At 39.1% G+C, this 71,357-nt stretch overlaps 2 protein-coding genes across 8 annotated transcripts in view; both read left to right on the forward strand.

The window, feature by feature from the left end:
• Positions 1-4,465: 4,465 nt before the first annotated feature.
• On the forward strand, positions 4,466-47,475 carry MTM1 (myotubularin 1). Of its 5 annotated transcripts, none has more exons than XM_075107052.1 (16): positions 4,466-4,556; positions 6,643-6,798; positions 18,189-18,298; positions 19,274-19,346; positions 20,868-20,962; positions 21,987-22,097; positions 22,974-23,075; positions 31,036-31,119; positions 32,378-32,527; positions 34,333-34,521; positions 38,181-38,366; positions 39,376-39,582; positions 42,907-42,999; positions 43,838-43,951; positions 44,267-44,443; positions 46,820-47,475. In XM_075107052.1, the coding sequence occupies exons 3-16, from the start codon at positions 18,236-18,238 to the stop codon at positions 46,985-46,987; spliced, it is 1,812 nt and encodes a 603-aa protein (XP_074963153.1). In that variant the 5' UTR covers positions 4,466-4,556; positions 6,643-6,798; positions 18,189-18,235; the 3' UTR covers positions 46,988-47,475. The 5 variants fall into 5 exon arrangements, with proteins under 5 accessions (XP_074963153.1, XP_074963152.1, XP_074963155.1 ...); XM_075107051.1 differs by having other exon boundaries at positions 18,227-18,298; XM_075107054.1 differs by having other exon boundaries at positions 18,227-18,298; positions 46,823-47,475.
• Positions 47,476-50,366: 2,891 nt separating this feature from the next.
• Positions 50,367-71,357, forward strand: part of MTMR1 (myotubularin related protein 1) — a 37,321-nt gene continuing 16,330 nt past the window's right edge. The window contains exons 1-13 of one of the 3 annotated variants that reach the window (XM_075107048.1): positions 50,367-50,636; positions 53,503-53,608; positions 56,222-56,245; positions 59,856-59,931; positions 60,793-60,887; positions 61,085-61,192; positions 61,603-61,704; positions 62,417-62,500; positions 63,160-63,309; positions 64,081-64,269; positions 64,765-64,950; positions 66,073-66,279; positions 67,103-67,195. In XM_075107048.1, coding sequence (XP_074963149.1) covers positions 50,512-50,636; positions 53,503-53,608; positions 56,222-56,245; positions 59,856-59,931; positions 60,793-60,887; positions 61,085-61,192; positions 61,603-61,704; positions 62,417-62,500; positions 63,160-63,309; positions 64,081-64,269; positions 64,765-64,950; positions 66,073-66,279; positions 67,103-67,195 — 1,545 coding nt within the window. In that variant the 5' untranslated portion in view covers positions 50,367-50,511. Of the gene's footprint in view, positions 50,637-53,502; positions 53,609-56,221; positions 56,246-58,474; positions 58,497-59,855; positions 59,932-60,792; positions 60,888-61,084; positions 61,193-61,602; positions 61,705-62,416; positions 62,501-63,159; positions 63,310-64,080; positions 64,270-64,764; positions 64,951-66,072; positions 66,280-67,102; positions 67,196-71,357 lie in introns of those variants that run through there. The other 2 variants (XM_075107049.1, XM_075107050.1) reach the window with 2 other exon arrangements.

The following is a 71,357-nucleotide window of genomic DNA, read 5'->3' on the forward strand; positions in this document are numbered from 1 at the left end:
GGTATCTGTCTACTAGTCGCAGCAGATGTGTGTATATATACACACACACATATATGTGTATATGTGTGCTTCACTTGCCAGGTTTTGGTGACAGCAGTACCGTGCATGCAAAACCTAGGTATCCGAAAGCTAGCATCTGCCTGATTTCACAACAACAAGTATGTACATTCAGTCAGTGTTTCTGAAAACGGTTCCCAAAATACAATTGCTATTTCCAGCCCCTGGGAGCTGCAGGATCCAGAAATACAACTAGCATCTTATATAACTCACCTTATTGCTATCGTGAGTCAAGCAGCAAGGGGCAGATTCTTTTTTTTTTGGGTGCTATAGGTGTTTTATTTGGTAACACGTTACTTGATAAAGAAATGATTAGGCTAATTGAGGGAAAAGCTAGATAGAAATAGGTTAAAGAGGTCTTAAAGTAGAGCTTAAAAGAATTAAATCTGGCAGTCTTTATTTAGCAGAGACAAAAACAAACATTGAATTAGCAAACAAAGGACAATAACAGGAAACAAAGGGTGTGAGTGGCACAGTGTTAGAAAAGCAAAAGAATGACTGATATACCGTATCTTCTCTAATATCTAAATCATAAAAGGAAAAAAATGTACACATGTGAACATACAGACATACCTAGGCACGTATGATATGTTTAACACTACATTGTCTTTTCCATTTTATCTGTCACAACATCAGCTATAACCAAGCGAAAATTGTTGCGAGGTAGATGGAAATAAATCATCTTTAACTTGACCTATGGGCTTGATTTAAAGACGCAGACTCCCCATCTCCACTTACTTTTGTCCCCCTACTCTCCAGAATAGTAGGAAAACAAGTTAATACTATTACCAGGTATGATTACACTCCCAAACTGCACTTTGTTGTCATCCAGTTCATAATACCTAGGTTATCCCTGGCACCTCAGTTCCACATGTGTTTTTATCAAGTGCATGACCATAGTGCTACAAGACCCTGTTATAGATCAAAATCAACACAAAGGATGGTCCTGCCTGAGAGCTTTACAAAGTATGAAATGGGAGAACTGAGGAATACAGGCAGGAGAGGCAGCGTAAAGAAATGTGAAACTGTATTGCAGACATTACATGAAAGAAAAGTTTTAAGGAGCGTTTTGAAGAAAAATTATCAGTACTTTTGGGCTGTTTATAGGATCCTTGGAAATAAAAGCAGCCAAAAGAACGCACTGAAGTACCTGTTTAAACATATTATGAGTGGGCTGCGAAAACTGGCGTAATGAGCTGACTGGAGCTGCAGTTAGATCTCAGCAGTGATTGGTAATGGCAAGTAAGGTGGAGACAGGCTACTGAGGCCTTCCAAAGTAAAGACACTTAGGCATGATAGACATGATAGAGTAGGCTGAGCCAGCACAGGGATGAAAAGAGGAATAATACGGTGAAAATGACAGACTAAGAAAAATTGTCTTTGTAGCAGCGTTCTCAATAAGTATGAACAAGACAAGGTTATATTTTCCAAGGCCAAAGGAAAGGATGTTGCAGTAATTGAGATTCAAGAAAATGGGAGTTTTAGCTATATGGACAGATTTAGACATAGTCTGAACATAAAGGGCTAGGGAAAGGTCTGAGTCAAAGATGATTACATACAGGCAGATAATAGTGTAATAGATAAAGTAGAGAGTACTTGTGGGAGAAGACTTGACACTATTTTAACCGTACTGAGCTTAAAATGACATTAGGATTGTCAATTAACCAGTTTTTATCCAGATGGTCCAGGGATTGGAGGCTGGAGTATTTGTGTGCCGTCTGGGCTGATTACAACCCAGGCACCATATGCTGCAGTACAAAAGAATGAGGACCAGGCTCAGAAACACAGAGGCAGCCTAAACATCCCAGAACCCCACCCATACATAAAACTTCAATAACACGTGCTCTCCCAGATCCAAATAGCCATCAGGCGAGTCATCAGTCAGGTGACTCAACGCACATTTCTTCCAGTTCACATCGCCTTCGGGCATCTGGCCATGCAGGTGTGGGCCTCGCGGGGCATTTGCAAATGTGTGCAGCAGAAGGTGAAGTCCCACTGCACAGTCATAAGAAGGTAATAGAGACCCAGGTGAAGAGCTTAGTTAGCAAAGCATGCCAATCTGCAGTGAAGCGGCATAGCTGCGAAAAATCTGAGTTGAGATTGTTGTTTGAACTGTGGTTGTCGTACACCTTATCTGGGCATAAAACACAGAGTGACTAGAGGAGCGACCAAGGGGAAAGGCCTGGTTAGTATCTACTGGAAGCTGGAAGGCACCTAAGAAAAAGCCCCTCAGAAATGTGCTAGTAGGTGGGTTAGAAATGTAGGAGGAAAAAAGGGAGAGGACAGTCATTGAACAAGGGTGGAGAGTATTTCACTTGACAATTTGGGGCGGGATAATTGTTGTGATCATTAAAGGTCATATGAACAAGAGGCTGCTTGAGACTTTGTCTTTTTAAAGAAATGCAAGGGGTATAAGCCTGGTTGGAAAAGACCCAGGACAAAATTGATGGAAAGAAATTTGTGGAGAGCACTTCTAGTGATCTGAGCTGTGAAGGGTCAGAAATGAGTAAGGCAAAAAAAAATCTTTCTAGATTTTCTGACATCAGAGAAAAGCTTTAAAATGTGATCTGAATGAAACCTTGAATGAATGATCAAATAAGAAGGCTCCTCTGTGTGTGTACATGTACATATATGTAGACCAATAAATGTATACCTGTACATATAAATGTATACATATGTATATCTTTAAAAAATACATTGATTTATGATTTACAGATGGAAATACCACACTGGAATCAATCAAAGCAAGACTTCAAAATTGCATCAGTGAATTTTCTAGCTAGTCTTTACTGCAAGGATGATGCCAGAAGCAAAGGCATATCATACTAGAAGACAACAGGCAAGATGGCCTATGTGAGGGAGATGAACTAACTCTTCCTCACTTCTTGCTTCTGCGGTAAGACATGCAGTTCCATGCTTACTGTAGAAAAATATTTTTTATGCCAGAAACATTTTTTCCATTGTAAGAGGCACCAGCCCAATTCGCCTGTGTTTTTTTTTGGTTTTGATTTTCTAAAGTTTTTGGAATTCCAGATGTAAATTGTTGATAGTGAAGGAGACACCTAGAAGTAAAGAATAAAATTAATTTTAAAACAATTGTCCTGTGGCTCCTTCTGAAGTACATCTTGCCTGGTACAAATGCACGGCACACAGGTGGTGTAACTATTTGTTCATAGACAACAATTGGCTGGCAAAATTAAATTGGAGAAAGGCTTTTTCAGGAAGATACAGAAAACCAGAGGCAATGGTTGTTGGTATGAGGCTTGCAAACTGGCAAGTGACAGTGTTCCTCCCAAAGGAGATGGTGCCTGCACCGTGCTGGTGTGAGGAGGGGACTGCGGGATCTTGGTTAACTATGAAGTACTAGGACAAGTATGAAGCTCCTAATTGCTTGGGATCATGAAGAAACCCAAGGCTACTTTTGTTTTATATTATTTTCTTTATTTTTTTTTTTGTTTGATCAGGTATTCTGTGGTATCCAGCCCTGAAAGCAGGGAGGGTCATTGTCCCTCTCTGGCAGGGGAGCAAGTTAGGGTTGGCCATGCCACTGGAGAAGCTGGACACAACCGTTTTGTAACTCAAAGACATGTTTTATAAGATCAAAAACGTTTTATAATATCACAAATCCCCTTTCTCTGAGAGCACGTAGCATCAGACGGCAAAGGGTCCCTGAATCACTGCCATGCCCTCCAGATCATAGAATTATAGAATCACAGAATGGTTTGGGTTGGAAGGGACCTTCCGTGGCCATCTAGTCCAACCCCCCTGCAGTGAGCAGGGACATCTTCAACTAGATCAGGTTGCTCAGAGCCCCGTCCAAACGGACCTTCAATATTGATGTAGACAGCTGCTCTTTGTACAGCAGAACAGGCCATTTTATAAACTTTTTTCTTTTTAATCTTACATGAATAATCCTCTGGCATCTGCATCGCCAGTTCTTTTACTTTTGATCAGTGGTCATGTGAGGTCCGGGAGCATCCAGAAGGCTTGGGGGCCACTGGGGTGCCTCTGCCCATTAACACCCATTGATCGACCGACTTGACCAGCTCCATGATGGGGCACACCCCATCCTTCCCCTTCCCCTTCCCCTTCCCCTTCCCCTTCCTCTTCCTCTTCCTCTTCCTCTTCCTCTTCCCTTTCCCTTTCCCTTTCCCTTCCTCTTCCCTTCGTCTTCCCCTTTCCTTCCCTTTCCCCTTCCCCTCCTTTTCCCCCGGCCGTTTCCTTCGGGAGCGCCCTGCCCGCCAAGGGGCTGTGCTGGGGGCGCCCCCCCACCCCGGGACTACGGCTCCCGGCAGACCCCGCGGCACCGCGGCCTACGGCTCCCGGCAGACCCCGCGGCACCGCGGCCTACAGCTCCCAGCAGCCCCCGCGGCCTACACCTCCCGGCAGGCAGCGGGGCCCGCCCGGCGGGGCGGGGCGGAGCGGGCCCGGGCGGGGCGGGGAGCGCTCGGCGCCGCACTCGGGCCCGCCACGGCCACGGTGAGGGCGGCCGCGTCGCGGTGAGTCTTCGTGGGGCCCCGCGTTGGGCGGCGGGGCCGCCCCGGCGCCTGTCCCCGCTCCTCCGGCCCCTCCTTCCCTTCCCTCCCCGCCCCGTCCCCCCGGCAGCGCGGCCGGGCGGGGGCTGCCGCCGGCCCGGGCCTTCCCTCCGGCCCGGCCCCTCGCCTCGCCCTCCCGCAGGGTGCGGCTCGCCTCGCCCCCCCGCCGCCTCCCCGCCGCCTCCCGGGTGCTGGTCTGGGGGCTGCCGCAGGCTTCTGGGAGGGCGCCCCTCGCCCCCCGGGAGCGCCGCCCGCCGCCGTGCCGCCCCACCTGCCGGCAGCCGGCGGCGGGGCCCGGCGGCCCCGGGTGTTTGTTGCTGTTTGTTGGTGCGTCCGGCGCCGCCTGACTCACGGCCCGACGTGCTGAATCCCTGTGGAAGCGAGACGCTGCTGAAGTGCACAGCCCGGCGCCGCGGCTTAGCGAGGACGGCTCCGAACTGTAATTTTTACCTTTCCTGTAAAAAGAAATGCTCTCCCGCGATGTGACAGTGTTCCGAGCGCTCGTGATGCGCTTGCGGGCTTTTAAGCCACTCCAGTATTCATTTCTGACTGGCTTAAATTCTGCTCTGAAGCATGTGACTTACCTCAGTGTTCACGGCTGGAAAGCTGAAACCTGCCATCTCGGAGCAAACTTCTTAGTTAATACAAAGCAAAAAATTACTCTTGGAGACGACAGGCTGTCTCTGCTTGATGGTCTTTGTGCTATGGCAGTGAAAAAGCATAATTCCTACTTTGTGTGATTGATGTTTTTTGGTTGGTTTGTTTTTGTGGGGTTTCTTTCAGACGTACGTGTAAAGAGCATAAGAACAGTATTAGCTTTTTTCTTTTCACAGAAAGCCCTGTTTTTCCTGGTGCTACAGAAAGCAACAAAGGCAAATTCAGTTTTAAAATTGTGTAGATGTTAAGTGTTTTGTAGCTGGCCTGTAGATTGACTTGTCGTGATAGGTACTAGTCAAAACTATATAGGTTTGAAAAGTACGTTGGTGCTACTGCATAATATCTGTTTTGGGGCAGTACTGCACTCGTTGCTTGCTAGTAGTCGTGTGTTTGTTTATCATTAACCAGATTTGAAAGGCAGATATCTCATGCTGCAGGATTAGCACTCTGCAAAACCAGCACGTCTTTGCTGCTATAGTTGTTTTTTTTAATGTTGAGATTTAGGTGGTTAAAAAAGTTCAGCTGTACAGTTATTAAAGCTGGTAAGCGTGACAAGCCTTAACGCACAGAACCTTTGGGGCTGTCGGCAGCTTCGTTGTGTGGCAAGCGTCACACGAGATGAGATGGGTGTTTTCGATAAAATGCAGAATTCTCACTTTTTGCACAGTTTATCATTCTATGCTCGGTCAGAAGGAAACTGCCAAAACAGGCGCTTGCCAAAGAGATGGGCTTGTAGCATCACGGAGGTTGAGAAAACTCTGGTATTTATGTGTTCCTCGTACGTAGAGTTACAGTGTTAACTAACAATAGTTAATTTATAATGCAAGTCTAATTTAATGAGGAGAAACTGTAAATCTTTAATATTGTGTGTGTTCTTTTAAAGGAGACAACATACTAATTTTTCTAATAACTTGAATCGGGTAAAAATAAGTTTTGTTTCATGTTCTGTTCCTTCTGATTTCGCCAAGTTACATAGCAGCTTTCATATGAAAGTCATTCCTGAATGTTTGGGAAAAGAAACAAATAAATGGCAGTATTCTTTGGGAGGGGATGAGAGAGGAAATGCCTGACTGTGTGCAGAAGGATGCCCAAATATATATGGGGAACTAAGCATGGTTAAAAGTCTGCGTAAGATTTATACATTGGAAACATTTAAAAACCATATCTTAAAGCTTTAGAAGATAAAATTATTCTCATTTCCAGCTACTTGATGACAAACCTCCCGGCACAAGATAAAACATAAAAAAACCCTAGTACTGTTTGTTTCCTTTCTCCAGTATGGTTTTAGTAGCAAATATTCTGGGGTCCTTTATGAAGTTTTTTAAAAAGTAATGTTAATTGAAATATTCTGGCAGTGCTAACAATGTCTTTCTACCTGTTCCGTTCCTGTCAGGGGCCAGCTACAGCACGAAAGGCAAATGTTGCTTGAAAGTTGAAGGAATGAACACTCCCTTGTCCTCTCATCTCACACTGAAGTGGGCGCCTCTGTATTTTCTACAACTGAAATGACTTATTAAACCTGGAGGCTCCTGAGCAAGAGAAAACAAAAGTAAGTGTTTTCAAGTAGACTGGGTTTACTGTTTTTGTGAGATGAGGTGTGTGTTTCTCCACAAAATGTAAGTAACTGGTGTGCAGCCTCTTCGCTGTGTTATTGCATGCAATGAATGGAAAGGCTGTGTGCCAGAGACTCTGTGATGTGACTGGACCCATTAATGCATAACGTACATAGGCAGGCGTGGAATACCGAAGTATCAAACGTTCTGTGCCCAGCAAAGCGCCTGCCTGTTGCCTGAAAGAGAGCACACCCAGAAGTATGGTGCTGCTCCATGAATGGTTTAGGCAGGATAGTCCCAATCTCCCCTTTCTTTGGCATTGAAGCAAAGAACGTTTTGTGGGTGACTTCATCATAGTCCTTAGTGCCATCTTTTAAGCACAGGCAAACTCAGAATGGACCTTTCTCTATGGTAGTATGTGTATTCAGAGTAGTAGTTCGTGTAGTGGAAGAAGGAACTAAAAAGCAGATGAAGGAGGATGAGTCTGATGCATTGATTTTACATGTCCTCAGAGGAAAGTTGGAGGGAAGTCTGAGTAGGGGATGTCATTTTAACTGTTACAGTGTCATTTTTAAAATAAAGTAGATTATAACAGATACAATTTCCATTTCTCTTGTGGAATCATCAGTTAGATCTTCAGCAATAGAACTACAGTGGCTTAAGGGGATATCTTTCAAGAAGAATGAGCAGGGAGGAACTGAAGGCTTTCTTAACAGAAAACTTTGAAGCTGTATTTGCTATCCCATAGGCTTTCCTGTCAACCACATCAGCTTTTGACAATGCGGGAGGTATATGTTCCCTGCTGGGGATGCAGAGTACAGAAAATAGACTGGGTAGGTTTAGAAAGCCACAGATCAGCCTTCAGGCGTAGGTTTCCTACAGATGTAATGCTGATTCTAGAGGTAATGTGACAAATGGTTCCTAAAAAAACCCCACTCACTTCTGTCATGCCACTTAATCTAGCTAGATTTAACAGCTACTTGCTGCACAGGGCTACGTGCATAGAGGGAAAACTCCTACTTTCTTTGATCCACTCACATGACTGAAGTTCCGCTTCAGAACTCAGCAGAGTAAATGTTAAGAAAAAGTCAGGAAAAAAGATAATCATGGCAAGAGAAAGATATTACGCATAGAACAAATACAGGAGAAACAATAAGCGAGTACAAGTGAACAGAAATAATTTAGCATGAATGACAAGGAATAGACCTCTGACAACTGCTAGAAAGCAGGCCAGATAATTATATCTATTACCACTGAAGTAGGTGCTGCTTTTCCTTGTTACTGTGATATAAAGCATGACAAATATCTAACTACCAGATCAGAGTCCCTCAGCAGGTGTCCATGCTAGCAAGTGTCCAACTGTATCATCTCTCTTTGTGAGAGAGCTTGTAATTCTCTTACCAGAAAGCTTGCCAGGATAAAAGCCAGGGATATCACCCTAAGCTACATTTTCAATATAATTTGAATGGAGGAAGCAATTGGGTTGATAATTAGAAAAAGTAGTGTTACAAACTTTTGCGTTAGGTCTTGTTGGAAGTTGTGGTTTACTTTGAAAATAGGGTGGGAGTCAAATTCCATCAGAAGTTAAAACAGTAAAAGAAAACCTTCAAATGGAGACAGGAGAAATATCCACCAAGACAGAAATGAAGACTTTTTTTTACTCCCTCCAGCTATTATTTATTCAATACCTGCCTTCCATGTACAAGCTACAAGTGGTTTTCTTTTTTTTTTTTATAGAAACACATACACAGAAGTGCATAGGATCTGGTGACACTGAGAAAATATTTGCCAAACTTTCTGCCAAGCTGTTGCTACTTGCTGCCATTTCTAGAACTTCGTTGTCGGAATGCTATTTTTTGTTAATAAAAGGTCTTCCTTCTAGTATCTTCAAAACTACCTGGTACAGTGAGCCCAAAAACAGGAGCAGGCAGGCAACTGGAGCACTTCCAATTTGTTTGCTGAATTAGCAGTCACTTGACTGCTGCAAACTTCTGTTTGTTTGCACTTGTTCGTATTGAGTCCTCTGGGGACAATGACTTGCCCTTTTCAAATACAGGGCACATTAAGGAACAAGAGAATGCTTTTTCTGGGAGAGGGAGCATTTCTGATTCTTTGCAAACAAATTCAGCAGCGTGTGTGGAGCGGTATGGCTTGCCCTTCACAGTGTAGCAGGGAACTGGCAACATGGGGGATTCTAAGTGCATTTTTCTTAAAGACAGGAAGCCTTGTGGAGAATTGTGTTTAGCAAACAGGTAGCTCCAGATTGCAAGTTTTTTTGTAAGTGATACTTTTTTTTGTAGAATTCAGAAATTTTTTATAATTCATAACTGATGAATTTGATTAACTGATGTAGAAACTTCAGTGCAGAAGTGCAAATACTAGCATACATTCTGCGTGTACAGCATCCCACAGAGATTTGTACTGCTGGTATGCTTTTTGTGTTCTAGTTCTGGCTTGAATTAAGAAGGCTTTCAAGGAGACTTGAAAGCTCATATGGTATCCCTGGAAAATGTAGATTTAGTAAATAGATGGATGGGGAATGTCATTTAGACATTAAGGGAGAAGACCTACTAGAGGCGTAGTCCAGTCTCAGGTCGGTAGAATCGTGAGGATCCACTTAAGGAAAGGTAAGGGCTGCAGACTGTTACTAAGAGGCTACATGTGGAAGGATTTTACACCCTCTAACTGTGGTGGTGAAGAAGAAATAGGAGATTCTGTGATCTAGCAATCCATGTTGACTCTAAAGATCCACTCTGGAATAAGTACAGGTAGAAGCTTGTGACTTGATAAGCAAAGGTGGTTTGTTGGTGTACATCATATGTGTGACTTGCCCTTGAATTCTGATGGTAAGAAATAAGTGTGCTCATAAGTGGTTTACTAGAACATCTTCCTTTTCCTGTTTAAATGATACTTATATCTCACAGGTAAGTCACTTTTCCTTTCTTTCTGTTTGCTGTCAGTTGCATAACAAGTGACAGGTGATTGCTACTGGCTGCAGGTAAATACATATAACTATGATGTCTGAATTGGCATTGCTCTGGGCATGTTTTTGATGTCAGTACTGTATGACTTTTAAATGTTAAAATCTGTTTTTTAGTTAAGTAGTCTAAATGTATCAGGTCAGAGAGTGTGAGTGACATTGTTATGATTGATGATCGGAGGGGTGGAACTCCTCTGTTGTGAAGACAGGCTGAGAGAGCTGGGATTGTTCAGCCTGGAGAAGAGAAGGCTGCGGAGAGACCTTATTGCAGCCTTTCAGTATTTAAAGGGAGCCTACAAGAAAGCTGGAGAGGAACTTTTTACAAGGGCATGTAGTGATAGGATAAGGGGTAATGGCTTTAAACTGAAAGAGGGTAGAGATAGACTAGATACAAGGAAGAAGGCTTATACAATGAGGGTGGTGAAACACTGGCCCAGGGTGCCCAGAGAGGTGGGGGATGCCCCATCCCTGGAAACATTCAAGGCCAGGCTAGACGGGGCTCTGAGCAACCTCATCTAGTTGAAGATGTCCCTGCTCACTAGATGGCCTGTAAAGGTTGCTTCCAACCCAAACCATTCTGTGATTCTGTGGTTATTTTTTAAAAATAGAGTTTTGCTTCTAAAAACACCCTGCATTAGTATCTTTCACTGTTGCAGGAAGTTTTAATTTTTTTTTAATGTCCTTTGGAAATAAATATAAGAAAGTATTTGAGGTGTGGATTTTCTGTGGGTTTTTTGGTGGTTTGTTTTTAACTTTGAAACTGGAATGCTCTGCCATATCCTACTTATTTTTTGTAGCTTCGTTAAACTGTGGAGACTTCTGCTACCTTATTTTTGTTTCCATTATTGAGTATAGTTCCTTTGTGCTAAAATATAAGTGGTTAAGTGGATGTGGAAGAGATGTGTTTATTTCTATGGACTTGATTGGTTGGTTATGGCGCTTTGGTTCTCTCTGTGTTTCTTTTTGGTTGATTGGTGCTATTTGGCTGGGGACAGCTGGTGCCTGGAAAACAGCCTTCATTGCTGTGGATCTTTCTTGTGACTTGTTTTGTATCCCTGTATATCTTTATATCTGATTCTAAAATTTTATTAACCTTTAATGAGATGAATCACTGCTCTTTACTTCATTCGATTAAATGCTCATTTACTAGTGTTAAAGATGCTGATGCTTATTTTGGTGAGGCTCTGATATGGTGACTTAGATGCTGTGGTTAGCTTCACCCTTCAGGGCTGTTGGTTTTCCATATGTTCGGTTTTTTTAAAAGGATTTTTGTTCCTTTCTCCTTCGTTGGTTGTCTTTGCTTCATTTTGGTACTGTCTTAGAAATTCCTGGAGTTCTGCTCTATTCTATATGTTATTTCTAAAAGCCTATGTATTATGTGTTATCTCTTCTGTACAGCTGTGGTGCTGACAGATGTGGTTTTGTTTTTAGGACTTTGTATTTTATGCTTTTAATTTTATTATGGGAAACACAAGGCAGTATATTCATACTGGCTCTGTAGTTTGTTACTGTACCAAATAAAACTCTACAATCTTGGTGTAACACCAGCATACCTTGTCATTATAAACCTGCTTTTTCCATTTTTTGCACCTTCTGTTTAAATGAGAGTGCAAGCAGCTTTTTCTGTATACCGGCACTAATGTACACTTAACTCTCAAACACAGTGAAAAATTATTTACTAATACAATACTATTTTTCTTCTCTTTGAAGAAGTTTCTTATTTGGAATTGAGTCTAACTCAGAAAATAACTTCGTTTTTATCTAGACTAGCAGATGCCTTGCAGATCTTAAATGATTAACCCAGTGCACTGATCGCTTTCAAGTGTTGTATGATTGTCCCGTTGTAACTCTAACTCTTTAGAAGTGCTCTGTTTTCTGAATTACTATGACAGCAAATGAAGGGGTTTAGTAAATTTTGTAACTATATTTTTAGGAGAGGCCTTGGAGATACACAGACTTTTTTCACTCTTGCACAAATCGTTATCTGGAGCAGGATTATGGGAACTTTGGCGTTATCCTGTGTTATGGTTATTGATGTGTGATAGAAACTGGAATGCCTCTAGAACATGTTCAGTCAACCTTTGTTTTGTTAATTTTTACTGTATTGATAAATATGATTCTGGTAAAAGCAAATACTTTTCATGCTTATCCAGTTGCCCTTATTTTTTTTAATATATATACATACACACACAAAAAAACCCTATTTCAAGTCTTATAATGTGTCAATAATGGTTTTTTATCTTACTCAGCACATTCTGTAAATGTCTTCTCTGTATGGTAATTTAGCAGTTTAATTTCCTTAATCTTTCCAGATTAACATATTGAACTTTATAGACTAAACAAAGTTAAACTTCATTTTGCATTAAGTGTTGTCAAAATTGTTGTTGCTCCAAATGATTGATATAGGTACAAATTTTAACATTTTTTCCAGAGTTTTAATCCAGTGATGGAGGGTCAAAAATATTTAATCTCTGGAAAGTGTTGCTCACAATTACTTGACCCAGTTTACCTGATCTCAGATGTTTGTGGTAATAATCCTTTGGCAGATGCAGATTATGTTGTGTTGGGGCACTAACTAGTTCTTTATACTGTAAAGATTTTAGGTTGACACAAGCATGGCTCAGCTATACGATAGTTACGAATTATTTGGTGTGAAGATGAAGCCTTAAAAGGACAAGCAAAATGTCAAGTGAGCTTTAATTTGTTCCTGGATTGTAAACAATGAGAACTAGTTTCACCAGGCTGTTGTCAATCTAAACATGATTAATAAAGTCTCAGTGGTCTTTCCAAGCTGCACTGCACACATCCTCTAACCTGTTGGCAGTGAAGAACCTTAAGGAAAGTAACTGGTCATTTCAGGTTCCTTAACCCTCAAAAGCTTATTTACATGCTTTAAAGTTTCTTTAGATTTTCTGTGGGCATATGCTTCTGTCTGTCAGCATTTAGAATCATAGAATCGTTAAGGTTGGGAAAGACCTCTAGTATCATCAAGTCCAACGACCAACCCAACACTACCATGTCTCTTAAACCATGCCCTGAAGTGCCACATCTACACACCTTTTAAATACCTCCAGGGATGGTGACTCTACTACCTCTGTGGGCAGCCTGTTCCAATGCCTGACCACTCTTTCAGTAAAGACATTTTTCCTAATATCCAATCTAAACCTCCCCTGGTGGAGCTTGAAGCGGCTTCCTCTTATTCTATAGCTAGTGACCTGGAAGAAGAGACCAACCCCCACCTTGCTACAACCTCCTTTTAGGTAGCTGCAGAGAGCAATAAGGCTCCCCTCAGCCTCCTCCAGATTAAACAACCCCAGTTCCCTCAGCTGCTCCTCATCAGACTTGTTCTCCAGACCCTTGACCCTTCACCAACTTCATTGCCCTTCTCTGGACACACTCCAGCACCTCAATGTCCTTCTTGTACTGAGGGGCCCAAAACTCAACACAGGATTCGAGGTGCAGCCTCACCAGTGCTGAGCACAGGGGCACCATCCCTGCCCTACTCCTGCTGGCCACACCATTGCTGACACAAGCCAGGATGCTGTTGGCCTCCTTGGCCACCTGGGCACACTGCTGCCTCATGTTCAGATGGCTGTCAACCAACACCCCCAGGGCCTTCTCCACCAGGCAGCTTTCCAGCCATTCTTCCCCAAACCTGTAGCATTTCATTGGTGGTGTTGTGACCTGACACTTGGCCTTGTTAAACCTCATACATTTGACCTTGGTCCATTGATCCAGCCTGTCCAGATCCCTCTGCAGAGCCTTCTTACCCTTGAGCAGATCGACACTCCCACCCACCTTGGTGTCATCTGCAAACTTACTGAGGGTGCACTTGATCCCCTTATACAGGTCATTGATAAAGACATTAAACAGAGCTGGTCCCAACACTGAGCCCTGGGGAACGCCGCTTGTGACCGGCCACCAACTGGATTTAGCTCTGTTGACCACAACTCTCTGGGCTCAGCCGTCCAGCCAGTTTTTTACCCAGCGAAGAGTACACCTGTCCAAGCCATGAGCTGCCAGCTTCTCTAGGAGGTTTCTGTGGGAGACAGTATCAAAGGCTTTGCTAAAGTCCAGGTAGACAACATCCACAGCCATCTTTATTCATAAAGTGCAGATAGGGTCCTTGAACTGAATTATTAAAATCTGGCCTTCAGTGCCTACCCTTTCAGATGTTGTTGTGCCTCCATTGCCATGAATCCTAGGAAGCACAAATATAAATATCACCTTTAATGAAAATACAGATCCCAAGTAGTTTGTTATTGTAAGATTATTGGAGCCTTCGTTTCTTGGTAGTGTTACTATATTAAGTTCTTGTAACTTTAACAAAGCTTTGTTTATTAGTTCAAGTTAAATCCAGTAAAATTCCTTTGTTTCCTTGCTATTCTAATTCAGGGAAGAATGTTCAACTGTTTGTAACTGCAGAATTTCATAAACAAAGTTGTCTGATTTGTTTTAAATCTGCAGAGTAATTGTACTTCTGTTCAGCTGCAGACGAATGTGAGTTTTGTATGGGTTTCAATTTTTCTGCAAGTATGGAAGTACATATGGGTGATGCTGGGGAATAGAATGTGTTTGCAGTGGAAAACTACTTGCAAGGCTTTTCCCTGTGTGGAAGGACTACTGCTGCTCCGTGATAATGAGAACACTGTAGCTATTTTAAGACTATGATGGAGTATGGTTTTGAATTGTTCATGGCAATATTACTTTGGGAGGTTGCCAGAAGTTGCTTCTACAGTGTGACAGAAAAAGAAATATTATAAAAGGAAATATTTTGTGTTCAAGTGTTTTCAAAATGTGTTTGCTCTTTTGATATAGAGGAGTCCACTTCTTTAAGGGGTGTGTCCTTGTTTGATGGGTACTTTTGAATGAGAACATAATCTTGACTGTTGCCTGAAGATCACAGAAACGTAGAGTAATTCAGGGTCAAAGGGACTTTAGGAGGTCTCTAGTTCAACCCCTTGCTCAAAGGAGGATCAGATCCAATCGCTCAAAGCTATATTCAGTCTTAAAAACCTCTGAAGAGGGAAACTGCAACCTCCCTGGGCCCTGTTTTCACTGCCTGACTGTCCTTGAGGTGGAGAAGTATGGGGTTTCTTACTTAAATCAAGCTGGAATCGAGTTTGTTTCTGTTGTGCCTTGTCCTGCCATCACTCACCTCTGTGAGGACCCTGGCTCTGTCTTCTCAGTAACCACTTCAAAGGTACCAGTGGGCAGCTGTGAGGTCCCACTGAAGCTGTCTCTTCTGCAGGCTGAACGATTCCCAGCTCCCTCAGCCTCTCGTTATGGGGCAGGAGCTCCAGGTCCTGGTTCTCTTGGTGATGCTCTGCTGAACTCGCTGCAGGTTATCAATGCATGTCTTGTCCAAAAGTCGATGCTGTTCCAAATGCTGTCTGATGGGTGCTCTATAATGTAAAGTTTAATTACTTGACCATAGTTTACTTATAGAAATCAGGGAAATGTGGGTGGTTATAAAAACCCAAATACTAATAAGGACATTTAAAGTGTGGTTGGATTTCAAAGCAAAATTTAGGTAGTGTTAGAAAAATTCTTCCACGTCTATACTGATGAAATAACTTGCATTAATTTTAGTGAAAATATTTGGATTTAAAAAAAAAAATTGTTGGATAACACCTTACATATTTATTCAACTTATTTAGCTCTGAATAAGTAATTAGCGTCATTAAAGTGTTGGAAATGAAACAGAGTAGTCGGTTGTAATTCTATAATGAAATATTCTATAGATATTGAAGTCAGTGAGTGAATTTGTTCTCACTGTAAAGTATGTTTGAAGAAATCAGTCTCAGGGAGGGTTGGGGGAACTTGACAAAAAGTAAGCTTACACAGAAACACCCACACGAAGGTCTGCTGCAGGAGCTGTACAGACTTCTTGCTTGTTTGAAGTGGCCTGGTGGGGTGGCAGCGTGGAGGGGAGGCAAGCTCTGTCCCACTGTATGGTCTGGCTCTGCAAAGAGGAAGTTTTCTGAGAATCTGAAAGGGTTCTGCGTATTCCTTTTAATTTACACTGAGGTTTGGAAAACTTATAGTTGGTGTTTTGGAGTCGGATGATGATTTCAGAACTGTAACTCACCTCATGTAATGCCACAGTTCAGGTAAGAATCGGTGAATGTGCAGTAAGGGAGGAAATAATATAGAAAGCAAAGGAGGAAGCAGAAGGCTGCTCGCAGAGGGAACAGTATGAAGTACGCTATGATTGGAGGTAGTATTGAACAGCAAACGAGCTTTTGTCCTTATGAGCTTAGGCGCAGTGGATTGGCACTGAGGTGAGTGGCCAGGATCCCCAGTGGGCTCGCGTGACCTCTGCTGAAGGTTTTCTTTCTGTGACTTTGCTGGCAGAGTAGCTGTGGTTGCAAGATCAACAGCTAGCTTGGGTGTGCCTGTACCTGCTGCAGTCAAAATTTCCATTTTGGAGTGCAGATCTATTCAGGTTGCCACATCTTCTAAAAGGCACTTTTCTAGGGCTTGTTTATGCTCACTTGTCTCTCATGGTTGGTGCAGCCTTAATTTAAATTTATGTGCGCTGTAGTTAAAACCACTTTCCCTGCTGACATAGAAAACCTGGGGCTGCTGTGCTTTTGTCTCTTTGTCTCACCTGGTATTTCTCACCTTAAATATGAACCAAAACCACTTCATATAGAAAACATTTTAAACCAAGCTTCTGAATAAATATACCTTTTATAAGTATCTGGTTATTAGAAAACTTAAGCTTCTGTAAATTAAGAGAAGTAATCTGAACAGATACTGGATGTTCACAAGTTAAGATAGTAATATAGAAAAAAGTTAAATCTGCCTTAAGTTTTATAGTATGTAAGATACTGAAAGGAAGGAAAAACAGTGAAAATATCCTCTCTTAATGTTCTAAATTTTATAGTCAAAACATTAGTCTCCAGTGTTGTAATAGTTTTTCTGTGGAGGGTAGTTTGAAAGAACAGTGATTTAATGTTGATTGCTTATAGCTTTTCATTTAAATGGTTGGTGTTGCACTAAAATTAGTTCAGGACACGTCTGTTTCAGTGTTTGGAGAAAGCTGAGACTGCTGGAGACCCAGAAAGGAAGTAATACCTCCATGTGACAGGGTCACACAGGCTCCGCAGCGTTCAAAAGTGTTTTTTCTTCATTTTTCAATGTAACGTGAGTTCCTTTTTTTTTTTTTGTGGAGGGGTGTGATTTTTATACTGATAAGCTCTATCACTGAATATTACGGTTCTAAACACGATGTCAGGTTTTGTACGCTTGCGATGTGGAAGCCTTGCGCACTGTAAGGAGGTAACAAGCCTGTAGAACTTCAGGTCGTGGTTTTGCACCTTTTCCTGCACAGACACATACCTGTATTGTTATAGTTACTTCAAAGCTTTTTAGATCTTGCGGTTTAATCTGTCACTGTTGCTGGTGTGGGACTGCTGCAGTGTCACTGTGAGCCCACTGTTAGGCAGGAGCATGGGCTGATTCGTCATGGTGCAGAGATCTGTGCAAATGTCTCTCAGTGTTAAGAGGGGAGCGAGAGTGCTTATTTAAGGCTACAGTGTTTCATTTATGTAATAGAGAGAAAGATTGTGTGGTCTGTAATCATCTCCCCCATCTACAAACACACAAAAACTCTTCAAGATAGCTGTAGGATGTCACATCGGCTTGGTGGAGGGCATGTAACTAGTGAAAGGGAAGTATAGTTTGAGACGAAGTTACTGTTGAGAGTGACTTCAAGTATGAGCGTTTTCACAGTGTTCTAGACACCTTTGTGTAATGTCAGGAAATGATTAAGAAGATGAATCCTGTATCATGCGATTCTGTCTTTAATCAATACCATTTAAAAAAAACCAACATATCAAGGCTATTCAGATCAGAAGGGTGGACACTCCCCCTTCTGGTGTGCTGAGGCTGCAGTTTAGGAAATGGGGGATTGTTTTTAAATGTAGAAGTATTGTGGAACTCCTGCTTTTTCCTTCTCTTATTTTTTTTTTTTAGACTTGAAACACTTGAGTCTATTGACATGCTTGTGATTTCAAGAGCTGTGCAATAACTTTGCAGTTTGTTCCTGTTTTCGTAAATGAAAAGTCCTAACACAAATGCTCCAAGTAGGTTGCATTTCATAGAGTGTGTATCCTGTTTCTTAAAACAAGGACTCTAACGTCTGTTGACTGAACTAATAATAGTATTCAAAGAACTGAATTCCAAAATACAGCTTGAGTCAGAATATTCCTTATACTAAGGACCAATCCCAGAGCTAGTAATGAAATTCTTGTTAAATTTGGATGCTTTTAAATAGTGACCTTCAATTACAAGACGTTGTGTAATTTTAAAAATCGGTAGTAACTTGTAAAACATTCTTGGAAGTTCTTGACTTGGAACTTCTGTGGACCTCCAAAGTCTAAAATCTGTCCTGTCCAGGAGGAAGTTTAAGTCTCCAGTTTGTGCTTTCTCATCAGATACCCGGTATGGCCTCATCATCAACACCTAAATATAATTCAAACTCGTTGGAGAGTTCCTCAAATAAAAGGGTGAGTGTAACTTTTTTTCATGTTTTTACATCAGAGGTCCAAGAGATCATTATCTTCCGTATTTGGGTAGAAAAATATGTATTTGAATGACTTTTTTCTTGAATGTATGTATTTATTGCTAAAATTCTAATGCAGTTAACTGAGTTGATTTAAATATCTTTCAGAGTGGGTGGGCGAAATACTCTCCGTATCACAAGTTATGAAAGCCTCCTTAAAATCAATTCTAATATACTTACTCTTATCCTTGCTTTCAACATTGAAATATTCTGTGGCATTCTTAAAAATTTTTGGCACTTTGCTGTAGAAAGATTCTGTGCTGCAATTGCTAAGTTCTACCTGGTTGTGTTTGGCTGTCTCAGTTTTAAAATGTTCACCTGTAGTGGGAAATGCATTAAAGCAATCTAAATGGCATTCCCCTCTGCTTTTTGATGCCGCGTGGCTGAAGAAAACTTAACCTGTGTGCAAGAAAACAAACTAAGGTTTTATTTAGCTTTTTAAGCATTTCTTCAAAAAGAAAGATTATTTTCTATTAATCATTCTTAAAAACTACTGAACGTGGGAAAGTCACAAGTGAGTAGATAGTGTGTAGTAGTTGTGAGTACGTTGCCTAGGTGATTTCAGTTGATTTGTTCTTCCAATCCCAGCATACTTGGAAAATTAAATGCATAAAACTTTCAGAGAACTTACAGTATAGACATTTCATTCTGATTTAATGCAAATGTAGTTAACTCTTCTTTTAGAAGGAGAAAGGCTGAAACATGCTTATGTTTTAGATCTGTTCAACCTTTAAATGTTTAACAGTTGCAGTTTAGGATAGTGGTGTGTGTTCCTGTTTTGGTTCAGTCTGTCAATTCCTACTGTGGAAAAACCTGTTCTTTCCCATGCAGAAATTACCTTGAAGATTATTTTTTTAATCTGGAACTTCAATGATTTGTAAATAAAATACCATGTGCCGTTGTACTTCTCTTTCTTTAGACTTTAAAGGATGGAACTAACTGGGAACAAAATGAAGAAATACCTCGTCTTCCAGGAGAGACTAGAGTTACAGGTATGAAGCTCTACAGCTACCTAATGCAGTGTATATTTAGGATTGTGGCATATACATATATTTACTGGATTGTTTCATAACTGGGACTGTTTGTGCTGGGGGCAGGGGTAAGTCGTGCTAAAATGTCATGAATTTTTTTAAGTAATTGCGATAGGGACTTTTTATAGCTTATTACAAATAACGCTTTAAGTCTTTAAAATCTTGGTTTCCACACATGGCAGATCCTCCAATACAAAGAAATTGCAAGTCAAGACGTATCATAATTGTATCTACAGACTAAGTAGTTCGTGTCTAGTGATGAGCCCCTTCAAAGTCTAGAGAGTTCTACATGGCGCCCACTGCGTATTGATATCTTGTTCAGTAGTGTGGAACCTTAGCCCAAACTGTGACTGCCCTAACTACATTCTTACGCTTCCTTGACACACCATGGCATGCATGTAGTTACTACACACTTGTTATCCTTTACATACAGTATTGTTGTAGCATAAGGAAGATTAATAAATTGCGTACAGTGGTTTCTTACTTCATGGAGGCTCTTCTTGGAATGTAGCTTCCACTCATGGGAGTTTGTACTGAGGTATCAGAATGCAACTGAAAGTGGTCTGCTTTCATTTGTGAAGCTTCTTCCCCCCTGCCCAAGGATTTGTTAGGTGGGTTTGTAAACAAGATTGCCTGAGGTGAAACTAGAGTGGTGATTCAGAGGAAGTACTTAGGTTTTTAATGAGGAAAGTTGTGCAGAAGGCATGAGGGAGAGGGTGTGGGACTAAGATGAATGTTTGAAATGATCCTTATGAAAATTGTCTGTGCTTTGGGGCAGCACGCTGGAAGGAGGGTGCCTGTTGTAGAAGGCAGATAAATAGATTGGTCTAAAGAAATGAGTGGACAGGGAGAAATAGGTGGTTTCTAAAGCTTCACTTCAGTCCTTAATGCCATTGCTTGAGTTAAATCTTTCTTTTTTGAGTAGTATATGTTAGTACTCGTTTTGTTACTGTCCTTGCTGAAATGCTGCTGCTGACCCTGCTGTATTTGATTGCCTCAAATTGAAATGTAATGTTTCTCTTCAGGATAGTGAGTTCCCTAAGCACTTTATGACTTGAACTACATACTTGTATGCAGAATTGGTTACAGAGCACTGAAAGATGTAATAGTATCAACAAAAGCATGTATTTGTTCTGGGATAGTGAATAGACTGGCTCAGTAATCACAGGGAGGACTTAAATCTACTCACTGTTCTATGCCCTGCCCTCTCCCACTTAGTGCCGAGAAAGAGAAGAACACAAATGTAACTACAGAAGACTACTCAAATATGCGGATTTAATTTGGACAAGTTTAGTGTATGAAGCTTTCACATTATCTTAATACAAGTGGACAAAATTCAGATTTATTAGTTTTTAAGTTCATTCCTCTCTGAGTGGCTCTTATGAGTGCAGCTCTCTATTTTACTGCTGCTTAACTGATGCTGTCCTTAGATCTGATTGTTTTTCTTTTCACAATCTTTAAGAAATGCTGCATTTCTTACAGACAAGGATGTTATTTATATGTGTCCATTTAATGGCCCCGTTAAAGGAAGAGTGTACATCACAAACTACAGGCTGTACCTAAGAAGTGTGGAAAATGTGAGTAATATGTCAGTTACTTCCATGGGATGAGTTGGCTTTAAACCCCCTTCCCTTTGCACCCACTCACTTTGATTTGTTTTGTGGCCAGTTCCTTTGTTTTAGTGTTGGCACATGTATGGTTATGGAATTGCATGGGAGGCTTTTTACTTGAAATGGTCTGTAATGTTTGTAATAGTCATTACACAATTAAGATATGGTTAAATAGTAATTGCCTTTATGCCACTGAGAAATCTGTATAAAGATGGAAGGTCTTTAAAGTTAAATGTGTTGTAAAAGTGTGATTTCCTGCCTCTTCCCCCCCCCCCCATAAATTTACATTTTAATCACTTACACTGAACTGATACATTTTTCTTTTGTCTGTTGGAGCTTTTTTGATAGCTGTTCCCTTTACACTTAGTCTGTGATAGATCAGCGGCAGTCACTAATGCTGTGCAATAGTTCTTAAAATGGCTATCTGTAAACCAAGATTTTGATTGTCCTTGTAGTCGGGAAAGAAAAATACTTTGATCAGTAGAACCTCACGTGGGTGGGGGCAGTAGTAGTGTGTTCGATAAGCAGCAATTTGAAAGAATAAAATGTGCTTATTATCTGTTTCATAATTTATTTATTTTTAAATCAGGTTTTAGGTCTATTGAACAGAGGTCTTTCTGGTTGCAGCTAACTCTACTAGTAATCTCTTTTTCACTTTGTTCTACTTTATTCTGTGTATCAATAAAGCAGTCTTAGCAAGCAGAAGTATGTAGCAGAAGGCATCTTTTTAGGGTGTTGCCACCTTTTCCCGCTGCATACTGTATTAGGCATGAAGTATTTTTGTTGTGTGTTAAATTGGATGGTGTTCAAGGCTGTAGAGTGACTGTACAGACTTCGTAACATGTTGAGGAGATATGCAATCAAACGCAGAAACACACTTTTGCTTCCTGTATGTATTTTATGTCTGCTTTCTGTTCTAGAATGCATAAGAACGTTTTGCTTGAGTCTTTTTTTCAGATTAATCTTTTCTGTATTCAAACTTTCCTTGCAGGATCCAGTTGTGGTATTGAATGTTCCATTGGGCGTAATTTCAAGGATTGAAAAAATGGGAGGAGCTTCAAGCAGAGGAGAGAACTCTTACGGATTAGATATAACCTGTAAAGTAAGACTTTCCAATAATTCATTGGGAAATGAAATTTAGGCGTTCCTTTTCTCACTGCTTACCTATTTATAGGAATGAAAAAACACGTTCCTTACAGCTGAATTTAAAACGCGCTTTTTTTTGAACTGGACAAGGAAATACCTTTTGTATAAAGGGGCTATTTAACTGTCCTCTCTGCGTGCGAGGAGAGAGATTGATCTTCCTTTCTGAATCACTAATTGACAAGAGGGTTTTTTTGCCCAGCAGTCCTGGTTTAGGGCATTATTCCTGCATTACTTCATAATTTCATTTGTTCTAAAAGTAACTTTTTATAGTCCTAAAATCTTTGAAGAACACCTCAAATGGGGTTTTTGTAAGCTGTAAAGGCAGTGAAAAGCTTATGTAACATCTCTCTGTTTCCTTAGTCTCACAAAAAAAGTTATGTGGCCATGAAAAAATATGATTGTAGGGGAGTTCCCAGTGGATAATTCAGGATCCTTTGACTCATTGATTCTTAGTAGTTAATGCACAGATTGCTTATTTTTGACATTAGTGATGAGCAAATAGCTAGGGATGTTGTAGTCTAGACAGATTATTGGCAAATTTTCATTTTGAAAACAGAGTAACTCCATCCTGCAAATGTTCAATAGCCCGTGAGACTTTTTAGTGAATCAGATACAGTCATTTCTGATGGCTTTATGCCAAAGCAGCATTTGCACCACACAGAATGTGGTACCGCTTTATTTGTAGAATTCTTATGTTCTGAACATTCACCATGGTTTGAGGTGTGTTGCAAGCAGCTTCTAAATCATGTTTAGTGTATAATATAGCATTTGTACATCAGATAAAAGTATCTTACTGCTTTGGTTCACTTAAAAGATAATGCCTTTGTTTTAGGATATGAGAAATTTACGGTTTGCATTAAAACAAGAAGGGCACAGTAGAAGAGATATATTTGAAGTCCTCACAAAATATGCTTTTCCCCAGTCACATAACTTGGTAAGTTACATCATTTATACTACTGAGTTGTCTTAATGCAGAGTTCTTGCCAATTAACTGTTTGACCTACTAATGGACATCGTGGCTGCTTAAAAAGAACCACCACAGAATCTGGTGTCAGCATAAACTAAAGAGAATCAATGTTTTTATTTTGTACACCTAAAACATTTACATCTATGTATTTGTAAAATTATGGATGCTATATGCTGTGCTTCAGGTAGACTCCTGAGTGCCTCTGATCCATACAGATTTCATTGCTTAGAGACTGCAAGTTATCCTCCCTAATTAGAAAATGTAGTAGTACATGCCTTAACTGATTTCTTCGGAATATTAAACTATCGGGCAGTCTCCAAGGCAATGATAAGTATGAATCACCAAGAGTTTTACTTCAGGAAAAGAAGACATGGTAAGACAACATTTGTTCTATTGATTAAACTGATGAAAAATATAACAGGCAGCCTATATAATAATGAATTTACACAGATTTATTTCAGGTAAAAAATAAATCTTATGGAAGGAATTGAGCAACAATGATGTTAACCATAATCTTCTGTTTCTTTGCTAAAATCTGTGTACTGTGCTTGGTGGCTCATTTTGACATATCTTTAGGAAATGCATTATTTTGTAGTTTGTAAAATTAAGTTTACCTTTTATAGCAGTGTTTTTAGGATCACTGTATGACAGCTGTCTTCAGAATTCATAGGGTTCTGCTATAAATTTTTAGAGAACTTTGTTCAGAGAATTGTCAAATATATGAGGCTGCAGCAAGAATCTTATTTCCTTCTCTGAAGATACATGTCAATCAATGGGCTATACTCTAAAAATTTAATTCTTTAAAACTCTTTTGCAGAAATAATATTCTGTATGCAAACAGTCTGTGAAATGAAAGCATAAGGAAAAATAAATGCTTTTGCTTAGAATGTTGTGTAGTGTTGACGAATAGGTCTTAAATGAAACAGATTTCTACATATGGGTAGGTGTGAGGAGCTGTACTCATAGAAAACTGCTCTAGAAGGGACTTTAACTGTACTGTTGGCATTTTATGAGTCTTACAATAGAGAATGATTGAAAGCATAACATGATATATGGACTTTGAAAGGATCGTGGAAAAGAGAGAGAAAGCTATATGTAGAAATACCAAATTATAGAGAAGTTTAGGTCAAAAGGGGCTTCTGGACATCGTCTGGTCCAGGCTTCTGTTGCAAGTAGGGTCTTAGATTAGGTTATCCAGGGCACAGGCAAGCCTAGTCCTGAATATTTTCTGCAAGAGAGATTCCATCATGTCTCTGGGCAATCTCATCCAATAGTAATTGTTCTCATGGTGAAGAATTTTTTGTTTGTTTGCTTCCTTACATTGAGGACCTGTGTGGATTTGTATGTAGTGAATGTGGACAAATTAATTTGTAACTGGCTTAGGAGAGTCCCATGTGGGATTTTTTTTTAATGGTGTCCAGTCCAACTATGGGACTTGAATAACATTGTGATGGGATGTGGACTTGTATAAGGTTTTGCCATGCAAAAAGACCGGCGTTCCTGTCTAGCGATGGTAGTAACGTGTGGAGTAGTACACTTCCCACTTTAGTTGTTGTACCTGTTGAACCGAGTAAAGCTCATGATTATGTGGCCTGGCCCATTTTGAATGTAACCTGCCAATAAATGTTATGCTCAATAACAAAAGGCTCAGTCAAGGCAGAAGTAATTTTGCCTTCACATTCAGTAAAGCACAAAACTTGGAGTAGTAACAGTATGGAGAATGGCTGTTCTTCGTATCTCTTGGCTACATCTGGAGCAGGGTATAACCATTAGAAATCAGGATTACTTTGGAGTGCAATAAAGTGAGCCTATGTTATATCATAAAGTTGCACCTGTCCTTATTTTCCTCATATGGCAATGTGGATGAGCCCTTAACTTTAAAATTTGCTAAGCAAGTGTGTGATATTTTTGGTGTGCTTTCACTGTACTTTAGGAAGCAGTTTAAATTCATCCTGCCAAGGGTGGGTGTTTCTGCCTGGTTGTTCATTCTTGCCTTGGTTTTCCCTGCATGAGTTTGAGGCTGCATGATGAACCAGATAGGGAACTGAAAGGGACTAAAGCTAAAAATGGAGAGAAAAATAAAAGCTTTACCCTGAGTCATTTCCTCAATCATGTTAGCCCAATGTGACGATGGGGTTGGGGCTTCTATGGGTGGATGTGAATGAAGAGGAATGACGGGACTGCCTCTGTCAGTGACTGGTTTAGAACAAGGGTTCACTGTCTGAATATGACAGTATGTCTGGGCTGAGCATGCCTGCCTTCTCCTTGGAACATATGCTAACGCTCTGGCCATGCAGCCAGCTCAGTCAGGGGGATGTTTTATAAAGAATGTGCTGGGACTTCTCGTGGCAGCTGGGTGAAGATGGCAGCCGTCTCCTACTCAAATGTTGAGCTCTTGCTTTTGTCTGGTCTCCTCTCTACCTTCCACCCATGTGGTTGATTATTCCTCTTATGCCAAACTTAGAGTTGTTATCACCAAGTAAACCAATGTAGCTCACTTACTCGGCACAAAATTTTCTGAGTTAGCCTTGTGCCATTTTTAATAGGTGGAGACCTGGTCTGGAATCAGTATGTGCCGGAACCAGTGCAAGAGGGGGCATGTGAGTGGAACAGGGAGCAGGCAGGAGAGAAGAGAGAGGGATGTCTTATTTTTAGCAGTGTTAAACTGGTAATTTTGCTCAGACCACCTTGTGGAACTGCATCCTTGATCTTCAGCTGGTTCAGCAGCACTGACGCTTGTGCAGCTCCACAGTGGGAAGAAGGCATTGTCAGGACAAATAGGGTCTAAACCTTTAATGTCCTGATTTTTATCTGTGTCTTTATATTTTATGTCAGATTTTTATCTGACTGATTTTTATCTGTAGTAGAACCGTATCCTTAGAGCTGATCCTAAATAAGAACTTTCAAAGATGCTTTGCTTCTGTTCTCTTCATGCTATACCACTGTTGGACAAATGGATGGTAAATACAGCCCAAAACATTATTTCTGAGTGGAGTGTACTTATTGTTATCAAGATTTTTCTCCATCACCATCCCAAGAGCAGTGTTTGAGAACCTATAATAAATCACAGGTCTGTTTGCACAACCATTTGTCAGTGTCTCAGTGTTGTCCCGTGTGCTTATTTCCAGAAGCTAATTCTTGTCTCCCTCCAGTTTGAGCATAGGTTGGGTTCAGATCTCCTTGAATCAATAACATAATGTAAAATCTGATAGCTCATCTGACTGACAACTTAGTTAATATGGAACAAACAGCTGCTATCCATAATACTCTGTTGCATTTGTATACTTGTGCTAATTGGAAGAATATTGTTGCTTAAAGTGCTTTTTAAAAAGTTTTTTTTAAAAAAATCCCCAAACCCAAACCCCACTAAGTTAAATGTTTGTAGTAACCCACAAAAGAGGAGGTATTTCGTCTCTGTTGTTTGGTGTCTGCATAGCAGCTGCTTCACTTCCTGATCTTATCTTGAAACTATACATCATCATTTTGATAAGATTATTTGCCACTGTAATACCTGCATGATACATATTTATTTCTAACCATAATAGCTCTGTGGGAAAGCCAGTTTTGATGAGGGACACTGGTAGTCATGCTGTCTGACTCTGACCTCTCCCACTCCTGATGTCGCTAGTTATCCTGGTAGTGAAAAATGTCTGAGAGTCAGATCATGCCAATGTTGCTGCTGGATCCACAAAGATGATTTTAGGTGGCAGTGAGGCCTGGCATAGGTGCCCATCTGATGGAGCACTTGGTTTTGCATCTTGACTTGAGGCTTCAGTCTGAATGACTCATGCCAGTCTCAGTGCAATAATGGTGTAAGGTTACTGCAAATCAGAAGTTAATTATGTAAATACTGCGATGTCTGGTCTTACTTTTTAGATGGACAGGTAAGATGTAACTGGCTCACTTGTAGTAATGGCATATTAAAGGCCAGGCTAGTGTTATCTCTATTTTTAAACACAGTGAGAAACGGACAGCCTTTTCACTGAGTAAAAGCTTAGTGTTTTATAATACATGAAAAGCATGAACCAGTAAGTTAGAATCAAAAACAGAATTGAATTTCTTTGTAACACCTCCTTGGTTCTAGTTTTGCTGCTTTCTTCTTTTGTAATGCATGAAGATTAATCAAACATTTTATAAATTGTGCATGACCATTTAACATATGTATACAAGTAGAACATATATTTATGTACTACGATTCCATAAATAAATATATAACTATTTGTAAATAGGCTGCCTGCAACACTGTGTTGTCAGATTGTAGCCGCTCTTTCCTTTATCTCGCAGAAGTACATTATGTTGTGAGCAACCAGTGTATCGTGTATTATTTGTGTGTGCAAAATAGTAATGATAAATTGAACGTTGAAGGCAAGCACTTAATCTGTAGGAGGACTGAAAAAGATACTGTGTATTGAAATTGCAGGTTAGCACCTGCAAGGAAGTAAACAGAATTATTTGCCTAGTGAAGCATAGAAAGTAGCTTACCAAAACTGTTACAAGATTTGAAAGCCTTTTTTAAAGTGAAGTGGTAGTCTTCTGCTTCAAGTGAAGTGGTGGTCTTTTGCTTTTAGACTGTGGATCTGCAATGAAATCCCTACTTCCATTCCTCAACCTCAAACCACACTTTTATTTTACTGCAATATTGTTCTGAACTTGAATGTCTCTTATGTGGTTTTTTGAAATTTCCAACCATTTTTGTTGAATTTACGGTTTAGTCTGTTCTCCTGGCTTCTCTGCCATGTTGTGTTGGAATACATAGAGGGATACAAATTTTACTTTCATCTAATGAGCTGCCTAAGCGGACAGGAATGTATGAAAATCTTAGGTTGAGAAATTGCTTTAAACTGTATATTGTTGAATGGAACCTCACTATGATTGTTAGGGTTGAAAAGGAAGCACTTTCACGCTTTGAAACTCCTTTATATATTGCCTTGTATATTTTGTGGTGGGAGGAGGGCCTTAAGGTAGGGTGGGGACGTTGCTGTATTTCAGACGCTAGCATTTAGCCTGGACTAAAGTTCAGGTCACCTTCACAGAGTATTTCAAGACTTGAAATACCAAGTTTTAAGTGAAAGGTCGTTGGGTGTGGTGGGGGCGGGATTCAGACCTTTAATCTCTTTTGTACAGTAAGACATTCAGTAGTAATCAGATTAACTGTACAGTCTGTACATAGACTGTATATGTGCACATATAAATATGTGATGTAGATTTTTGCTGTAATTTAGTCAACTCTTGCAGAAGAAAAATAACTTCTAGTCTTCAGGTTTTTAGTTACTCTTCATTTTTAAATACTGTTCTTGTTGGAGTATACTTCAAAAGTTTTCTCTGAAGTGCTCATATAAATTCTGAGTCCAAACTTTGCTCCATACACCTCTGCATTCATTGTAGTGTTCTGTTATTTGTTAGTCTTCAGATTTATGCTGGTTGATCCATGTTACTAATGACTTTTTTTTCTTGGGCAACTTAGGAAGAATTTGCACTACCTGGAATGTCAACAGAATTCATGAAGCTTAATTGTCAACTGTAATAGTTGTGGGTTGTGTGACTGAAAGCTTCTGCAGCAGATGTTGTAAAGTGTTTTAAATGAAACATGTTGTACATAGTAGGACCTTGTTCTTTCAGAGAGGATCCTGTCCATCCCCTCTTCATGCACAGTAAATTTAACCCTGTTTTTTAAAAGGTGAAAACAAAATGCACTTTTCCGACTGATTTCTTGTGGATTTCTGTGGCTAACGTAAACAGCTTATCTGCCATTTGTTTATTTCTAGTTTGGAGCTGCACCTTCTTAATTTTTATCAGTAAAATCTTCTATGTAACAGTTCTCACGGTGCACTGTAATAAATTAATATATTTTACTTATCAGGGTAATTTACTTAAGCTGGGTAATTTTTAGGTTCTCACCAGGAAACTTGCAACATGTAGCAGCTTAAATAAGTAACATATTCCTGCCTTTGAGATGTCTTTTAAGTGATCCTTTAGGATTCCAGTGTTTGTTTCCTACTGTTATAAGATTCTCCTTTGTCTCTGGCTCCTTGGTGAATTCTTAGCATAGTTGCTCTTTGGGATATGGCACATTCCTTTGGGGAGGAGGGGATGGTTCTTGTAGCTGTTTATTAATAGTTCAGCAAATCAGTTGCATCTACTGGCTTAGATAGTGATATTCCTGTTCTGCTGTATTTCTAGTTTGCAGCTGAAACAGCCAACCAACCATTTACAGTTTTTTCTGCTTAACTTCTGATACTTGCATCTACTTTTAATGGAATGGGTTTTTTTTCTAATACAGTTGATGTCCATCTCTTTCCTGTTCCTTTCTTCATCTCCCCCTCCATCCCACTTTGCTTAGTCAAGAGAGTCCATAATGTTGACTTACACTGAAGGCATATCTCTTTAAAAACAGTGAAGACATTCAGAAAACACGACTTGAGAATGCATTTTTTGCTTCTACAAACTAGCCAATGAGTGTACTTGCTCTAAAATACTGATTTAATTTAGAATTCCAGTTTCTAAAACTAGTGAGATAAATTATCTTGTGTGAGCAATAACATCCTTTTTAAAATACTCGTTGATTTGAAATACATGGGAAAAAGCTCCTCATTTTGGAGGGATTCAGTTTTGTGTTTTGATTAGAGCTGTTTACTGTTTAAATGATTGACATATTAGGCTAGACAGAATTGCCTTGAGCCATTAGGGTCTGCCTTCATAAGGTCTAAAGAAACCTCCACCTGGGCCTGTGAGCACTTATGAAGCATCGCCGTACCTCTGTAGATGTAATCATGGCACCTTAGAGCCATGGTTATTTTTTCCTTGCTTGCCAGGTTTTCTGCATTTCTGCTTAGTTCAGGTCTATGCCTGTGAAAATTGTGTTGATTTGGGATGTTTGGTTTAGCATTGAATTTGTTCTTTTAGAGTCTTTTGAATAGCTAGGAGACTTTTGGCTTTTTTGTTACAAAAGAGCTATGACGGGCTCTTGAACGCTTTCGGCTCTGGCTGCTGTTGCTCATTTAGCTCAGGATAACACATTCTTTTCTGCGTTTTTTTTTTTTAACAACTTAGTTTCATGCTCCAGTTGGCATCTGAAGAATTCATAAGTCACCAAAATCAATCTTCTCAGTGAAGGAGATTCTTAAAATATATATTACTTTTGCCTTTATCATAACCTGTGAAAACAAAGCAAGGAAAAAGGGGTTAGTTAGGTAATACAGCGTACTTGGAATTGTTTGAAGGAAGGAAGTTAAAAGGTATGAGGAAGTTGTCAGAATGCTGGGTGAGGATGCTGTGTTGTATAAATGAGTCTTGAGAGTGAGCAACAAAGCAAGAGAAAAGTAGAGCGTGTAACCTGCTAACAGCGTATTTAGTTTCATTTTCAGGGGCAACTTTTTAATTTTCATGGAGTTTTACAGTAAACTGGATTTCTGTTAGTAAGAATCAGTTGGGGAGGGAAGGCAGAAAGAAGGCTACAAGAAAAGAACAATGAATAGCAATTAAGACTTTTTACACTTTCAATTTGGTATCTAATGTTTTATGTAGTAACTACACCTGTACCTATTGGAGCAATTTTGGTGAGAAGACAGTAGTTGGTGAGGATGTGAAATATGGGGAATAAATGGATATAAACTATTTTAAAACATTTCAACCTCCTTGCAGTAAAAAAATCCAACAGTTTAAGCTTTGTAATTTTTATTATTTTGTCACTTCTTGTTTTTTAACTATTGTCACGTTTTCATTATATCATCGGCAAATCTGTATTTTTTTCTTACTTCTTGCTCTTTGCTTTACAGTCTTATAAACATCACATTTAAATGGAGAGAATGGGGCTGGGAGAAAGCATCAGTCCTATTTTGTGGCAGGCATTAGGGTATAACTGATGAGCCCTCATATTTGCCACTTTCAGTCAGAATTTGATGTAATAAGCTTGTTTTACATCCTACAGCTTTTTTTTGCATTTGTAAATGAAGAAAAGTTTTCTGAAAATGGATGGATGGTGTACAATCCAATGTCCGAATACAGGAGACAAGTGAGTTATTAAAGTTCCAGTTGCCTGGAGCTTTCATATCTGACAACTTGCATAGGGGAATTATTGTTTGTACATTTCTTTTCTCAGCTGTTTTATGGGGGGAGATGAGGATGGGAGAAGATGGAAATACAGCCTAAAAAAAAAAAGTAAAGAAAAGAGAAAAACCACTGCAACCTTCAAAAAAATTAGAATGTCACAGGAAGGTAGTCTTTGCTCTTTGAAGGAAGTTATTGATACCTCTTACAATATGCCACTGTTAAGTGAGCAGGGGAGAGTGTGCCAAATATGTAACTACAGTGTCCTAAATATAGATTTGATTTGGTCTTTGATTTGGTCTACTTCTTTCTGAAGTGAAGGCGGGGGGGAGGAAAAAGCAGCTTATTTTAGAAACAGCATTGCTTTACAGAAGTTACTTCTATGTCTATCAGTGTTCTACCTGGCTCTTTAGGTGATTGTGGAAAAATGTCAGCGAAAGAAGATGATATTCTTAATTTTAAAATATCTTTTAGACAATCTATTTTTGCTTTAAATATGACATTTTGTAAAAGAAAATTAAGTAGCAAACAATAAGGACTTCCTTAGATTGCCCCGCCCCCCCCGCCCCTCCGTCATTTTTTGGTTCAAGGTTTAGAGGCCTAAGACCCAAAAAAGGTAAAATACAAACACCCACACAAACCCCACTCTGTGTGTGTGTGTGTGGAGGGCTTATCAGTCTTTCTCAACTTCCTGGCTGCTGTTTGTGAAATGCCTTACTGAGCAGACTGCAACTAGTTGTTTCAGTAAGAAAGCTGCCCTGAATCTTATTTTTAACCTGAAGGTAGTACCAGGCTACAGGGAGGAAAGGTTGAGATGAGAATTCCTCCCCATCTTCACAGGACCATAGTCTCTTTTCAGCAGGCAAAATGGAAAGGCAGAGTTTTGAGAGAGGAGAGAAGAAAATTTTCTTTCCCCAGTCTCAGTTAAAGAAATACCTCCACTAGTTTCACTCATTGCTTTGAAGCTTGTTGTGAGGATAGAACTGTGTATGTAAGAGTATATGAGATAGCTATGCAGTTGTTTAAGGCTGTGAATCCATCAGCAATGAGTAGGTTTTTTGTGGTCTCGTAATCTTTTTTTTTTTCTATTGTTTTGAAACAGTACTGTAATTAGGTTAAATTGGTAGGTTGTTGCCACCATGTGGCCATAATGTCATGTAAAATTCAAGAGCAGAATTATTTGTGCAGCCAAAAATACATCGAAAAACTTGTTACATTTTTAGGGACTACCTAATGAACGGTGGCGAGTGACTTTTATTAATGAACATTACGGACTCTGTGACACGTATCCATCGCTCTTAGTAGTGCCATATAATGCAACGGACGACGATCTCAAGAAGGTTGCTGCCTTTAGGTCCCGAAATAGAATCCCGGTGAGTATTACCTGATGAAAGTTACCTTATAGTGTAGCTCGTTTTAAGTATGCATCCAAACAGCTTCTTGCTGAACACAACACAGAGGATGCTTTTTTTGGAAATAGTTACAGCAAAATAGTTTTGATTGGCTGGTGGTTTTTTCTGCTTGAAACTAGTTTCTTGGCCAAGCCACATTTCCGTTGGTCTCCCCCACGACAATCACCCATTCCAGCTTTGTTGGTTTTAACTTGACTTTTCTAGTAACAACTGCCAGCATTGCAGATTCCTTTTCCTTAATGAAGTATGAGCCTTAGACTGCCATCTGTACTAGTTTGTTGACTGTTGTTGGATGCACATCAAAAGTGATAGCAAATGTTATCATCCTATAGGCAAACCGCATGGCATTTAAACATAATTCCAATGGTCAGTCCTAAAATAAGACCTCACGCATAGTCTCCGTAGTGAATTCCTGGGCTTTTTAGTCCTTTAAATCCGGCTGTGGAATTTAAGATAAACCCATTTGACTTTCTGAGTATATTTCTGTAACTGGAATTCTCTGAGGTAAGAGAATTTTTATGTATTGGCTTTTTACAGCACTACAGAAAATATTTTCTGTTATAACTAGTATTTCAATTTGGCAAACTCGGAAGAGGTGCCTAGATTCTTAGTAAGTACCAGAAAGCTGTCCTGAATCTCAGTTAATTTCAAACAGATGCGAAACTTAATATGATAAATATTTATTAGATGTGCTATTTACTGACATGCTAGGCCTATAGTTATAAATTTGCTATATATATACACACACATATATGTATATGTATAACATATAATCTGTATAACATATATGTTAAATATAGCATGTGTGCTTATAGTTTTTGCAACCTAGCTGTATCTTCTCTGGTATCGCAAAATTCATGACAGGGCTTTTGTATGCCTGTACAGTGAGAGTTATTTCCTTGGTAATAGTAATTTGATTCTTGTCAGGAAATAACCAGTCATACTCACTCGCACACACACTGACAGGTCTCATTTCTAGATATACAGCTACGGGTTGTATTTCAGGAGTGAATGCTGCCTGAGGATTTTTTTTAACTCCATTTTTCACTCTAACTCATGATTTTCAGACTGGGTGAGAATGCTGTTTCTTAATATTCTTCAACAATGACATTGGAGTTTTTTGCCTGCTTCTTGGGGTGCTTATCTTTAATCACTTGCACTGCAATCTGTTCCCTGGGCAGCTCACTATCTCTTGTCTGTGGTAAGTCCCCTTTTGCTCAGAAGAACAGCAAAGGCAGCATGCTCTGCTCCAATGTCTCCTCTTTGTAAAGAGGGCTGAGGAACAAAGTGTACTTTAAAAAGAAGAGGAAACGTTCAAGATACTTCAAAAGGTTCAACTTTTCCCTTTTTTGGATAAGGAAGGAAAGTTGTTATTGTAGAATTGGAGCATCTTAGTCACTGTTTCTACAATGAGTTAATTCTTCTGACTTGTTTCTGAGTTTCAGCAGGCATTGCTATGTTTGTTTCCAGTTTGCTTTTCAGAATTATTTGTGCAACCTAAGACTTGTAGGATAATATTAAAATACACTCGATTATGTAGGTAAGTATAATTTCAACAAGAGAATGAACTCCTTTAGCAATTATCATTATTAAACTTTGAGACTAAAATGGAAGCAGTTGAGATGCCTGGGGATTATCTTTTGAAGAAATAAAATAAAAAGTTAATTTTCATATTATCAATTTTAAAGAACATAACTTCAACATTTAAGTTATGATTTTTTTAAAAAAAATGTATTTCTTCTAATGTGTTTTTGACATGTGACTAGGTTCTGTCATGGATTCATCCAGAGACTCAAGCTGTTATTATGCGCTGCAGTCAACCCCTTGTTGGAATGAGTGGCAAGCGGAATAAAGATGATGAAAGATATCTTGATATCATCAGGGAGGCTAATGGGCAAATATCAAAACTGACCATCTATGATGCTAGGCCCAGTGTCAATGCAGTCGCGAACAAGGTAAAGAGATGTTTAATAGTCTTACTTGTGAAGGGGAGTGAGGAGGGGACTTATTTTGAAGTTTTCTGTGAGGAGTTTTTTTGGGAACAGTAGTAATCTTAATGTAGATAAACTTATATATACATTTTTATATAATACAGTATATTTGTATAAACAAATACTGAGGCTCAAGGCCATGAGTGACTAAAGCAGGCCATAAGCAGGGTTTCAGGACCGTATGTGGATTTCCAGACACGCTTTACCCTGTCCCTTAGCAGTCAAGCACAGATCTTGGCATGGGACTGAAATCAGATACAACAATACTCTGTGCTGTGAGGTAGATGTAGGCTGAGCTGTAGAGTATGTCCTCTGTTGGAATGATGTGCCACCTCTGTGCAAGCCACGGCTCTGCTTCATGTCCTCTGGGCAAATTCTCTCCTGGAAAGGCTGTGCGCATAAAGCCAAGCCCACTGATAGGCGTCCTTCGGTTGCTTCTTCCTAACCATTACGCGGTCCACTTCAGACCTATCCAGGCATCCGGCAATAAAGTGATGAATAAGTTAATCTGGGGGGTTGTACTCTAAACAGCAGTATGGGTATGATCTTGGATACCTGTTCTTCCCTAGGTGCCTGTAGTTGGTAAGTGCACTAACAGAAGTAGTGTTTCCATCTGACAAAGTGACCATTTCTTTGCTGATCTGCGATCAAAGCCTAAATGGGATCAGAATCATAGAACAGCCCAGCTTGGAAGCGGCCTCGAAAGATGATCTTCCAACCTTTCAAGAAGAAAAGGTGTCCCTGTGCCTTAATTTTTTTTCCCTTATGCCCCCCCTCAGCTCTGAGGACCAGATTGTTCAGGCATACTCAGATAATGCCAGTCACAGTGCGTCAGGGTGTGTTTAGCGCAGAGCACAGCAGACATGGACGTGCTCCATGTTTATATGAAAAGCCTAGTTGGCGAGAGATAGTGAAGGACACAGGTTTAATGCTTTCTTCATACAAGAATGTACCAACTTCACTCCCTCCATGTCAGTGTGTCCCTTACCTACTGAACTTCAAGCGCAGATGAAGTGGACGTGCTCTTCAGTGCTTACTAGTGAAGCTGAGTGCCCTGCACAGCAAAGAGCATGAGAGAGATGAGCTCAAGAGGGTTTGAGATCTTAGTGAAATAATGAATAAGCTTATCTGTGAGAGAAGGAATTCTAGCTTCTGAATAGTTTTTTGGTGCAAAATGTGAACACTAGTGGAATGAGTCCTCATCAATGTTTGTGCTGAAAGGAATGTGAAGTGGTAAAACTTGTTTGTCTCTAGGTGGTTTATATATGACAAATGTTAAGTGGCTTCAGAATTCAATAGGGACAATAATGTTAGTGTTTTGCTCTGTGCAACTTAAATGCACGCATCTGTACCTTTACAGCCCTCTTTTCTGTAATGGGGAATATAATTTATTAAGCAAGAAATAAGACCTTTTTTTTTTGTATAGCACACATTCTTTCAAAGACTTTATCCTAGGGACTGTTTAGCTAGGTTTTAATCTGATGGCTTGTATTTTGAGGGTCTGCCTCTATTGCTTACATTTTACCCTACAAATTGCATTATCCTCTGCACACTGAATTTTTATGGGTCAACAGAACATGTAACCCTTCTGTTTGCCTTGTGGAAGGAAAGTCGGTTCTTACAATAACTTAAATTTTTCCTCAGTTCTTAGACAAACTCCAGTTTTATACCCCATTTGATTCAAGGATGTATTATGGCCAAATTTTATACACACATAATTACTGAAGTATGAAGCACAGTTTTCAGCTTTTTAAAATGGTCTATGTATTTCACCCATGTGTTTTAATTAACTCCTGACATGTCTAAATATGAAATCGTTAATCACAGCAGTAAAAGCAATAGGGTGCATTTCTGGGTCTGAGGGACAGTGACATACAGAGTGCAAGCCACTGTTGATGAGCACTGAAAAAAGTTTTCTTGAACAGCTGTAAAGATTAGTATAAGCAAAATCTTGGGCTACCCTACACATGCATTCCTGTGCTCTTTGTAGATAGGTCAAGACCACACAGTCAGTAGGAGCTGCAGCAGCCCTGATGCTAAAATTACAATCATTCCTTACCAGGACTTAATGATATTCAAAGGCAAGAGAAAAATACAATCATTACTACTTTCAGCACGGAGCCTGGCAGCCCTGAGAATACCCCACATCTGAGGAAGGAGATAGAGGGCGTAGAATAGAGATGCTGGGCTACTCTACAGAAAAGTAGGTGGTACTAATGGGTAAAGGCTAGACAGTATTTTAGGTTGCTGTCGGATGTGTAGCTGGTGGCTGTAAGGGCTTATAAAGGCAAAATTTATTTATCACAGTTTATGGCATGGCGTGTTTTTGCTGTCTGCAGGAAATGCTGTGATTTTGCAGCTATCTTCGGAAAACCTCATCAGTGGTAGTGTGTCCTAAAATATGTGTGGTTTTTCCACTTCCTTTTGTGACCAGGCACATCCTCTGCTGTGGTGGTGATTAAACGTTTTGAGAGAGCAGCAGTAGAACAGACTTTCCACTTATGTGGCTCTTTAATTTCTTAACAATCTAAATACATGTTTAGTCTTCAGCAATAAAATTGAATGTCAGAAAAGTTACTTTAAAGTAAACTTTAACGTTGTTACTAATTTACTTCTTAGAGGCAGAATCCAAGACTCTTGACCTTAATTCTTGAATGAAACGTAACTTATTCTTAACTGAACTCTTAAATTTAATTTTACTTTGCCAAATGTTTTATTATTTTTATCTATTGCAATATCACTTCGATTTTTAGTAGTAAATGGCCAGGCAGTTTAAACACAGGAAAGAAAATTTTTTTTTTTTTGGTACCAAGTTTGCACTGGTAAACCTGAGATTTGCTTTCTTTTGAATTAGTGGTATAAAGGAAGAAACAGACAAATCAAAATTTCTTTAATTGGTACAGAAACCAAGAAATGAGCAATTTTATTCCCTGGAAGTGTTATGATAATTGCTGTTTTGCGTGATGTACTTTACACTATAATTTTACCTTCATAATCTGTCTGGCAAGTAAGTTGATTTCTTTTGTATTCAGAATCATGAGTTTGTTTAATCCGTGGTGGGAAAAGTGAACGTAAATGAAGAAAAAATATTGACATTGTAATGTCAGTTGGTCAAGGAAAAGCTGTTTCCACCATGAATCTCAAAACTAATGAGGAAGGTACAAATGTCTTTTTATTCTCAAAGCAGTCTGAGTCCTGACCGATGTGATGCTGGCCCACATCTCATTCAGTCTCATTCAGTCCTGTTCGAAGGTCTCCAGGCCCAACAGTATAAACTATCTTTTAGTGCTGATCTAAAATAATCAGTTTTCCCTTTTAGGGTTACTCCCTTGAGATTTTGAAAGGAACTGGGCTAGCTGGAGCAACTTCAACTTTCTGACCATGCGCTATACTTAACATACTTTGTCCTTTTGGACAGAGGAAAGCCCCCAAGTATTCTTCTCCAGCATTTGCCCCTCCGAAGCTTGTATCCGAGACTGATGTTTTAAACAAGCACCTGAAATTATATACTGCCCAACTACAAAATAAAGTATAAATAAAATTCAGTCCCTTCTTGCTCTGTTGAAAAGCTGCTACAATGGTGTATATGTGACTAAAGTTAATTTTAGATCTCTTGTTTGTAGGCAACTGGGGGAGGATATGAAAGTGAAGATGCATATCCCAATGCAGAACTCTTCTTCTTGGACATTCATAATATCCATGTCATGCGGGAATCTTTGAAGAAGTTGAAGGACATTGTTTATCCTAATGTGGAAGAATCACACTGGTTGTCGAGTCTGGAGTCGACCCATTGGTTGGAACATATAAAGGTAACTTTTTGCCCTTTGTTTGAAATAAGGTTTGTCCAAACCTGTTGTATCAGCCTTGCTTTCTTTGCTAGACTTTGAGATAGTCCTGATATGGAATGCATCAACTACTTGGACTACAAAAGTGGCATCACTGAGTGTTGGCTTTTTGCCAGCTAGCCTTAGCGTATGTTATGAGCTCATTACTAAGCAACAGTAGGTGAAATTCAACGTTTATTGTCTGCCTCAAGTCAAATGTCAGTCTAACAGAGGAATGCATTGTTAGTTTGATTTTTACGTATGTGATAACTGATTTATTTTGGTCTCTAGCAATGCAGGACTACAGATAACTGTTGTTACAAAGGATTAGTAGAAATTGCTTTAGTTGTCAGTATGTATGTGGCTTTAGTTTGTGAATTATGGTTTTGTATATAAATCTTGCAGCACAAATAAAATACTTAAACTGGTAATTCACAAGTGTTCTTACTAGTTGACCCTTGAACCTTTTGCCTCAAGTACAGCTGTGCAAAAGTATTTAGAGTGTTACTTAATGAATCCTACTTAATAAAATTTTCATTTTAAGTTAATATTTGGAAAATAAGCATATTAGAAGGGTACAAGTTCCTTCTTCTAACAACTGAGATTTCGGTAATTTTGTTCAAAGGAAGGAGCCAAATGAAACACAGAATTTTTAGAGAGTATATCTTATGGTAGATCCTCTTTTTCTTTTTAAAAGAAGCTTATGTTCTTTGGTTTATCAAGGTTACTGTTTCCTGCCCCAGTTTTAAAGAATTTGCTGTGAGATTAATTAGATCTTACTAAGGGATTAGGGAACCAATCTGTTTCTTTGTTTTTATACAAGAAACTTACCTGATCTCCTGGAAAATTCTTTTCCAATTAACTATGTCATGATCTTTAGGTCTTTTAATGGAAACAGTATCAATTTGGATACTGTGCAGATACAAAGAAATCAATTTATTTTTGTTAGAATGATAATAATCTGTGTTGTTTGGTGTCTGTTCCTCTTTGCTAGCTCGTCTTGACAGGAGCTATTCAAGTGGCAGACAAGGTGTCCTCAGAAAGGAGCTCTGTGTTGGTTCACTGCAGCGATGGCTGGGACCGGACAGCACAGCTAACGTCGCTGGCCATGTTGATGCTAGACAGCTACTACAGAACTATTGAAGGCTTTGAAGTTCTGGTGCAAAAAGAGTGGATAAGCTTTGGACACAAATTTGCATCGGTAAGAATTAGAAGATCATTGCAAGAGTCATGCAACATTAAAATTCTGAAAAACTTTTAGAGATTTTAGTGTGAAACTACTCATTGTGTCAAGGTTTCATAACCCTTCTCATTATTTTAGAAATCCGATTTAAAATATTTCAGGTGAATCTGAGCAGAGCTTCTGGGTCTGGACCCGTTTGGTTAATATTCTTTTGCTGTTCTTTCTCTAAGAACTTGTATTTTGTCCTTTATACCCTTTTAAAGACACGGGATTGCTGGGATTACTGTGGTTATTGAGCAAAGAAAGTGAGAAGGCAGAAAAATGGTGTCCTCCAAACTTTTCAGAAGATCAAATCAGTGTGGGACATGAGGCTTCTCCCTCTCCTTCCCTTTAGACTATTTTGAATGTCATGAGAGGCAGGTGAATGGGTCTGCCCAATGTCTTTTAAGTGATTTTTTTTGAATGCTTCCCAATTCTTCTAAACTTGTCATAATAGCTCTCAAGAGGCTGTTACTGGTAATACCAGCTCTAATTCCGTTCCATTGTCTTATGGATGCTTAGAAGGTTAAGTAGAAACTGTCTATAGCAAGTCCTTAATATTCTACCCATGTATCATGCCAAGTCCAAGGGTGCTTTTGTTAGGAAACTTTTTGGAGTCTTAGAGAAACCTCTTTTAAATTTGGCAGCTAACCATTTAACGAGGAAATCTATATGTGGAACCTGGAGAAGCAGAACAGGTTGTCAGGGAAAGCGTGCTGGGATATGTAAACATAAAACGTAAGTTGGGAGCCTTACAACAGTCTTACTTGTTGATGCTGAGCCTTGTAATTCGCAGTAAGAAGTTTCCACACCTTCAGTAGAAGTTATTTGCATAGGCAATTTTTCCCTAGTGGAATATTCTAAAGATATTACTTACTATTGCTAAAATTGAGAAAATAGGCAATCTGGAAAAAATCAAGAAATGCGAAAATACACCTATGTGTGTATTTCATGCCCATTTTACATTTGCAGGGCTGTCTTAGTCATTCGGAAGTTCATGTATAGCTACTCAGCGTGAATCACCTTACCATTTAAGTGTGCTTGTAGGCTGCAGGAGTCTTTGATCTGACATTCTAAAGGTGCTTTGAGGCTTAGGAGATTTGCATTTTGATTAGGAGTGATATCTGCTGTTGTCCAGTTTGTGGTGTACTTACCTGTAGTCTTCTAGTAGTGATGTGTTCTATAAACCTTGGAAGTATTCTGTCTCAGTACAGCCACAGGAAAACACTGTCTTGCCTTTTTGTTCTCGTATCTTATTTTGTATTTTTTAAAAATGTTATAGTCATGATGCAGATAAAATTTGATTGGATTACTGGCAGACTTGTAGCCTAGCTCATATGTTATGGTTTAACACAAAACTTGAAAAGAGAGATCTGTGTGTTCTCCACCATTATGAATAAATTCAAATAATCTATGACCCTTTGTTAAACCATTAATTTTAGTTTGAGTAATCAAAGAAGTTTGTTCTCTCTCAACAGATGTTTCCCCTGCTAGTGAGGTAGGACTTATGCACCCTTTCCAGATGGCTAGCTCAGTCCACTGATTCATCTCTGACAAAGTGACAGTAAGGGTGACTTAAATAGCTTGCTTTTGCTTAAACTACTATTCTATTTTTCCAGCTTGCTTGCTCAAGGAGTAATCTTTGGAAATGGTTTAAGCCACTCTTCTTTAGCCATCTGCTGTTTTCTGAGTACTGTATATTTTGATCTGATGGGTTGTTTAGTTTAAAAGTGAAGGTAGTATTCTTCTGGTGTGTTCTGTAGAATAAAAACTGATAATGCAAGCAGAAAATACTGTGATCGTACATGCTCTGTTTTAGTTTGGTAGTAATTTGTTAGACCTGTGAGCTTTAACACTGAGGACTAGGCACTTCAGTGCAGTTAGAATTTCCTGAACCTCATCTCTGAAACTGTTGGAGAAGAGTAGGGTATTTCTTACATTCTCTGGGTTAGAGCAAGCCTTGTGTTTTCATGTTACTGGGGTTGCAATTTGGATATTTTAATAACAAATAACTAAATAGTAGACTACATAATAGTCCCTCTCTGTATTTTCTATCTAATGAAGCACACAATAAGTTTCTTTGTTGAAAAGGAATTCTTTACCCAGCTTTTATATGCATAGTAAACTTAGTGCACTATCCAGATGATAAAATTGCTTGCTTTACGGAGCATCATTCTAATAATGCTTTCTAATATGAGACATAGATGTATTTTCAGATGGAAAATACTCGGACATCAAAGAACTGCTAACCATAGTGAAAGTGGAAGGACTTCCACTCCTTACTGAAGTAAACACTGTAAACAGATACCATGTATTTTAAACCATGAAAACTGGAGAGCAAGGATGCCAATTTGTCTTCCCTATAGTGCTTTCCTCATCATTTGCTACTGTTGACTGAGTTCAGCTACAATCTCTCATCTCCCTCTATTTCCTGCCATTCAATTCTATTATTTTAAACTATCTTGCAAATCATCGTACAGAGCAGTGTACTGCTTTTATCAGTTTTTTTCACATCCTTAAGACATTAAGCCTGCTATCTTACAGGCAGATAGACAACATCTTAGTTCAACATACATGCTGCTCTTTCGTCTCCTCAGGCAAGTATATTCAAGCAGAGTTATGGACTTAATAGAATCTCTTTTCCCTGAATCTCTTATCTGTTCTCAGCTATCAGATGTGAAAGGGAAGGAAACAGCTTTTACCAAACCTACTTTTTGTCTGTGGGGAGAATTCCTTTGTTACTTTGGACTCCTCAGAATAAGCGTCTCACCCAAACTTTAAAAATGTGCATTAATTTTCTATCAAGAACATGAATATTTCTTTGCATTCGCTCACGTTCACTGTCTACGTCCTGCGTGAATCTTTAGGTTCCAGCGTGGAGGGGGAAGAGGAGAATCTGTGTGGATAGTTTGATCTAGGTTCACCTGTGGCTTAAATTACAAAAGAAGACTAAGTATATAACTTGGCTGTGGATTAACTTGTTATGTAAATATAGTTCAAAATATGTCTTGATTAAAGCATCCTTTACCTTGCAAATAACAGTTCTGCTTGTCCCACAGTTAGCAGGTTTTTATAACGGGAACAATTATGACGTTTGGGATTTTTTCTCAGACATCTTTGGAACAGCTTTGCAGTTGCAGTATTTCTGTGTATCCAAATCTCTCCTTGGTGCAATAGCCAATTTCGAAATCACAAGAACAGATTGCTCTATTACATTAATATTCTAGGGCAAAATAAGAAACAATGTCTAGTGGCCATAAAATACTGTTTCAGCTAACAGGAGGCTGTATTACTTCATTTCAGAGAATAGGCCATGGCGATAAAAACCATGCTGATGCAGACAGATCACCCATCTTTCTCCAGTTTATTGATTGTGTGTGGCAGATGTCTAAACAGGTATGTTAGCTCTTTCTTCAGAAGGTAATGTTAAGAGATTACTGGATTAAAACCCTAGATCTTTATTTTAAAATAAAAAGTATTTGAAGAGGACAGCATACCCCTCTGCTCTGCCACTATAGTAAAAAACAGTATATTTACTTTTAAACCATACCATCTCTCTACCCCGCTTCTAAAAGCGGTATACAAGCTGTACTTATATTGCTTAATATGGCATTGGCTGTGCGCACAAGGCTGGTTTGTCTTGGATGGGGGCTTCTCAGAAACACCTTGAGACATGACCCAGCAGAATGCTGTTGGGCCTGTTGTTCCTTTTTGCCATTTTTGTGGAGCTGTCCCTGAAACTACAGAGAGAAATGTTGTGTTGTCAAAGCTTGAAAAGGAATCTTGGGAGCTGTTGGGTGCTGTGATTTAAATGGTGTGCTTTCAATAAGCAATGAAACAAAGCAGCAAACCTAGTCTGCTTAGGGCCAAGGATTAGGAACTAAACCCTCATTTTCCTGTATGGTACTGCACTGTAAAGAGCACACTATGGATATCTTACTCTGTCTTGCTAGCAAAAATGTAACTGTAACCATTCTGAACTTTATTCTTCTTTTTAGACGTTAAAGGCAGTCAGAACATTTTGTGAAGAGTTCTTTTCAGTGACTAGTTTGAGAAAGTTGAACACCTCATATCATCTGAATGCTTACTCTGCTATAAAGTATATGAAAGTATTATCTTTATTATTTGTAGATGTATTCAGGCTTCTAAATGCCACTTTTAGCCTCTTAACCAGGGCATGTGCATCTCTGCCTGCTTTTATGATGTCAAGAATGAATTTCTTGTCTGGTTTTAGTTTCCTACAGCGTTTGAATTCAACGAGCAGTTCTTGATTACAATCCTGGATCACTTGTACAGCTGCCGCTTTGGTACTTTCTTGTATAACAGTGAGTCTCTTAGAGAAAAAGAGGTTAGTCAAACCACCGATTGTTGAATTGTTTTGCTGTCATGTTTTGCTGTCTTGACTCTAGATGATTATAAGAAGTTTTGGTTGTATTGTATTTGGTTATATTCCTTGTAAGGCAGTGGTTCTGAAACAGCTTTATTCTTGTTATAGTCCCTAAAATACTTGTCAAAGCACTGGTTTTGGAAAATTTTTAATACAGTAACTTATGCAATGAAGTAAATAAGAAGTGCATTAATTTTAGAATGCAACCATGGCTTCTACGATGGATTTCCTGATTTTGTGCAAATATTTACTGTTCTTATTTAATTTTCATTTTAGAAAGTGACTGAGAAAACATTGTCATTATGGTCTTTGATAAACAGTGAAAAATCTAAATACACCAATCCTTTTTATACTAAAGAGCTAAATCGAGCACTCTATCCGGTAGCCAGTATGCGTCATTTAGAGCTCTGGGTCAATTACTACATCAGGTGGAACCCAAGAATTCGGCAACAAGTAAGTAAATTCTCTATAACGTATGAAATGCTTTTCAGCTTAGAATTTTCTGTCATAACTGATTTGTAGAATAATACCTGTAAACTGTTCATGTTTTTAATATTATACTTGTAAAGACAGAAAAAAGGGTGAAAATGGTTATTATGTATTCTCTTTTTTGATGCACTCAGCTCTTCCCAGAACACTGAGTTTGTCTCACTGCTTAGTATCAAGTCATCCTCAAGCTTTTTCTAGCCCTTTCTTGCGGACAGAGCTTGGGGGAGCATTTTTTAAGGGCAGTTGATGCTTGCTAAAGGGTGAATGACAACGCTTAGAAACCGGGCTTACCGGTCCCTGAAGAGTCAGGGCATTAGCATCACAAATACCCTTAGCTGCATTTGCATTTCTTCTGAGAGATTGTATGAAGTCTCTTACAAATTAAGATGATCTGTTTGGTCCTTTCTCTTTCAAAACTGCTGTCTGTGTTGATGGCTTATGGTAAGATATTCTTATGTAACTTTGACCCAACATGGTTTATACCATGTAACTGTTCGATGAAGGCTGTTATTGAAAATTATACAAGTGGATCACACTGAAAGCCCAGAAAAGCTTTTATCCAACTATACATTGTTCAGTTCTGTGCTTTTTATGTTTAATATATGGGCACTCGATGTTTGTTGCAATCTTGCTAGAAATCTCAGCAATGTGGCATGTAAAGATAGTGTACAGAGACTTACTTGTCCTTCTTAACAAGTTGTGGAGTTTTGAATAGAAGAAGATAGAGAAGCAATTTCTTTGAAAGAGCGGTCTTCACAGTCCAGCCCCTGGAATAAATCAGGAGTTTTCGAGCAATACACTTTCTGCAGCTGATCTTCTGTATTATTTACAACACTTCAGAGGCTGCAAGAAAGCCAGACAGTTTGCTATATTTTCTTGCAAGTATGTTGCCGGTTTAAATTTGAAGTTTGAGTTTTAAAGCTTTTGTTGCTTGCTGTGAAAGATGGGGGCTTTTTGCAAAAGGTGAACCCAAAGATTTATTTTAGAAAGTGAAGGATTACAGGGCATGCAAATTAGCTGTAAATCTACTTAAAAATGTGCTTTGCCATTATTCAGGAGAGCTTTTTGGCAGGATTTTCCTATTAGCAATGCAAGCCCATGTGATAATCTTCTATGCTGCCTCTACTGGTCCCTCATTTTCATAATTTTTATATATAAAATGCAACAATTTTTTTTTTTGCTGCACACAAATTTATGCTTCCTCTTCACTTAAGCAACTGAGTAGTGGATGTAAGGCCTGAAGCAGTTTTTTGATGACCTTTTTTAGTGCCATTATTTAGAAGCATGTTCCACATCAGATTTCGGTCTAATGATGAGTTTGGTCTGTCACTAGCAACATCATTAACCCAGCGTCTCTAATCACCTTAGTAACTACATTCAGTCATTGATCCAACTTCCACAGTTGCTTCAACATTCGTCGCCATCCTCATCCGGGGCGCATAGTGAGTGGTGCGCCTAAGAGTGCTGGTTCAGCTAGTTTTGAACTGGTGAGGCCTTTACATTTGCTCCTGACACTGTGCTGCTAATAGCTTTTAATTACAGGCAGTTAACTGAAGCAGCACCAGCAGCTCCTTGACAGGTGTGTACAGCTGAAGGTAACTTTAGGCTCTGTATCTGCTTTGGACAGTTTTAATACTTTTCCATTTGTTTCATTACTCTATCTGAAAAGAGGAAGCTAAGCTTAAAATGTGAACAGGTAAAATGCTCTTTCTGTGAGTGATCTCCTGAAAGCTAGGGCAGTTGATCTTAAACACATTCAGGTTTACTTACAGAAGTCACTAATAAGCTTCTGCATTTATTTCATTTGTTCATTTACACAAAGTTGCAAATTCACTATTAAAAACTGAAGTAAATTTCATCAGAAACCGAAGTTATTTAATCCAAAGACATGGGTTTCATCTTCATCTGATCAGTGTAGCTACAGTAGTCAGTCTGGCTAAACACTTGTTCTTAGGGAAGATGAGGAGACATCTGACCTCTAGAATCTAAAACCTTTTAATAAGTCAAGAAGAGAAAAGCTTGGGACAAGGTGTTCACACCTATCTTCCACACAATATTAGATAATAAGAAAACAAAATCCATGTGCTCCAGGAAGTGCTGGCTGATTTTATTGAGGTAGGAAGACCTGCTTCATGTGAAGATTTTCTTTGGGTGAGAAAAACTGGGAGGCAGAGGGCTCTGGCCTTACAGAAAGAAATACTTCTGTTTAGCTACAATGTGTTACATATGTTGGAAACTATGAACACTGAGTAATGCCAGGAAAACACAAATACCACAGCAGCCTACCTGTGTAGAAGTAGTTCGACTGAAGTGATAAGACTAATATAGATCTCTTTCTAGCAGCCAAATCCAGTGGAGCAGCGTTACATGGAGCTCCTTGCGTTACGTGATGATTATATAAGGAGACTTGAAGAACTACAGATCACAAATAATTCTAAGATATCCAATTCGTCAGCCTCATCAGCATCTCCCTCACAAATGATGTCCCAAGTACAAACACATTTTTGAAGAAAGTGTTGGCTTTGTTCTATGCTGTAATAGCAAGTGGCGCTTAACATAGATCTGTAGCGTAAAGGGGAATATTTTAATGCCTTACATTAGACTGTCCTAACACAAATTATTTTAGACTGTCTTCATTTGAAGAGGACTTCAGACAAACAAAACCAACTCTTCTTCAATTACGTGCCTTTCAGAACCTGTGGACTGGGAACATAATTAATAAACTTCTAGTTATGGAGGGCTTTAAGAGTTACTTTGGAAAGTCTGGTACAATTGAAATTAAAATGATTTATTGTTTTCATGAGAACGCTTTAATTTATTACATTGTAGGTTGTGTTCCTGTAAGGACATTCATGCTCAGTCTTACATGTCATGAATAAACACGTTAACGGCAATAGGAATATTCACATTGTGTAAAATTAGGTATGTGTGTGTTCCTGTGAGGAATACATTTGTGGAGTTAATGAGACAAAAATAAATTCTATTGTGAGATTTCAGAGGAAGTGTTGAAATTTTCTGAGAATTCAAAATGTTCCTTTTTCAAAATAAGCAAAAATGTGGAACGGATTTCACTGATACGGTTCTAATTAAAAAGTTCAAATAGGCCAGTAGATATCAAAACAAAAGAAAAATCTATTTTTTTATTGAAAATTGATTTTTTTAAAACAAATGACAATTGTACTAGATTCTGAGAAGTCCTTTTTTGGCTAACTGTTCAGCACTAAAGTATATTACAAATTACTGCTGTTGGCAATATTGCTTCCTTAGATTAATACAGAATAAAACAGCTCTAAAGAAGTTTTATATCATTAAAAACAGGCCCACAGAGACATTGCTTAAATATCCAGCAATAGCTGTAGTATTAAAGCTTGTGTTTGTCTCCTAAAAGTAAATGTGCCTGTTTAAAGGAGCTTTTATACCAAAGTAGACAATTTTCAGTTATAAATAGTGTTGAAAACTTGTATATTTATAGCTTACATATTAACTTTTGTACAATAAATTTATTAAGTATTTAAGGGACTTCAGTATACAAGATTTGCATATAGTGTGTGCACTTATGTTGAACCTTCCAGTGAATTCTAGTTTCAAAGGCTTCCAGTAAACTTACAATTTGTTCCTTTTCAGGTATTTTTTTAAAATAGTTGCAAGCATTTCTTATGACAGAACAAACCTTGCTACTTGATATTTAATTAAATTTTGCGTATTCTTAGAATTTTAATGATATTCAGGCAATCCAGGAAATATTGCAATTCAGAATCTGTAGAGGACTTTTATCTAATGTTGTTATTTTGAAGGAGATATTTTGATGCTTGAGGCTTCTGTCATTGTAAATTATTGTACATGTGGTGAGTTTTGGTCTGCAAGATATAATAGGATTATATATAAATTAAGTTTTGTCTAAGTAAATATAATATAGTTTATTAGAAATCCTGTAAGTTTATAAAGTGTAAATATTTTGCATATGAAAACTAAATTTAAAGCTATAGTTCCATAAAATAAGTCAAAGTTTAGAGGACATCTGAATATTTTTAGAACCATATTTTTCCAAAGGAATAAAAGTATACCGCCTCTTGATTTAATTCAGTATATACACCGAATTGCACTATTTTTTTTTTTCAGGGAAGCTCAGAGCATATGGTATGTGTGTTCTAAATACACGTGATTTATATTACTTATTTTTTGTCCTCTAAATTTCATTCTCCTGTCAATGTTCTTCAGTATGTGTTTCCAAAATAACAACATTGTCCCCAAAATCTTGACTTGTTAAGGTAAATAAGATGGATTACATCAGATAAATGAAGAAGGATACTCAGTTGTTCATGATATACTTTACATTTTGAAAGCTATGCATACTCTGGTATAATTGCCTTTTACTTACTTGTGGTTTGTAAAAAAAAAAAAAAAAAAAAGCTGTTTTTATTAGAATATGTAAAGTTTCTGTACTTGAGTTGAACATATTGGTGACATCTCTGAGCGGTGTGGAGAAGTTCAGAAAATCTAATAGGTTTTACTGTGTAAACACTACATGATAACCTATTGCATTTGGGAGAGTGTAATGTAACGGGAAGGATCTTTTTGCACTTACTTCATTACATATATATCGTTCTTCATATTACTGGTTCAGTCGAATTTCAGTCTTTGAAGCTCTTTAACATAGCTCTGTGTGGGCTTGGATTTTTTTCAAGTCAACAGATTAGATACTTGTTTTAATTCTGTTTTTACATGGCAATGTTAGGCAAACATAGGAGTGTTCTTAATCCAACTTTTTCTGAAAAGTACTAATTTAAAGGTGTGAATGTAGGCATACACACTGATCCATGTTAACGGAAACCTTTTCCCCTTTCCACTGAACGGGGAGCTGTGGGCCGTCGTTGGCAGCACATGGGCCGTACCCGTAGGGCACCCCCGGCCGCTGTGGGTGCCCGGCGGCGGGAGCGGCGCTCTCCTTCGCCTAGCTGCGCTCCCTTCTGCTGTGGCTGTCGCAGCCAGGAGAAACCTGGGGAAGCGTTTGAGGTGGTGAAAGAGAGGGGTCCAGGCGCTGAGTGCCTTTTCCAGGAGGGGTGAAAAAAGCAGGGCCAGGATGTGAACATCAACAGCTATTAAATGTCCAGCATCTGATACGAAATACCCACCTAGGAAAAAACTAAAATAGCGTTCTGTTCTGTATTATTACTTCTACGGACCTAAGACCATAACCTGGTTTTTGTGCTGGCCTTCAGTTACTTATTGAGAAAGTGTGTGTGTTGAATGCCTTCTTTATTTACTTATGCCTTTTCCACCCCCCCACCCCCCCTTATGGGCATACCCTAGACATTATTTGTGTACTACCTCCTCTTGAAGTATTTTTAAACTCTGCCTTGAGTTCAGTTGTTTTTTATTCTTTTTTTCTTTCACGATGAGCATTTTGTCATGCGTGAGAAAAACAGGTTCATATAACTGACCAGGCCTCTCCTCGTGTACTCCTTGCCGCTCCTTCACTAACAGCGTTAGTGTTTGTGGACACGGCAGGGCCGCTCTGGAGCGGGGTGTTGTGTCAGGCGACCTCGGGGAGGGGGGAGCTTAACGCCCGTCTGCCGTGTATGTGTGTGGGGAAAAAAAAAATAAAGATGTCAATTTTAAACCCTTCGCCTCTGACAGACATTTTAATGGGACGCTAGCGGCGTTCGCGTCTTTCCGTGACAGCTGGTCTCTCCCGGCAGCGGGGCTGAGGGGGCTGCCGAAGGTGGCGGGGGTCCCGCCGGCCCGGCCCTCCCCTCCGCGGCCGGGGTCCTGCCGGCCCGGCCCGACCCGGCCCAGCCCTGCCCTCCCTTCAGCAGCAGGGCACGGCCTTCCCCCGCCGCGCGGGGCCGCTCCCCGCCCTCACGGCGGCGCGGGGGCCTGTGGGTAAGCCCCGCCGCCAGGTGACAGCTCTCGGCCGCCGCCGCCGCCGGGGCCCGAGCGGGCCGGGCTGAGGCGGCAGGGCCGGGCGGGCCGCGGAGGGGCGGGATCCCGCCATCCCGGCGGGGCAGTGAGTCCCGCCGGCGGCCGGAAACATGGAGCGGGCGGCGGCTGGGCCGGCGGTGGAGGGCGGCGGCGTGAGCCGGCGAACCGTGCGGGTGGCGGGCGCCGCGGCGGCGGGGGCAGCGTCGCGGCAGGCCAGCACGGAGACACTGGACAGGTGAGCGGGGGCGGCGGCGGGGGCTCGGGTGCCCGCCCCGGGCGGGGGGCGGCGCGGCCTGCCCTGCCCTGCCCTGCCCTGCCGTGCTCTCCCCGCGGGGCCGGGCGGCGGGCGCCCCTCGGGCCCCCCGGCCCGGGGCGGCCTCCTCTCGGGGGCGACCTCCCCGCTCATCCCCCAGCCCCGGGCCCGCCTCCCCGCTCTCCCCGCGCCGCGGGGCCGGGGAAGAGGCGGAAGCGAAGCGGCGCCCAGCCGGCCCGCCCGGCTCCAGTCTGGGGGCTCGTGGCAGCCCTGCGACCGCCGGGGCCGGCGGCGGGTTTTCCTCGGCGAGGGGACGCGCTGTCGTCAGAGTTTTCTGCTCGCGGTTGTGTCTTTTTCGTCATTAACGTCACCGTTTTCGCGAGGGCTGAGGCTGCCTGCGGGGTTTTGGCCCGGGGGTTCTGGGGGCGGCGCGTAGCTCCTCATCTTCGCACGCTCGAGTGAGACCGTTCCCAGATTTTCAGTCTTTGTTGCCGTTTTTCTTCTTTGTGCAAGCGCGTATTTCACCTGCAGAGGTGTCACTGTCCCAAAGCAGCAGTGCGCGTCTGTCTGTCCCCCCCCGGTGTGTCCGTCTGTGGGTGGGTGCGTGCGGTGGCTTACTGCCTCAGTGGCCGGTGTTGGGGCTGGGTCAGGCTGGGACCCCAGGGGCCAACATCCTTAAACAAGGAGTAGAAACTAACAGGAATTTCACCCAGAAGAAAAATCAGTTTCAAAAAGACTGAATTTAAAGATCAGGGCCAGGTTCCAGACTCCATACTCTCTTTTCTCTTAAGAGAAACTTGGAGTTTTACGTCGTTCTAGTGAAGGTGGAAATCAAATGTCTGTTTTCTGTCACCAGAACTTAATGTGTTTGTATTCCTTATTAATGCACTTTCTTACCTTAATTTTCATCTTTCTTTCTTCTCCTAATCTTGTTCCACCCTGGAAAAGGGTGGAATGCCCTCAGAGGCATGGTGTGAATTTGGGGCTGTCCTGTGCAGGGACAGGAGTTGGACTCAATGATCCGGGTGGGTCCCTTCCAGCTCAGGACATTCTGTGATTCTATGAAAAGTTATCATGTCCGTTTGCCATATAATTTATGTATTTGCCAGTATGGTTGCACCAAGCACATGCGTTGGTCTGTGTCCCACCCTGACAGGCGGTGGTGAGTCCCACGGGTACGGCCAGCATCCTGCGGTGCACTGACATATCCTGAGCCGCTGATCGCAGGAGATGGACGTCCATTCACATTCATTTTCCTGCTGCCATTAACTTCGTTGGTGTGGTGATTCCTGGTGAAGATAAGCCATAGAAAAATAAATCCTTTTCTTAATTAACAAGTAAATGCTTATTTGGAAATAACCCTGGGCAAACCCTAAAGGGATGCAACAGAAATTAAGCGATGTGAGAGAAGGAGACATAAATGAGATCAGTAAGAGGATTACTGTAGAGTTTATAGCTCTCACACTCTTTTGCAAAACTTCAGTGAAAAGTTTCTCTAAGTGAATCTGGACTCGAGTTCAGCACTGACCCGAGAGTTATCTTTGTTGTTTAAGCAGGAATATCATAGAAACATTTTAGTTGCAAAACATTTTGTGATCTAGTGCTGTGTAGAATCTTGCAGGTGGGGAGAAAGCTACTAAAATTTTTCAGAAAAGTGCTGAAAGAGCTTTCATTTCAGGTATGAAGTTGTTGCATGCATCTTCACCTTATATATACCTATCCTAGCAGAGTTAATGTAAGAAAAGACCTGTAGTTAAGTAGTAGGTGGTTCTCTTATGCCGTTATCCCACCCTCTTAATCTCCAAGTTGTGGTGCGCCTCTCAAGTGCTGGGTATGTGTACATGGTTATTCACTCCAGTGTCACGGGATGCTCATGGAATCCAAAGCTAGCTTATGAATGGATTCTAAAAAAGAATTAAAGTTTTCTTTCTGTATTTGACTTGCAAATAAGCATAAAATATGTAGAAAAGCCCAACTAAACTGAAGAAATGGCAGGTACCTAGGGCATCAGCCGAGGCTGCTGTGACACACAGGGAACAGATCCCTCCGGCATTCCCAGTTTTTCACCACGTACTGGTCTGTTCTGAAGCAGGCCTAGCGCACCTCAAAGCAGCTGGCAACAAACTGTGTAATTGCTTCCCGCCCTCACTACTACGTTGTTTGTAAGCAGCGCTACTTCAGGAAACTGTTCTCAAAACGCAACATCTGGGATTTAGTGCAATTCTGCTGTACTGATGCTTTGTCTTTAGGGTTCTTATAAACACCCTACACTGCAGAATTCCTTGCTGTGGCATGGGAGAGCCCGTCCTGAAAATTATTCAGAGATTATTTTATGAATAGGAAAAAATATGGCTAACTAGAAGTGACGCTTTAGAAAACCTGTATTTTCTACATTGAATGCTAATATAGAATACAACACTAGCATAGTTTAAAATTTTAAATACTAGCATAGAGTAATTTAATTTTGAGGATATACTGAATAATCAGGAAATAATAAGGAAAGTGTAAGGAGTTTTCTATTTCTTGACCAAATTCATTCCGTGGGTGTCTTTAAGAAAAAAATGTGTGAATGATGAAAAAAATCACACTGGATAAGGAAACCAACATTTTTATAAGTTCCTAGGACCCTGACCTCACTTTTAACCTTATCCTTAACGTAAGGTCTAGTAAAATTCTTTTCCTTAATTTGATCAGTGGACTAGTTCCATTCTGCCCACAAAGCAAGCTAATTTTTACAATGTTAGTGATCATTTATGGACTTGTTTTCTGGAAGTGCTCAGCTGCCCCGCTATTCCCCGCATACATTTTGAATTACTGCTAAATAATTTGAAATATTTTGTTTTTGTAGCCCGACTGGATCCCACGTGGAGTGGTGTAAACAGCTGATAGCTGCAACCATTTCTAGTCAGATTTCAGGGTCTGTCCCATCAGAAAGTGTGTCCAGAGACTACCGGGTAAGTGACTTGAAGAATGTATTGATTTGTTTAAGATAAAAGAGTGAATGATCAGGAAAGCCCTTGCTACCTTGATTATCAGGTGGTAAGTACTGAAGTGCTCAATGTTTCAGAACTGGAAACATCTCATTATGTGTAGGAGTCTTTTGAATCTGCTTTGTGTTTTCCTCCCGATTTAGAACAGTGGTGTTGAAGTCTACAGAATAAAAATTGAGAGAGGTGTGAAAGGAAAGTTAAAAGACAATGTTTTGAGTAAGATGCCAAAAATGAGTTGTCTTTTCTTTTGATTACTACATAAAAAATTTTTGGTAAATTAATGGTTACAGGTTGAAATTGTTTCTAGTGTGTGTCATTCAGAGTACAGAATTGAGCTCTCCAGATTTCACAAAAAGTGAATGCAGATGTCTCTGTTACTGTGCAAACAACATAAATTACTATCATTTTTCATGGGGTTTCACCAGAGACAGAGAATTTAACATCAAACAAACAAACAAAAAATCACCTTCTTCATTTCCTCCCAGCAACACTTTTGTCATGTCATGTCCTATGGTTTACCTGATAGTTTACCCCTATTCTTCCGTGCTCGTTTGCCGTTTCCTGTTTGCAGCCAGTCAACTGAACTACCAAGAGTGGAGCATATGCAGTTTTCCTTCTGTTACAAACTGACGAAAGTCACCTGTGTTTCAAGTCCCTTTAAGAGGCCCAAGCTGCTGCTATCTGCATCCTTTTTCTTCCTAGATTTGAAACAGTTTCACAGTCTTCATGCAAAATAGCCAAATGAAGATTTTATCTTTTTTTTGTTTTATCCATATTTTAAATTATTTTCTAATATGCTCTGTGATTAAAAAGTTTGTTGTCCAGAAACAGCATATTGTAGGTTCTGTGACAGCAGGTCAGATTCAGCCCAAACCTGAAGATGAATCCGCAAAATGTTTTTGACCGTAGTCTACTTAAAAATTCACCTCACAGAGTTCCTCACTATTAGCACAGTCAGCAACTTTTACTCATAAAAAAAAGTGTAGCTCTTCCGTACTATGGCAGCTGAATTGCAAATGCTTACTTCAGGTCAAGGCTAACATCTTTGATAAAACATTGTGGGAAACCTTGCATATCAGCTGTCGATGCTGTATTTGCCCTGTAGATCAAGGACTTCATTTCAGTAAAAAACAAGTTCTTCTGGAACAAAGAGCACGTTCTAGTTCCAAATAACCTCCTCTATACCAAACTTGTCTTGGATATTATTTAACAGGAATAAGTATTTTAAGGCCTAATTAAAATTCTGCCTCATTCTCTGTTTCTTAGAAATGAAAGAAAAAAATTAACCCTGGTGGTATTCAGAATTTTAATGTGTAATTTGTATTTAGCATCACTGCATTGCTGTGATTTGGAATCCCATCTTTTTGTACAGTATCATGGAATTTTTTTATCCTAGAATATCTTTAGTTACGTTGAGGACTAGTATCTTGTGAAGTGGGGTCTATGCTTTAGGCGAGGGTTTCCTTTGCACTTCTCAGAAGTTCAGCGGTACGATTAGTTGCCTAGTCAGTACCACTGCCAGGGTGGGTTTATCCATTGTTGCTATGGAATTCACATGTAAAAAGATAATGCCCATTTATAACTCAGTTTCCCTTTTGATGCACGCTGATCAGTTTTCTGGGTCTTCGTTACTTTTGGTTACCTTGAATTGCTGCATTTAGAGACTATCTTACAACAGCTCAGAAGCTTCAGGTCAGACCAGATGGGTGTGTTTGCCTCTGGGACTGGTAGGGAAGTTCTGTTGCTTTCTGCTGGATTTTCTAGGAGCTCAATGCTTTGTTCTTTCTTTCATCCTTTTTTAAATGTTTCAATCAATATGTTTCCAAAAATGGGTAAATACATCGATTCTTGTATCTAATGGTGTTATTCATGTTACTCTCTGTAACGTACCTTACCAGAATGTAATTTAGGGGAGGGAGGAATCAAATGGAAGCAAAAGGGCTGCAAATGAAATAGTCAAAACTAGAGAGCACCGAGTGAGCTCTTGCTAAACCCTACGGCAACACGATCTCACTCTGCGTTTGAACTCTGCTCTGTGTGTCTTCTCTGACACACTCTCTGCCTGGCGAGCATTCTTGAATGAGGGGTTCGTATAAATGAAAATTGCTTAGATTATAGTAGCTAATATAGGCACCTTCAGAAATAAGTTGAGAAGAGCTGTTGCTGTCCTTGTTTTGCCATTTGAGTCTAAAAGATACCGTGGCTATACTTCATGGCTGTTATTGCAGGCTTATTGTCTTCCACCTAGAAGGATTACCAGGCTCTTTCTTCTCGTTTCACAATGGCACATTGTAACTGGATAAAAGCGTGATTAGGAATGAATGTTTCAAAGGAGCTTGGCATTTGTTACATCACTAAAATGAAGTGGCTAGATTGTTTTTAGACCAAAACAATTCTGCAAATGAGAGCTACTAGATCTGCATAATTTTGTTGGTTTTTTTTTCTTTCAAAATCCAGCTATAATTAAAATGTTTGAAAGTAGAGTTCTTCTGAAAATCTGATGAAGTAAGATATAATATCTATAACAAATCAAATCTGTGTGTTTTGTTGGATAACATTTTATATTTTAACTAACAGGTGTGCAGGAGGCCTGTTATACGGGTAAGATTACCTTTGGCTAGCGGTAAAACGGCCTCCTACCTGTTTGTCTTTTGTGCTGTGTGAGATCTTGGTGTGTCAAGCGTTCTTCTTTACCTCATTAATGGTTTTTATGAACCAGTCAGACCATTTTGCTATGCAGTGCAACAGCTTCTTTGCCATAGAAATGCTTTATATACATTACAATGTTTTCATAAGCAATAAAAGTCAATGTGTAAGAGAGCAGTATTTTTAAATTACGTTATGAATGTGCAATACTAACTTCAGTTTTATTACATTAATTTTGACAAAATGGATGCTTGCAACTGGGGCTTACATGTGTCAGACTACAGAGTACTGTATTAGCAGCTCTAACGTGTGATCTATGCTAAAGAATATTAGCGGTAAAAGCGTTACGTCTTTGTCTATCCTATATCAGTAAGACACCAATTCATGCTTGTCTTTGTACATATTTTACCTTAATTGTTACCACCCTCTGTAGGGCTGAAAGTTAGGTTTGAAGTTAGACACTAGTGCAATGACCTGCATCTTTTTAATGATAATTTTGAGACTAGGTCTTGCCCATTGTTCGTTGGAGATATGAAAAGGGCATGCCTTGTTTTCTTGTCCCTCTCTCTCTTAGTAACATTTATGGAGTGAGAAATGATCTGGACAGTGTTCTGACATTGTTCATGAAATGTGTCTAACACTTTTATTCAAACAAAGACCTCTTGTTCAGTCTCAAACCAAGAGATGAAGTCTGAATGATTTCTTTTTCTCATCCATGGTTTACATATTTGAAAATTATGTCTTTGGTCCAATCATACAAATCCACAAGTTGATTTTTTATATTATTTTTTTTTAAACAGATAGCTCTTGAAATAATTGGTCTGGGTCGAGTAACAAAAATTGATTGGTTTTGTTCAGTTTTTCATAGTTCTTTGCAAAGTCTTTGGTCTTTGAATGATCTGCTGTGCTTCTCTGTTTCATTTATTTAAAATCTTTCGGTGTATTTGCTGGTTGTCCTTCTGGTTTTCTTCCAGAGATCACAGTATCTACTTCGCTTTCATTTCAGAAACAACTTCTTTATGGTCTGAAATTTAAGCATTTTCTGTTTAACGGAATTCCACCAATACATAGATGTTAGGAGTCCTTTATAATTTGGAAGGTTTTTTTAATTAATTGTAACTTTTTAAACCCTTGTAGAGTTCAAATTATCTGAAGATATCTGAAGTCCTTCTTCGAAGTTTTTCTTTTTTGAGGGTACCCTAGAAATACTTTAAAAATGAAAAACTGACTTTAGCAAACCTTTGTAAATTTAGAGTGAAGCTGGTTTTACAGTCTATCAAGTGAGAAGTTCTTTGCATGTGAACTGGGGATAACAGACTGTCGTGAGCACAACTTCTCTCCAGTTAGTAAAGAAAGAAAAAGAAAGAACAATTTTGGCTGAACGTGTTAAAACAATTACTTCATATGACCCTGTGACATTTGTGCTTCTCTCTGGAGTGCATAGGGACCTTACGTTTATTAAAGAGATTTAATTAACATTCAGGATTTACTGACAATATGATGCAAAAATAAATTAACGTAAAAATGTAAATTGTTTGCATATTTTGCTATGAGGAGTAATTTTAGGGTCTGTAAAGTTACTGACTAGGTTTCCAGCAACAACACAGAAGTCGCTGGAAAAATATGTGAAACCATAAAACTGAAAGTTCAATTAAGACATGTTTTACACAGTAAAGCATTTTTTAAATTGTCTCAATACTTCTATTTGATGTTGACCTATTTTTCCCTTGAAAGACTGCATGAGTTTTCCCCTAATGCTACCATTGCAAGCTGTACTCAATTTCTTCTATTGATAAGCATGTGGCATACTTTGAATTCATTTTCTTCACTGTAAGGTTGTTTCTCTTAAAAAGACAGTACATACTTTTATGTTCTTATCTACCAGCACTGACTCTTTTGTGAAAAAGGGATTAAGTTTTTCATTTTGTGTTGTGCCAAATAACATTAAAAGCATCTTGCTAATAGCTTGGATTTCTTTCTGTGGAAAGTAGTTTGTGCCAGGAGTGGAAGATTTTCAACAGCTAAACTTGAGTTTAAAGTATATGCTGTCTTTTAAAGGGAAACAAAAAAGAAAAGATTCTGTCCTTTCACTTGTTGTCTGCATGTTTTTCCCTGTTACTTCTCTCTTGCCCTACTGCTGCCTCGTGCAATGCAGGAGATTCAGGATGGACACAATGGCTATCATTCTGAAGCAGAACCTGATCAGGTGGCAAGTTTTACTCATCTTTCATTCATTAACTGTGTAGCAAGGTACTATATATTAGTACTTGTACAGTATGTACAGATGTTATACTTCTCATGCAAGAGAATCAGTAGAAAGCATTTAGTGTGTCAACTGGCTATGTGCGGAGTGGGGTTTTTGTGTAATGTTGTGTAGTCTAAAATGTAACGCTGCACATAGCCCCTATCTGACAGCACATCAGTCCTTCTAAGTTTGTAAGTATTGGCTAATTCTATACACCTCAGCTTTTGTAATTGGGTGCTGAATATAAAATTCAGTTATTTTCCAAGAAAAATCTAAAGCCAGGGATCAATTTGAATGTCTGTAGAAATTCTGTATTAATGAGGGCTTGGGTAGTTCCTTTGGAGGCAGACATATCCTACCAATTATTTGTATGTGTTTCAGAGTTATTTGTTTACTGTAACATAGTCCATGATATTTATTCTCACTTCAAGATGTAAAAGATTGGAAGCATAATACCTCATCATGTTGACCTGAGAGAGGTCACTTTCTCACGTGATCCTGAAAAGTCCCAGACTTTAGTACATTGTAAATCCTAGCTGCCAGCAAAGGACCCAAAGGATCAATCTTGTATCATTCAGAAATGAAGCCCATCTACTTAAATGAAAATTTATGGAATTAGCCTTTTTTGGAAAAAAAAAACCCTAATTGTTCTTCTGTATTTCATTATTACTTCATTCTTAATCTGACCTTCTGGATCCAGAATGCCTATAATGGACCTCTCCCATAACCTGTGGCACCTTCAGTGGGGTATTGATTGAACTAGAGCATCATGGGGTGCTTCTGACTTCTTGCTATCAAAAATACAAAGTTAAAATGTTAAATAAATAAAGCTTCTGCCATGTCATTCTCTCAGATAAAAATATTCAAATATTAAATAAGCAACATTAAGAATAGAAAAAAAATATGAGCTTTAAAATGTTCTCAAGTAGGTAAAATACCAAAACCAATACCTGCATTTAGCAAAAGACTAACAAATTATTAGTTACAAACTTGGGCTGATCTTATCGTTCATATTTTGTATGCTATATGTAGCTAGCATGTGAAACTAATTGTTGCATAAATGCTTTATTACTAATATGTTACTAACAACATGTATGTCTGTGTAATATTTATAATACCAAGATTTATGTTTGGTTTGTTTTGTTGTTTTTGTTGTTTTTTTTTTTTAATATGGTACTGTTTAATACAATTGTGCCTTGTGAAAAAAAGATACACTTCTTGTGTTCCTGTAGTCTGGGAGTAAAAGCACTTTGCATCAAAATGTATCAGTGTAGTACAGATGGAAAGTGAGATTTACTCATGGTTTTGGATTTCTGCCAGGCACTGCGGGATGGAAACAAACTAGCACAGATGGAAGAGGCTCCACTTTTTCCTGGAGAATCAATCAAAGTTATTGGTAAGCATGCTATTGAGCACTACACTGAATACTATTAAATCACTAGTTTATTTATTTAAAAAAAAGAATATTATTTCCTTTTGACTTTTGTTATTTTAATTTAATGCTACTTTATATTACCTGATTTGATGTGGATTTCTTCTTGTCTTTTAAACCCAAATGTAGCAAGGAGAAATCAGTTCCAGGGGGTGACTTGCTCCGTATGGATGAGTCGTTTTTTTCCAAGGGTTAGTTTGTTCCACATAGGTGTAAGGGTCGCATTTCTGCTTGGGGATGCCAAGGATACTTCATAGATTCAAAAGCTTCAAAATTTTGATAGCAAAGATGACAGATTCTTAATGAAATGTATATAACTTTGGCCTGTGATGGCAAGCTCTGTGTTAGCAGTAAAGAATACTAGCTCTTTCAAATGAAAGTGAAAATGAAGATATGGGCATATAACTGAATTAGTTGGAGGTCAGTTGCTTACAAACTAGTTATTGCTGGTTTGGATGATCTCTCTCTGAGGTGAGTGTGCTTTACACCTCCGGGCAGGGACCAGAGCCACCTGCAGCTAAGAATACCAGCAGGGTGCTTTGTTTCCTGCCTGCCCCTACTGCAGCCCCTGCTAGATGAGCCTAGCCCCAGTTGCTCCCTAGTTGCTGAGCAGCAATGGGACTGAGGAATTTCATTGTTTTCATCGTTGAGAAAAAGACAGCTCTTTCAGTCCTGACAGCACCTGAAGAGTAGGCTTTCCTATAGAGGTCAAGCATCAAAACCCTATGGAACTGCAAAAATCTTGCTATTTTTAAATGGAAATAAATTTTTATGGAACAAATGTCTATAATGGTAAAACTAAGCTTTAATTGGTCTGTTTTCCAGCTAAAGATGTTATGTATATCTGTCCATTTATGGGAGCAGTCAGTGGTACGCTAACAGTGACGGACTTCAGAATGTATATCAAGAGTGTTGAAAGGGTAAGACTTTCGCTGTCTGTTGGCATATTGTTTCAGATAGGAATGTTGCTGAAGTAGATTTCAGAAAGTAACAAATTTAGTGTAAGTGAAGTAATCTATTAAACGAGTTATAGTTGACTCTAATGAAACATGCATGAATAATAGTTTGTGTTCCCCCTAATGTGACAAAATTCATTTGTTTTATATACAAATTTCAGGATCCACCTTTTGTTGTTGATGTTCCTCTTGGAGTCATAAGTAGAGTTGAAAAAATTGGAGTACAGAGCCATGGAGACAACTCGTGTGGTATAGAAATAGTCTGCAAGGTATGGCATGGTAGAGATTTATTCATATTAAGGTATTTTCATTTCACTTTTCTGTAAAAGGAATCTGCATGCGCATGTGCTGTTTTTCTGTCTGATCAGTTCCCTGTATTTGAACGCTGGTTCATTTAGATAATAGATTTCAATTCCTCTTACAATTCTGGCAGTCTTGAACACTTCTGCCTTTCATTTCAGGAGTGAATTCAGCGGAAAAAAATGCTATTTTTACGATATCTAGCAACTTTAATGACGATCCTAGTCATCTGATACAAACACTTACAGAACTCTGTTCTAATGTGGGTTAGATGATGTCAGTGACTTAGTGCTACATATGCCTTCCTTCAGTCAAATTTCTTATAAATGCTTTTTTGAAATTTATCATAGAGTAAAATAGTGTAACTTATTTTTGACAGGATATGAGAAATTTGCGGCTGGCCTATAAACAGGAAGAGCAGAACAGATTGGAGATCTTTGAAAACCTTGTAACACGCGCATTTCCTGTTTCTAATGGGCTGGTAAGTCTTAACATGTAGATAAGGCTGTCATTGGCGCTCCTCTTTTTGGAAAGTGTAGGTGGGGAAATACAAGGGCTGTCTAACAAACACTGAACTGTTGATTCATAAAATCTGTTACAGAGCAGGCAAGCTACTCTGACCCTGTTTCCATTTTGCATTAATTCGTAAGACATTATGCTATGTCCTGCTGTCGGTGAAGTTTGTTAATTTGTACAAAACCCTTGAGATCTAGATTTGCCTAATGTTGCCGATTAAAGATACGTATGTATTGACTCTTATTTTCTGCTGTGTCTAATTCAGCCTAGAAGTTCTGTCTGAAGCAACAAATATGTACAATTAGTCTTATTATTAGTTAGCTGCAGAATGCTATGCTATGCTTGTATGGGTAAGGAACTGGTTGGGAGGGACGACCAATTTCCTTATCCAGGCTTTGCCACTGATGCGTTATATGATCACAGGCAAATGACCTCAACTCTCTCTGACTGTTTCCCATCTTGATTTTTTTAATTATATAGCATGTACTTGAAGGAGGAAACTGTCCTTCATTTTCCTTCTAGCACAGTGTTGTCCAGTCTTGACTGAAGGTTTTATGTCTGCTGTAAAAGAGTTTTAGAAGTGTTACGTTTGAAATATTAGAAGGTTCACTGTTTTGGAGCTTATTGTGCATACAGCCATGAGACAGTAATTTATGCCTCTTCTTTTTTGTCTTTAGTCTCTTTTTGCATTCAGCTATAAAGAAAAGTTTGCTTTTAATGGCTGGAAAGTGTATGATCCAATGGCAGAATATAAGAGGCAGGTAAGTTACATTAAGTACTTGGTGTATTATTTTTCTCTGCATCTCCCCCAGAGCCATCTAAACAAGAAAAAAATATTAAAGAAAACTCAAAATTTTCAGCTCTTGCTACATACAGAGACTGCCTGGATCTTATGTTTAGATAACAAAATGCAAGCAGCCTGACTTTGAGAGTGTTGAGCACCCGCTAAAGTTGATGGAGAGAACAGGTGCTGAGTACTTGAGCAAATTGGTCTGTCTTGACACACATTCTTAAATCCACATTTTCCAAGAGCTGTTTGTAGAAAATATAGGCTTTATAAAAACTTGGTTTTGAATAAGCAGCATTAAACGGAAGAATGACTGTGGTTTGTCATTGTAAATCTACAGTTTCCTAGTTGCAAAAGTATTTTTATTTTACTATATGATCACTTTTTACCTGAGTGTGCAGCCTATTCAAATAATTATTTTTCATATCAGTTTTAAAGATCATAAATAGTAAAGACTTTCAGTGTTGCGGTTTATGCTTCAGTATGAAGACCTAAAGTTTATAGCTTATTTAAAAGAAAAACGTAGGCACACTTTTTAAAAATGTGTGTAGCATTTAAAAATTTTCGCCACCCCAAACTCAGATACGTAGAGGTCTAACCTGAAAAATACAAAAACGTTTTGCTTTCATACAGGGCTTGCCCAATGAAAGTTGGAAAATATCCAAAATGAACAGCACCTATGAGCTTTGTGATACGTATCCCGCTATTCTTGTTGTGCCAACCAGCGTAAAGGATGATGACCTCTCAAAAGTGGCAGCATTTAGAGCAAAAGGCAGAGTTCCAGTAAGTGAACATTTTACAAGGAGATATAAGTGCTGTGCAAATTTGTAGCTTATAAGAAATTATCAGAGTTATTTTAGGCTTTTGGTTTTTTTTTTGTTTTTTTTTTTAAATAACAGTGGGCCGGCTTCCTTTCTGGAAGTTGGGGGGGGAGGGCAAAGAAAGAAGCATTAGACTTGATGGGTTTAGAACTGAAGAGGGCCACTCAAATGTGAGTATAATTGCTTGGTTATTGTGCCGTGTAATACATTTTTGTTTGTAGTTAACACTTCTATGCCACAATAGTTTCTGATGCTAATTCACATACTAGCTTGTGTTCTTATTTGGTGTGCAATATGTTAAAGCCATAGCAGTTTTCTTGAGAATAGACAGTTTTGCAGGGAGCATAAGAATCCCTTTAAATATGTTAGACAGTGACAGTTTTCATGCTGTAGATCTGCTTAGCAAGGCAGTGTACAGGTCCATAGACTTCCATGTGGAAGCAGTTTTTCTTCCTCCATTGTTCTTTTTTTTTCAAATTAGTAAGATGCAGTAACACGCTTTGTTTTTATTAAACTAAAAGCTAAGATGTTTAGAATCACTTTGTATTTCAAGCTCGGATTTGGGATGAGCAGTGCTAGTGTGATGTCAATATGGTTTTGCATCAGCTTGTCCTTAAGTTTGCGTTTATTGATTTGCCAGGAAATAATGCCATGTAGGTAGTGTGATTGTCTAAATGCACTCTGGCCTGCTGCTTTTATAGTAGTATAGTAAACTAAAATGATTTTATTCCAGGTGTTATCCTGGATTCATCCTGAGAGCCAAGCAACAATAACACGATGCAGTCAGCCATCAGTAGGCCCAAATGATAAGCGTTGCAAAGAAGATGAAAAATACTTGCAGACAATAATGGATGCCAATGCTCAGTCACATAAACTTATCATCTTTGATGCCAGACAGAATAGTGTTGCAGATACAAACAAGGTAAGTTGGTATCATAATGAGCATTAGTCGTTCTATCTTTATGACACGGCTGGTGACTGAGTAAGAGGTGAGGATGAGAAGATCTTGGTGTTGAAGAGAGATTAAAAAACGGTCTCTGAAGAGGGCATGGAAAGGAAGGTAAGTTGCTTGTAGCATTTTGGAGAGGCGGGCAGGAATTGAAGGCAGCATGAAGACACAGCTGAGAAATGATGCGGAAAAGCCCACAGGAAACCAAAGGTTTCAGTAGCAAAAAGGGGAAGGTATATGAATGTAGTATCAAATATAGCCTATTACAATTAGAATTTCTTTCACCTAAAAAAAAAACCAACCTAGTGCTTCTTAGAAAAACAAAAGCCAAAAATATGTTTTTATTAGTGCTGAAATAATCCTTTCTCTCAGAAAATCCTGAAACCTGACCAAAATAACTCTCTCTGCCTTATACTGAAGTCCTCTACATGTTCTTTTCTTTGTCTGTTTTTACTTTTTGAATGACAGGCAAAAGGTGGAGGATACGAAAGTGAAAGTGCCTACCCAAATGCAGAGCTGGTCTTTCTGGAAATTCATAATATACACGTAATGAGAGAATCCCTGCGTAAACTTAAAGAAATAGTTTATCCTACTATTGATGAGACTCGGTGGTTATCAAATGTGGACTCCACACATTGGCTGGAATATATAAGGGTAAAATACTTTCGATGTGAAAAGTCAATTGTTTTTTTTAAACCATGTTTTAACTTGCATTTCTAAAAATATTACTAAAATAATGTCTAGATTTAAGCCCATTGCTTCCATCAGGATAATCTTGTGATTTTTTAAAAGGTCACTTAGAACATAGCATTTTAAGCACTCTATAATAACTTTGTATTTCCAGTTTTATGTATTGGTAGGTAATGAGTTAATTCCTGATAGCACGGAGTCGTATTTAGTGTTGGACAATGTTTTATTTTCTTGAGAGGGAATGTTTGTGAACAGTCCAGGGTTATCCCTGCTTTTTGGAAGAATGCCCTGGGAACTTCAGATTATATTTGAACAACTGCCAAAAGGAGCTGACTGTAAATTCTGCAGTCTTTCTCATCCCTCCCTCCTTCAAGGCGATGTTGGTGTTCATGTGTAGGGCACCTACATTTTCATGGGCTGTTTATAGTCAGTGCTTTACTGGGTTATGATCTGCTCTATTATTCAACATAATATTAAAATAAATCACGACCATACTGGGTTTTACAGTCTGTTTCACTAACCTCTGAAATGCTTTTAGAATAGATTATTTCATTACCACATTCACCCCCCTGTATATGATGAATATGGATGGAGTGGATTTTGTTTTATTAGCAACTGGCTCAAATGTCACTCGTGCAAAACATGTTTGGGATTGTTCATTAGTTTTACTCTTCTGTTAGCTAGTGCTTGCTGACTGCTGCAGGCAAACCAGTAGAGGGAGCAAACACTTAAATTAAGAATCAAACAAATGTCATGATCTTTTGGGAACAATTTATGATTCAGAATTTCAGATTTAATTTAGAGAAGTGATTCCCAGGTTCTTTTGCTATGTGCTATTGATAATGGAGGGATGGTAAGAACTCTGTCCTGGACAACAGAGTGCACGCAGGTTTTGTACCTCTAGGAGTATACATACCACCATTTGGAAATCTCTAATTTAAAGCAGTGTCATCCAGATGATTATGTAATTAATCTGAAATGTTAAAATATATTTACCTTAAGAGTATAAATTTCTAACTTTTTTTTTTTTTGTAGAGTTCTGGTTGGTATTTCATATGCTTGGTTTTTTATCTTTCTTTGTTTAAGATGCTTCTGGCGGGAGCAGTAAGAATTGCGGATAAAATTGAATCTGGTAAAACATCTGTAGTGGTACATTGCAGTGATGGCTGGGATCGAACTGCACAGCTTACTGCACTAGCTATGCTTATGCTGGACAGCTATTACAGAACTATCAAGGGATTTGAAGTTCTTATAGAGAAAGAATGGATAAGCTTTGGACACCGATTTGCAATGGTAAGCTGAAAGATTTAGTGTGCACTTTGTCACCTTCAAGGCTTTTATTTTGAATAGCATGTTTTCTCACAGTACTCTGCTGCATTTTGGTTATTATCTCAGGTGTCCTTCTTTTAACGGTGTGTGTGTGTCAGAGAATCATGACCTGTTCATTTTTAACAGTAAATCTGTGTGTGAGGTATAATATAAAGTAAATAAGAATTAAGTGGCTTGAACATAATGGTTAAAAAAAAAAATCACATGGCTTTTTTATGAGAAAGAGGGATTGTAACACATTGTTTGATCTTTTACAATCTTGTGAATGGAGAAACAAGGAAAACAATTAAGGTGTCTAAGAAGGTAAAATTGCTGGAACCATTACTCTGATTTAAGGTTGAAGTGTTTATTTAACATGTGGGCTAGTGGGGAATTAGGACATAAATTATTAGGACATTTTGTGGGCTCTGATACTTAAGGTCGTTTAGGAGAAATGACATGTAGTTATGGCAGGTAGATATGGAATAATTGTTGTTTCAGTACAGTCTTAGTAAATACCTACCAGTTTGACTCACCGGTAGAAATAAATGGCTGTGCAGTGAAAGATGGGGAAACTACTGGCACAGTTTTGACCAAGTGTCTTTCCAGCTCTGCTCAACAGCAAAGGTGTGTCTGTAAGTGAATACTGGGATGCATTTTTAGTAGTTGAAAAATACAGGTTATCATTATGGGAGATTTGCTTGTCTTGTTTGCCATTGGAACATATTTGAGAGTTACTCTTTAAAAAGCATTGGGATGGTACTGTAAATACACAAGACTGAAATGAAAAGTTTGTTTTGACCTCCAGCGAGTAGGACATGGAGATGACGATCATGCTGATGCAGACAGATCTCCCATTTTCCTTCAGTTCATCGACTGTGTTTGGCAAATGACAAAGCAGGTAAGATGCTTAAGACTATATTTTTATGAGGTCTCAGTCTTTATCTTGGAACAGTAATTCATGTAGGAGAACACATTCCTTTGCAGAGCAGTAGCATGTTGTCCTGAAGCTGGTCATGCTATGGCTGCACCGCGCACACGTAGGGAAACCTTTTCCTCAAAGCGAGGTACAAGGAGCTAGAGTAGAAGTTTTGACTTGAAACCAAAATACCAGGAATCCTTTTTTGTTTAAAATAAGCTTTCAGAGGATTCTCTGATTACATAAATGAGGGTTATTGATGAGATAAATGTTTGCATTGTATGTTCGCTGGTGGAGTAAATGTTTGTATGGATTTATATCGTCCTTAAGATCAGCAAAAATCCAGGTTGATTGTGAACTGAGGGGAGGAGAAGGTTCTTCTTATGTATGTCTCAAATGTGAAACCTAAGTTAATGTTGGCATCATTACGCATACAGGACAGCGTTTCTAACGTACAAGCCTATTCTCAGATAAGTTTTCTTACTTCCAACACTGCTTTTACCTCTGTATCAGTGGAGATCTTTGAAATTAATGATATTTAAGGTACCAAAATATTAAAAGTCTCCATTTTTTTTCTGAATATGTTAAATTTTAGAATGGCTTTAGCCTTCATTTCCCTTATTTGTACCTCTGTGAGCATGAACTTTAGATTTTTCTGAGCTTTCATATCGCTGTTCTGTAACGGGGCTAGTGAAATAGGTTGTCCTCATGAAGGCTTTATTTCCAAGTAAACTAAAAGTGCTTGACTCTTTTTCTTTTTTCTGTTTCCTCTTTTTCCTCCTTTTTTTTTTTCTTTGAAGCCTAACAGATCTGTGCTCTTATGATAAAAGCTATTATACTGAAGTCTGAATTGTATGTGATTTGTTCTGAAGAGAGGAGAGTAACAGCCTGGTTCCATATGATGCTAGGACTCCCAGATCTCTTACCTTAGTCTTCTTGTTCTGAACATGGTTCTTAAAAACTTACATCATAGTTTCCAAAACCTGTATTCAGAACAGTCGTCTTTGTTGCTTTATGAAAGTTCCCTGCTGTAATACTGGGCCCTTGTCCAGAGTCTCTTGAAGACTTTCTCTTTCTGTGTATAAATATTTCAGCATTAATGTACTGCTTGGTATGGCTGGAGAAAATAAATGAAAATTTCTGCGCCTGTCTCAGAGGAAAGCTAATAACAATAGCAAAGAGAAACAGTTCTAAACACCTGGTAGGAACAAAAGGCCTCTGGGGAGATCCTTAATCGAGAGCAGCCTCTTCTATTTTTGTGATCTCACTTGCTGCCTCCTATTTCTTGCTATAAACAGTTTAGTTCCCTTTAGTTTTCTCAAAAAAAGAAAAAAGGGAAGGGGGGTAGGGAGGAGGAAATCTGTGAAACATTTTGCCAGTAACACATCTGTTCAAAACCTGGATCCAGAAACTGTTCTGAAATTCATGAACAGCAGTGGCATTGAAAAATCATTAATGTTACAGCAGGAAAAAAATAGAAAATGTCATTCTTGGAGAGTTCTTGCCCACTTGTTTTTATATTTTTAGTTGACTACAACACCTAGAGAATAGATGTCAAGGTTGTGATTACCTTGAAATGGACCTATGAAAACCTATGATCTGTTTTATCCTTGTGTATATCACTTGTTTGTAAAACAGTGCTAGTTTCGTGCCTTAGAATCCACGGTAAACATATGTGAAATGTTCCAAAGTCCAAATAAGTGTTAATGACTGCGGGGGTGGGGTGCGGGGGTGTGTGTTTGGGCATGGGCTTGGGTTTGGGCATGGGCTCAAAACAAGCCAGTTTTCTCTTTCAGGTTCTGAGAACTACGTTCTTAAAACAGTCCATACAGTGAGAGACTCTCTAATTTCCCACTAAGATACAAATTTCCGGATAGCTTCAGCCAATGAAACTTAATCCTTGACAGCCTTATATTTTCCCTTGTTTTTTATGGCCTTCATGACGCACAAATACAGTAATAGAGAACGTGAGAGAAAAGTACACTGATATCAGATTTTAATAAAAAATGTATGTTGATTTCCCTCCTCTGTTAGTAAATTCTGGTGATTTTGAATAGCAGATGTCAAATTGGGAAGGCCACATTTGATCTGATGAAATACTGATGCCCGGTTAAAAATGAAACAGAACTGTAAAATATGCATGTAGCATTGCAGCTCAAGTAGTAGCTTTCTACCTTTCATGCACAGTACCCGCATAGGAGGAAGATATGTTTAAAGTTGGTAGGGGGTTGCATCCTGTTCGTTACTGTATGTCATCTGTTGCGAGATGCATTTTTCACTAGTTTCAGTAGTGTACTGTTATATCTAGTGTTCAGTTAACCTGATTCAGTCCAATTCCACAGTCATAAGAACTGTTCTCAGAGTGTTTCAACTTCAAATGTTACTGTAGTACAGAGCAAGTTCATTGATTAAAAAGCAAGTTTATTTTGCATGTCTCTGAATGAGATGGCACTTGGCGTCATCAGACTTGTTTAAACAAGAGCGTTCTTCTTTTAAATACTTCCTTTACAAAACCCCCCAACAACTCCAGCAACATCAAGTGGGAGATTTTAATGACCCATGTGTTCTCTCACAATTAGTGGATTTGACAAGTAAATTTTCATTTGGGGAATTTTTCCACCTGAATCTTCAAACAGACACTAATGGCCTTGGAACTACAGAGGAAAGCATTTTTAGGTCAGTGATTTTTCAGGAGTGGTAATAGAAGCTTTACAGTCTTGATACATCAGCTCCAACAGTACAACTCTTGTATCCAAAGACAGGGTTTCAATAAAGTGCTATCACTTATTAATAAAATAGCTGGAGTGCAACCACCGATGTATGGAATTTTGAATATGCTTCACTGGATTGGAATAGTGGCCATGTCGGCATCCATCTGATTAGTATGGACCTGTCACAACACAGAACCCTAATGTGACAAGGCTCATTAAGTGCTTTCAGTTAAAGAGTCCCTTTAGGAGAGGCTTTGTCTTCAAAGTTGTTTCCAAATATAATTTTGATCCTTTGCAAATTATTTTTGCTCTCTGTATCCGATTGCTGCTTTGGGCTCGATGCAGGAGATTGAGGTATGAGACCGACTGAGTTTTCTCCCGACTTTTTTTGGCACACATGCTTTTGAAGTTCTGTTCATACGTCTTTAAAATCATAGCTGTGTTGTTAGCATCGTTGTATTGTAGTTGAGTATTGGCATGATTTCCTAGAGAGAAGGTAATGCTGTAAGTGATAACTTTTGAACATGACTGAGAAAGAGAATTTGATAATCTTAGGTTCCTTTGTGTTTTATGAAAACAAATGTCTGGGTGATTGAAAACAAAGCAGTGATTTGAGAGAGAAGCCCCAGTGTGAGCACGCCATGCTGTTGAACAGTGCGTAATCTGTAGCAGAGTCAGAAGAAGGAAGGCTCCCATTCATTTTGTGAGCCATGATATTGATAATTTCCTTACTCAAAATTTTCAACTGAAAGTTGTTATACCTTAGCTTGAGAAGACTTGGAAAGAGAATGTTTCTGCAATGTTTGACTTAAACTTCTTTTAAAAGAACGTTGCTTAAAACTCAGATTTTTCTGGGTTTAATACAAGCACGCCCGTTGTGTGTTATTCAGCTCTTCACTTTCAACATGAATAAACATTTGCCCTTCATAAACCACAGATGACACTGAAGAGGAATTTCTGGATCAGCTAATTCATCCGCAGTCCCAATTGCTGCGTTATTCCTCCTAGCTATACTTGTCTTTTATTTAAAGTAGCTCTTGAGTCACTCGTGCCAAGGTGTTCAGTATTCTTCAGTGGCACATAACAGAAACCAGTCCGCTGCTTCCTTCAGATCTGAAATATTGACTTGAGATTTCTCCATATAGCAGGAAATTCTTCCTTATGAATCTGTAACTTCGGAATTTAGACTTCTGCAAAGACTTACTCCTTTAGTGGGAGTGAACAAAATTTGTTTCGTCTGTCCTGAAAATTGGTTTCTTATAACATTCTCTTTCGTGGTAATGAGAGAAATGCTACTTCTTACATTTTCCTTTAGTCTTCTAAATTTTTTTTTTCTCCTGAATGTTTATCATGCCGTGTCTGTGTTTGAGACCCTTGTCATACTGAATGCAAAGTTATTTTGACACATCAAGCAGTTGCCATATGTAGTCCTA

Source organism: Phalacrocorax aristotelis, chromosome 11 (assembly GCF_949628215.1).
Source record: "Phalacrocorax aristotelis chromosome 11, bGulAri2.1, whole genome shotgun sequence".
NCBI classification, from domain to species: Eukaryota; Metazoa; Chordata; class Aves; order Suliformes; family Phalacrocoracidae; genus Phalacrocorax; species Phalacrocorax aristotelis.

Coding starts and splice junctions, on each gene's coding strand:
- MTM1 (XM_075107052.1), top strand. CDS start 18,236: ATGGCCTCATCATCAACACCTAAATATAATTCAAACTCGTTGGAGAGT. Junction 23,076..31,035: donor TTCCCCAGTCACATAACTTG/GTAAGTTACATC, acceptor TACATCCTACAG/CTTTTTTTTGCATTTGTAAA. Junction 43,000..43,837: donor TGTGGCAGATGTCTAAACAG/GTATGTTAGCTC, acceptor GTCTGGTTTTAG/TTTCCTACAGCGTTTGAATT.